Here is a 71,189-nt window from a genome sequence, read left to right on the forward strand (position 1 = left end):
ACTGAGTGATGTGGGGAGTATAAGAAAACCTTGACATAGTGTTAAGTAGGTAAATAGGTTGAGGGAAAGTGGAAGTAGGAGAGGAGACTGTAAGGCAATCCGAGCAGAAGAATTGCAGAAATGCAGGTGAGAAAAGCAGTGTAGGCTCAAGGGGTGTAGATTTAGTATGAAATGAGTCAAAAGCGTAGATAAAGTGGGTGCAGAAAATAATTTGGAGTGTAAGAAATGAAAGGATTGTGAGAGGTTTAAGAAGCAATGGTAATTATGTTAGATGTTTTAAGTGTTTGCAGGTAAAATTGCATTGGTGCAGCTGTGCTTAAAAAACAAAATTACAATAATACAGATACAGGCATTTGTAGGTGAAATGGATGGTTTATGAAATGTCCAAGTAAGGTAGTTATGTGCTATGTAATCAGATGCAACAATCAGGAGGTGAGTGATCTGAGGAGTAAGTGACTCACATTTGTTATTAGTTCTTCAGTTTTCTTTGTTTTGTTAGATTGGTGTGCTTCTGTTTTCCTTCTTTTTCACTTCGATTGAACGCTGATTGAACACTGCTGTTATGTGTCAATTTTATCACGCTTTGATAAAAATGCACGCTTAGATCAATAAATGCACAGCCAAATGGCTTTGCACAGCCTACACCATTGGACTTAAGTAGAAGACTATTACAAGTGAAACCAATAATTGAAATCTGTAACCACACCCCACCCCTTCAAATGCCAGGCAATAAATTACCTTAAAAACAACAACCAGGCATTCCACAAAGATTAAACTGGGTCTATATCATTCAAAACTTTAAAAAAGTACTTCAAAATCACATACTGAAGGGTTACCTCTTCTGTCTTTGTACATATTACTTTTTATATGATCAGTTTCCTTGTGGTGGTTACAGTGTAAAAGTGAATATTTCTATTTCCCTAGTGAAGGGTTAAAACATGCTTTATGAACTCTTATGTGTTTGCAATGGATGCGTGCTGCCCTGTGTTAGATGCCTTTGTCTCTCATACAGATACCAGGCTTGTGTGGGTCTGGCATCCAAGGTCAGCTCTATACTAGATGAAACCTGCTTTTTCTACTTCTGTGTGTTACTAAAAGATCCTTTGTTAAGTTCCGTCTGATGCAACGTATATAACATCTGCCTAGCAACTGCTATATCCAATTATGTTATGTCAAGTATTAACCACCCCTACGTACCCCACCCAGGCACCTACCCCTAAGCCAATGAGCCCTTTTACACTTATCAGTTACACCCTTATGTGTTCTCTTTTTATACCAATGTTAAACATTCAATAAAACAGTGTGAATTCTTACTGCTTGTGTTGTGCATGTACCTTGTGGCTAAGAGTTTACACTCCAGACGTCTAAGAGGCCATCACATCGAGGGTTAAGGTATAAGGGCAAATCCTTTCAGCTGGGGGCTACGTCCGCGATTCAGTGATCGTCCCTGAATGGTAAAAATAGAGAATTTATTGTCTGTCTTTGCCATACAGGATTGCGGTCATACACTGAAGCTGAATCCGTGTCAGTGTTCCGGGAACACGTGACAAGGTAATATTTAAGTCCGGGACTTAATATTACGAAGTTTTATGTAAAAGCATAAAACAGGTATCAGGGATACCATAGAATCTTTAATGTCTGGGACTTAAAGAATACGTCTGAGAAAGGACCCGGGGTCCAAGCGCAATTCTCCAAAGACGTCAGTATCTGGGATACTTAAAAAAAAACATAGACCTGGGGTCTATACGTAACGTAGAGAATACCCCGATTTGATCGCCTATATATTTTTGTATGTTGTAGTGAGATAAGTTCTTATATTTGGTCCAGACGGCTGGTAAGTTTTCGTCTGCCAGATATCTTCACTCAAACACTTTTCTTGCTTCCTGTTTAAAACGCTGTATTTTTCTGACATCTTGTACGAAGGTAAGCGTACCCGTCAAAAGATTTCATGTTCTCACTATACAGATAATATTGTGATATTGTCAATGACTAATTAACTGGTTAAGCTGATGCATGTATAGTAAGTAGAGTGTTGTATATTTTAGATAATTTTCTTTTAAAAGTTGTATTGTTGATTTATATTACTGTCTGACAATGGGCTCTAGTCAGAGTAAAAAACTGCATATCCCCCGCCCCTCCCTGGTGAGACATGCAGGATGTATGTTGCCCGTAACTCTACCTCAGAGTATTATTTAGTTAACCCATGGGTGGATAATTTAGCGGGATGGACAGAGAAAGCAGGACAGGACCCATTCCTACGGGAAGGCAGTAATTACCTTTTCTATATGGAGATTTAAGAAAAAATGTCAGTTCCCAACAGCACAGAAGCGAGGCTGCAAAAAAAAAAACCCTCTCCCTCCCCCCTTTGCATTCCAATGTATCCTGCGCTCAGAGACACAAATCTCTTGGCAGCAGTAACCCTTTCACACTAAATGGGATTGCCTCCAGCTCCACTGCTGGAGGGTGCGTCCACTAGCTCTATCCCTAGCACCAATAACCCAGAGTTTAGATAATAGTAAAACACTGTCCCAAGCCCACTATTACCCTCGATGGCTGTATATCTTATTTGCGCAAAGCTTGCAAAGGACGCAGCTATACACATATGAAGGAAGTCTTTAAAGCCTGTGCTTTTTGCCTGTCGCTGTAGCTTGTAAACAGAAACCTTCATAGTCTGTTACTGCGTTTTGGAAAAGGTTTAAGGACTGCTGGACAGATGACGCTGGCTTACCTTTGCTTAACTCAGAAAGCTTACTCACTTCCCCACTCACTCATAACTATCAGAACTCCAGACGCTTTGACAGACAGAACCAACCCCGCAGTCAGGGAAGATTCCAAAGACCCCGCGCACTGACGGGGCCCGGAGGAGGGTATCCCAGCCTTTATTCAACTCTCCCGTCATAGTAAAGATTCACCTCTGCTGCCACTTATTATAAATGGAAGTAAAATTCCCTTTTTAGTGGACAGCGGTGCAACAACCAGTGTTTTGTGTTCTGACTTATGCAGTATCCCCTCTCACCAGAAAAGATAGAAGGTCTCCGCCCCGTGATACAGCAATTCTTACAACAGGGTATTCTCAGACATATTGTATCACCATACTGTACTCCTGTGAACCCTGTTGCCAAAGCTGATGGTAGTATAAGATTTGTACAGAATCTCAGAGCGATCAATCAGCCAATTGTCCCGATTGCACCAATTGTTCCAGATGTAAACTCACTCATTTCTGCAATCCCTGCAGATGCTGCGTTCTCTGTAATTGATTTGAAGAATGCTTTTTTTTTCAGCATACCTGTAGATTCACAGACACAATTACTTTTGCCTTTTCTTTTGAGGGTAAACAACTTACCTGGTGCAGATTATTGACGCACCTGTTGTCTCCAGGCCACATTGGGGCCCTGGCAACCTCACCATGGTTCAGTCCTGCTACAGTATGCAGATGATCTGCTGCTCTGTAGTAAAACTGAGGAGGCCTGCCGAGAGGATGGTGTTTCATTACTAAACTGGCTTTGTGAATGTGGACACAAGGTGTCCAAAATAAAAATGCAATGGTGTAAAAAGCATGTTGATTACTTAGGTTTTGTGCTCACTCAGGGAGAGAGAAAAGTCAGTCCACAACGCATACAGTCTGTATTGGGCCTGGTCACCCCAACTATCCAGAGGGAACTACTGTCCTTCCTGGGTATGGTAAATTACTGCAGACAGTGGATATCTGATTGCTCTTATTGTGATAACATTTTGAGACAAGCCACACTGAAGGACAAACCTAAAACTGTACAATGGTCACAAGAAATGTTAACTGCATATGAAAGTTTAAAATGTATGTTGATGAAAAGTCCGGCACTTGGCCTCCCCAATTATGTACTACCTTTCCATCTATATGCAAGGGACAATTGTAAAACCATGGCGGGGGTGCTCACACAGTTTCATGGAGGGAAGTTGCGCCCCGTGGCATTTTTTTTCCAAAGTCATGCCAGTGTCTGTGCAAGGTATGCCTGCCTGCCTCAGGGCTTTGGCAGCCTGTGCAATGGTTGCAGAAATGGCCACTACCCTCACTTTAGGCCACATCACAGTACTCCACACCACACATGATGTCCTGGCAATACTTAAAGGCTTGCACACACAGCACATGTCAGCACAGCGCCTTAGTGGATATGAAGTACTCCTTTTGAGTAACCCTACCCTTACCATCAAGTACACTGCTAGTTCTTCTGGCCCTGCACCCATTCTCAATGCCCTTTTAGGCTTGAAAGGTCCCGAGGATGAATCACCCGACCTACATGACTGTGCTGCTTCCATTGAAGCTGAAACTTCTCCCAGACTTGACATGTCTCCCGTTCCCATACCAGGCGCAGACATAGTTTTTGTTGACGGCTCCTGTAGTAGGCTCAATGACAATACATACCAGGCTGGCTATGCCATTGTCACCCTCCCTGATACTGTGTTGGAAACCCTACCAATACCTTATCAGTCCGCGCAAGCTGCAGAACTCATTGCACTCACTAGAGCATGTCCCTCCCTTTACAGCGTCCATCTGCTCACTCAACTTCAAGCTGCTGCGACTAATACTGATCTCTCCGACTGGACTTACCCAATTCTGCAGAAAAAATCCTAAATCAGGATTAATCTGCAAAGAGGGGAAACCCTGTATGCCCCAGTCCAGTGCCCCTTTGCTCGTTGCCCAGTGCCGTGGTGTTGGTCACCGTGGTGAAGCCACAACACTCCTCCTACTAACCAATGATTTTTATGTTACTAATGCCAAATCACTTGTGGACCAGTATGTTAGCAGATGCATCACTTGCCTCAGGAACAACCCTAATAAAGCTAAACACCAGCATCTTGAATACCCCACAGAAAACTCTAGGTTACTCCCCATTTGAAATACTAATGGGCAGGCCTTTTCCTACACCCTGGGCTAAGAAACCACTAGTAATACAGGAAGGAGATCTAGAACTCATCAGAGAAGAGTATGTCAGGTCCCTGATAACAAAACTGAATGAAATTGAACATGAGGTTGTTTGTAAAAACCCTTTGAATCCACAGGAACCTACACACCCCTTTAAAGTCAGAGACAGAGTCGTGGTGAAGGTGCTCCCCAGGAACAAGAGCCCAGGAGACTTCACCTATGGTCCAGAGACAGAGGTCGTAGCAGTTACCCGGACAGCAGTCCTGACAGAGGAAAGTCCTGCCTGGATCCATGCATCCCGAGTAAAAAAGGTTCCTAGACCAGACCTAGAGAGGGAAGCAAGTGATTCCAGTGAGGTACGAACCGGGGCAGACAGCCCTGACCTCCCACCTAGCGAAGAAAGAAGAACAGAAGAAGATGAGGAACCTGTCCCCTATCTTTATCCTGGGGACTATCTCGATAGCCCTACTGGCCCTCATTCACCTCACACTATGTGAAGTCGACATCACACAAACAGATGGGGTCCCCACCTTGTGGTACAATTCCTCCAATACACACGTAGCCACATATATCCTTGACTATTTTATGTTCCCTAAACTTGCTGACAACAAACATTTCATACAGCAGAAAAGGAAATCAGGAATGTCTGAGACAGTATATATTTGTGTTACTGACGAATGGTACTATGACATTAGATATTATGGATCTAATTGTAATTCCTGGGAAGCTGTGGGTGGAATACAGGAGCAGATTGGAAATATGGCCCATCATTTGCAAAAAATAGATATAGCAAATATCCCCAAAACAAACCTTTAAAGCCCCATATTGCCACTTCTAAAGATATGGTGGCTATTACTAACCCTACCTTTGAAGACACCCTAGCTATTGAAACTGGTTTCCCTGACATTAATTTTGGTTGGAATGGATGAAGTATAGTGCTAACAAACACAATAAAAGCAACTGTTATGTCTGTGGCAAATCTAGGCCCCACCTAGGTACAGTGCCCCTTAATATACCCCTAGAACAAGAAAATTGTTTTTTTTTCAGCCTTTTTAATGATCACCGATGACCCCACTCCTCCCTCTAATACTCCTGTTAATCGAAAGAAAAGAGCACTCCCAGGAGGTAGCTTTGACCCCCACGTATACATTGATGCTATAGGGGTCCCAAGAGGTGTTCCAAATGAGTTCAAAGCTAGAGATGAGGTGGCTGCGGGTTTTGAGTCATTGTTCCCTATAGTAACTGTAAATAAAAACGTAGCCTGGATTAATTATATATATTATAATCAACAAAGATTTGTTAATGATACCAAAGATGCTCTTAAAGGTATAGCTGAACAGCTAGAAGCCACTTCCCAAATGACATTCCAAAATAGAATGGCCCTTGACATGATCCTAGCAGAAAAAGGCGGTACATGTGTTTACATTAGTAAGGTGGAAGGCTGTTGTACATATATTCCTGACAACACTGGTCCCAATGGTAAGGTTACTTTAGCCATAAACAAGTTAGAAACCTTATCCATAGAACTTAAGAAAAATTCAGGTATTGATAACCCATGGAGCCAATATTTTGGGTGATTTGAAAATTGGAAACAGGCTCTTGTGCAAATAAGCATATTTATACTCATAACTTTAATTCTTTTAGGCATTATAGTTTATTGTATAATTCCCTGTGGAAAGAAACTTACCTCCAAAGGCATTGATAAGGCCCTGATGTATTATGACATAACCACCAGTCCTGTCACCTCCTCTGATAGTAAGGGACCCGACGATTATGTCCAATATCTCAAGAACTGGAGAAACAAGAAAGGAGCCTCACTCAAGAATCATGTCATATAATAATCATGATTCTAAGAGGGGATTGAAGGGTTACCTCTTCTGTCTTTGTACATATTACTTTTTATATGATCAGTTTCCTTGTGGTGGTTACAGTGTAAAAGTGAATATTTCTATTTCCCTAGTGAAGGGTTAAAACATGCTTTATGAACTCTTATGTGTTTGCAATGGATGCGTGCTGCCCTGTGTTAGATGCCTTTGTCTCTCATACAGATACCAGGCTTGTGTGGGTCTGGCATCCAAGGTCAGCTCTATACTAGATGAAACCTGCTTTTTCTACTTCTGTGTGTTACTAAAAGATCCTTTGTTAAGTTCCGTCTGATGCAACGTATATAACATCTGCCTAGCAACTGCTATATCCAATTATGTTATGTCAAGTATTAACCACCCCTACGTACCCCACCCAGGCACCTACCCCTAAGCCAATGAGCCCTTTTACACTTATCAGTTACACCCTTATGTGTTCTCTTTTTATACCAATGTTAAACATTCAATAAAACAGTGTGAATTCTTACTGCTTGTGTTGTGCATGTACCTTGTGGCTAAGAGTTTACACTCCAGACGTCTAAGAGGCCATCACATCGAGGGTTAAGGTATAAGGGCAAATCCTTTCACATACTATGCAATAATGTTTCAATTTGCATTACCCAGCAGAATTAGCTTTGCATATATAGATATAGTGCAGCAGAATATATTGGTGGTTGTAGTCAATTGTAATTACCTGTAGGTGACAAGAAGAGAAGAAACGTCAATTCACAATCGATATCAGCTGAAGATAAATTAATGCTGATTGAACACTGCTGTTATGTGTCAATTTTATCACGCTTTGATAAAAATGCACGCTTAGATCAATAAATGCACAGCCAAACGGCTTTGCACAGCCTACACCATTGGACTTAAGTAGAAGACTATTACAAGTGAAACCAATAATTGAAATCTGTAACCACACCCCACCCCCTCAAATGCCAGGCAATAAATTACCTTAAAAACAACAACCAGGCATTCCACAAAGATTAAACTGGGTCTATATCATTCAAAACTTTAAAAAAGTACTTCAAAATCACATACTATGCATTAATGTTTCAATTTGCATTACCCAGCAGAATTAGCTTTGCATATATAGATATAGTGCAGCAGAATATATTGGTGGTTGTAGTCAATTGTAATTACTCAGCAGAATTAGCTTTGCATATATAGATATAGTGCAGCAGAATATATTGGTGGATGTAGTCAATTGTAATTACCCAGCAGAATTAGCTTTGCAAATATAGATATAGTGCAGCAGAATATATTGGTGGTTGTAGTCAGTTGTAATTACCCAGCAGAATTAGCTTTGCATATATATAGTGCAGCAGAATATATTGGTGGTTGTAGTCAATTGTAATTACCCAGCAGCAGCTCTACTGCACTCAACATCACCAGTGCTCACAATATATATAATGATATATACTATGCCATAGTGGTGCTTACTATATAACACCTCCTACTGCGTTCCCCCTGGCAATGAGCATGACACCCAGAGAGTGAAACCCCTGGCAATGAGCATGACACCCAGCACGTGAAACTCTTGGCATTGAGCAGTTTTTGTAAAAGTAATTAGAAGCTTTACTGTAGGGCATAGTGTATCACAGATATTGTGGTGAGTGACATAATATGTTCCAAAGGGCATTAATGTGTGGGGCTTAACATGGTGGAAATTACTGTACTTTTTTCCCTGTGGTGGCCGAGGTCTGCTGGTGCAGGGTCAAGAACTGGGGTGTAAGGTAGTCTTTGCCTGCAAGGCTACGCCCATTTTATGGAGACCATACCCATTTTTGCGAGGTCACGCCCCCCCATCCCGTCCGGAGCGCTCACGCAAATATAGTTTTTTTTATATATATATATATATATGGGGGAGGGGCACAATTTTTAATGCCAATGGTGGCGGGGGGCACGCATTTGAAGCCAAATTGTTTAGAAACACCCCTGCAAGAAAATATCTGCAAATCCAATGTTACCATAAGTGTGGCATATACCTGCGCTTGCTCTTGGGGTGAGAACATCTCCCTAATTGAATTCAGCGATATGAATAGAGGTTGTGCAGCAGCCACAGAAAGGGTTAATCTCTGCAGCTTGTCACTAAATTACATTGTTGCAATTTTAGCTGGGAGCTGCAATAATTACTCTAATACATAACACAGCCAACACTTCTATATTCACACAATATACTGCATGGTGAATATAGAAGTGGTGCTTACTAAACAGCACCTCCTACTGCATTCCACATCACCGCTGGTCACACTCATATCAGGCCCATAATGCTGTATACTATGCCATAGTGGTGCTTACTATATAACACCAGGTGCTGTGCAGTGGTCAAAACACACTAACTGGTCCCATGCTGTTGTTGAACTAAAGGCCTATACACACGATGAGATTCGGTCTATGCTAATAGGTTTAAAAAGGTTACATAAAAGCTACTTTATGTATTTATTCATTAAAGCTTTTAAGTTGTATTTTACAACCATACAATGATATGATATATAATGTATCGTATAATCATTACATAATGTTGATGGCATTGAATTGTCTCTGCCTTGACTAGTGGCAGCAGCTTCAGCACTAGGTGGAAGTGGATCTTGATCTTTCCCTATTTTACCCTCCACCTTTTTGTTCTCCATTTTTTAATGTGTGGAATTATATGCCAGTAATATATCTGGAATTAGACGGTGGTAATGTCTGGAATTAGATACCACTAGATAGATACCAGATATCACTGCATACCCTCCAACATTTTACACACAAAAATCGGTACAAATTAGAAAAAGGGGCGTGGTCACATGTAAAGGGGGCGTTGTCACGCCCCTTTTCCTATACTTTCAATGGAAGTTTGGAGAGCCAAAAATAGGTACAGACCATGAAAAAATAAGATTTTACTTACCGATAAATCTATTTCTCGTAGTCCGTAGTGGATGCTGGGACTCCGTAAGGACCATGGGGAATAGCGGCTCCACAGGAGACAGGGCACAAGAATAAAAGCTTTAGGATCAGGTGGTGTGCACTGGCTCCTCCCCCTATGACCCTCCTCCAAGCCTCAGTTAGGATACTGTGCCCGGACGAGCGTACATAATAAGGAAGGATATTGAATCCCGGGTAAGACTCATACCAGCCACACCAATCACACTGTACAACCTGTGATCTGAACCCAGTTAACAGCATGATAACAGCGGAGCCTCTAAAAAGAAGGCTCACAACAATAATAACCCGATTTTTGTAACAATAACTATGTACAAGTATTGCAGACAATCCGCACTTGGGATGGGCGCCCAGCATCCACTACGGACTACGAGAAATAGATTTATCGGTAAGTAAAATCTTATTTTCTCTGACGTCCTAGTGGATGCTGGGACTCCGTAAGGACCATGGGGATTATACCAAAGCTCCCAAACGGGCGGGAGAGTGCGGATGACTCTGCAGCACCGAATGAGAGAACTCCAGGTCCTCCTCAGCCAGGGTATCAAATTTGTAGAATTTAGCAAACGTGTTTGCCCCTGACCAAGTAGCTGCTCGGCAAAGTTGTAAAGCCGAGACCCCTCGGGCAGCCGCCCAAGATGAGCCCACTTTCCTTGTGGAATGGGCTTTCACAGATTTTGGCTGTGGCAGGCCTGCCACAGAATGTGCAAGTTGAATTGTACTACAAATCCAACGAGCAATAGTCTGCTTAGAAGCAGGAGCACCCAGCTTGTTGGGTGCATACAGGATAAACAGCGAGTCAGACTTTCTGACTCCCGCCGTCCTGGAAACATATATTTTCAGGGCCCTGACAACGTCAAGTAACTTGGAGTCCTCCAAGTCCCTAGTAGCCGCAGGCACCACAATAGGTTGGTTCATGTGAAAAGCAGAAACCACCTTAGGGAGAAATTGAGGACGAGTCCTCAATTCTGCCCTGTCAGAATGAAAAATTAAGTAAGGGCTTTTATATGATAAAGCCGCCAATTCTGACACACGCCTGGCTGAAGCCAGGGCTAACAGCATCGTCACCTTCCATGTGAGATATTTTAAGTCCACAGTGGTGAGTGGTTCAAACCAATGTGACTTAAGGAACCTCAAAACAACATTGAGTTCCCAAGGTGCCACTGGAGGCACAAAAGGAGGTTGTATATGCAGTACCCCTTTTACAAATGTCTGAACTTCAGGTACTGAAGCCAGTTCTTTCTGGAAGAAAATCGACAGGGCCGAAATTTGAACCTTAATGGACCCTAATTTTAGGCCCATAGACAGTCCTGTTTGCAGGAAATGGAGGAAACGACCCAGTTGAAATTCCTCTGTAGGGGCCTTCTTGGCCTCACACCACGCAACATATTTTCGCCAAATGCGGTGATAATGTTTTGCGGTTACATCCTTCCTGGCTTTGACCAGGGTAGGGATGACTTCATCTGGAATGCCTTTTTCCTTCAGGATCCGGCGTTCAACCGCCATGCCGTCAAACGCAGCCGCGGTAAGTCTTGGAACAGACAAGGCCCCTGTTGGAGCAGGTCCTTTCTTAGAGGTAGAGGCCACGGGTCTTCCGTGAGCATCTCTTGAAGTTCCGGGTACCAAGTCCTTCTTGGCCAATCCGGAACCACGAGTATCGTTCTTACTCCTCTCCTTCTTATGATTCTCAGTACTTTTGGTATGAGAGGCAGAGGAGGGAACACATACACTGACTGGTACACCCACGGTGTCACCAGAGCGTCCACCGCTATTGCCTGAGGGTCCCTTGACCTGGCGCAATATCTGTCTAGTTTTTTGTTTAGACGTGACGCCATCATGTCCACCTTTGGTTTTTCCCAACGGTTTACAATCAGGTGGAAGACTTCTGGGTGAAGTCCCCACTCTCCCGGGTGAAGGTCGTGTCTGCTGAGGAAGTCTGCTTCCCAGTTGTCCACTCCCGGAATGAACACTGCTGACAGAGCTACCACATGATTTTCCGCCCAGCGAAGAATCCTTGCAGCTTCTGCCATTGCCCTCCTGCTTCTCGTGCCGCCCTGTCTGTTTACGTGGGCGACTGACGTGATGTTGTCCGATTGGATCAATACCGCCTGACCCTGAAGCAGGGGTTTCGCTTGACTTAGGGCATTGTAAATGGCCCTTAGTTCCAGAATGTTTATATGAAGAGATGTTTCCATGCTTGACCACAAGCCCTGGAAATTTTTTCCCTGTGTGACTGCCCCCCAGCCTCTCAGGCTGGCGTCCGTGGTCACCAGGACCCAATCCTGAATGCCAAATCTGCGGCCCTCTAGTAGATGAGCACTCTGCAGCCACCACAGAAGAGACACCCTTGTCCTTGTCGACAGGGTTATCCGCTGATGCATCTGAAGATGCGATCCGGACCATTTGTCCAGTAGATCCCACTGAAACGTTCTTGCATGGAATCTTCCGAATGGAATCGCTTCGTAAGAAGCCACCATTTTTCCCAGGACCCTCGTGCACTGATGCACTGACACCTGGTCTGGTTTTAGGAGGTTCCTGACTAGCTCGGATAACTCCCTGGCCTTCTTCTCCGGGAGAAACACCTTTTTCTGGACTGTGTCCAGAATCATTCCTAGGAACAGTAGACGTGTCGTTGGAATCAGCTGCGATTTTGGAATATTTAGGATCCACCCGTGCTGACGTAACACTACCTGAGATAGTGCTACTCCGATTTCTAACTGTTCCCTGGACCTTGCCCTTATCAGGAGATCGTCCAAGTAAGGGATAATTAAGATGCCTTTTCTTCGAAGAAGAATCATCATTTCGGCCATTACCTTGGTAAAGACCCGAGGTGCCGTGGACAACCCAAACGGCAGCGTCTGAAACTGATAATGACAGTTTTGTACTACAAACCTGAGGTACCCTTGGTGAGACGGGTAGATTGGGACGTGGAGATAAGCATCCTTGATGTCCAGAGACACCATATAGTCCCCTTCTTCCAGGTTTGCTATCACCGCTCTGAGTGATTCCATCTTGAATTTGAACCTCTTTATGTAAGTGTTCAGGGATTTTAGATTTAAAATTGGTCTCACCGAGCCGTCCGGCTTCGGTACCACAAACAGCGTGGAATAATACCCCTTTCCCTGTTGTAGGAGGGGTACCTTGATTATCACCTGCTGGGAATACAGCTTGTGAATGGCTTCCAAAACTGCCTCCCTGTCGGAGGGAGACTTTGGTAGAGCAGACTTCAGGAACCGGCGAGGGGGAAACGCCTCGAATTCCAGTTTGTACCCCTGCGATACCACCTGTAGAATCCAGGGGTCCACTTGCGAGTGAGCCCACTGCGCGTTGAAATTCTTGAGACGGGCCCCCACCATGTCTGAGTCTGCTTGTAAAGCCCCAGCGTCATGCTGAAGACTTGGCAGAAGCAGGGGATGGCTTCTGCTCCTGGGAAGCGGCTGCATGGTGCAGTCTTTTTCCCCTTCCTCTGCCCCGGGGCAGGAAGGAATGGCCTTTAGCTCGCTTGTACTTATGGGAACGAAAGGACTGAGTTTGAAAAGACGGTGTCTTTTTCTGCTGATGTGAAGTGACCTGGGGTAAAAAGGTGGATTTTCCAGCCGTTGCCGTGGCCACCAGGTCCGATAGACCAGCCCCAAATAACTCCTCCCCTTTATACGGCAATACTTCCATATGTCGTTTGGAATCCGCATCGCCTGACCACTGTCGCGTCCATAACGCTCTTCTGGCAGAAATGGACATAGCACTTACTCTTGATGCCAGGGTGCAAATATCCCTCTGTGCATCACGCATATATAGTAATGCATCCTTCAAATGCTCTATAGTTAACAGTATATTGTCCCTATCCAGGGTATCAATATTTTCAGTCAGGGAATCCGACCACGCGACGCCAGCACTGCACATCCAGGCTGAAGCGATTGCTGGTCGCAGTATAACACCAGTATGTGTGTATATACTTTTAAGAATATTTTCCAGCCTTCTATCTGCTGGTTCTTTGAGGGTGGCCGTATCAGGAGACGGTAACGCTACTTGTTTAGATAAACGTGTGAGCGCTTTATCTACCCTAGGGGGTGTTTCCCAACGTGTCCTAACCTCTAACGGGAAAGGATATAGTGCCAATAATTTTTTAGAAATTAGCAGTTTTTTGTCGGGGGAAACCCACGCTTTATCACACACCTCATTTAACTCATCTGACTCAGGGAAAACTATTGGTAGTTTTTTCACACCCCACATAATACCCTTCTTTGTGGTACTTGTAGTGTCAGAAATGTTCAATGCTTCCTTCATTGCCGTGATCATGTAACGTGTGGCCCTACTGGACATTACGTTTGTCTCCTCACCGTCGACACTAGACTCAGTATCTGTGTCTGGATCTGTGTCGACCCACTGAGGTAACGGGCGTTTTAGGGCCCCTGACGGTGTCTGAGACGCCTGGACAGGCACTAATTGATTTGCCGGCTGTCTCATGTCATCAACCGTTCTTTGCAAAGTGCTGACATTATCACTTAATTCTTTAAATACGATCATCCAGTCAGGTGTCGACTCCCTAGGGGGTGACATCACTAACCCAGGCAATTGCTCCGCCTCCACATCATTTTCCTCCTCATACATGTCGACACACACGTACCGACACACAGCACACACACCGGGAATGCTCTGATAGAGGACAGGACCCCACAAGCCCTTTGGAGAGACAGAGGGAGAGTCTGCCAGCACACACCAAGCGCTATATATATATACAGGGATAACCTTATATAAGTGTTAATCCCTTATAGCTGCTGTTTATATAGTTTTTAGCTGCCAATAGTGCCCCCCCTTCTCTTTTTTACCCTGATTCAGTAGCAAGTCTGCAGGGGAGAGTCAGGGAGCCGTCCTTCCAGCGGAGCTGTGAGGGAAAATGGCGCTTGTGTGCTGAGGAGATAGGCTCCGCCCCTTCACGACCACCTTATCTCCCGCTTTTTCTGTAAAAAATGGCAGGGGTTAAAATACATCCATATAGCCCCAGAGCTATATGTGATGTATTCTTTAGCCAATCTAAGGTATATCATGTTATATTGCGTCTCAGGGCGCTCCCCCCCAGCGCCCTGCACCCTCAGTGACCGGAGTGTGAAGTGTGCTGAGAGCAATGGCGCACAGCTGCGGTGCTGTGCGCTACCTTAGTCTGAAGACAGGATCGTCTTCTGCCGCCGATTTCACCGGACCTCTTCGCTCTTCTGGCTCTGTAAGGGGGCCGGCGGCGCGGCTCCGGGACCCATCCATGCTGAACCTGTGATCGTCCCTCTGGAGCTAATGTCCAGTAGCCTAAGAAACCCGATCCACTCTGCACGCAGGTGAGTCCGTTTCTTCTCCCCTTAGTCCCACGATGCAGTGAGCCTGTTGCCAGCAGGACTCACTGAAAATAAAAAACCTAAAATATACTTTTATTCTAAGCAGCTCAGGAGAGCCACCTAGCCTGCACCCTTCTCGTTCGGGCACAAAAATCTAACTGGGGCTTGGAGGAGGGTCATAGGGGGAGGAGCCAGTGCACACCACCTGATCCTACAGCTTTTATTCTTGTGCCCTGTCTCCTGCGGAGCCGCTATTCCCCATGGTCCTTACGGAGTCCCAGCATCCACTAGGACGTCAGAGAAAATACCTATTAAAAAGGTACAGTTGGAGGGTATGTCACTGTGACTGGAATGATGACATATGCACAGTGACAGGACACTACCACAGCACCCTACAGCAGCCATATGCGGCACAAGACACTGGAGTATTAGTAATGTACTGTAGTATACTGAGCACCACAAGACAATGAGCAGTGATACGGAGCACTGATGAGATTACTAGAACTGACACAGAGCAGCCAGATGCAGCACTGGACTATTAGTAATGTTCTGTAGTATACTGAGCACCACAATGCAGCACAAAACAATGAGCAGTGATACTGAGCACTGATGAGGATACTAGAACTGACACTGAGCAGCAAGATGCAGCACTGGACTATTAGTAATGTACTCTAGTATACTGAGCACCACAATGCAGCACAAGACAATGAGCAGTGATACTGAGCACTGATGAGGATACTACTGAGAACTGACACTGAGCAGGAGAGACACACTACAATTTCATCTTGCGCCTCTTTTTTTATTTATCTTTGCATCATGTGCTGTTTGGGGCTATTTTTTTAAGTGCCATCTTGTCTGACACTGCAGTGCCACTCCTAGATGGGCCAGGTGTTTGTGCTGCCCACTTGGGTCGCTTAGCTTAGTCATCCAGGGACCTTGGTGCAAATTTTAGGACTAAAAATAATATTGGGAGGTGTGAGGTGTTCAGAATAGACTGGAAAGAAGTAGAAATTGGTTATTGAGCTTAATACTATAGGATCAAAATTACCCCCAAATTCTATGATTTTAGCTGTTTGAGGTTTTAAAAAAAAATCACCCGAATCCAAAACCCGAAAGGGTGGTTTTGCCAAAACGCGTCCGTATCCAAAACACAACTGCGGATCCGAAACCAAAACCAAAACATGAAACACGAAAAATGCCCGCTGCACATCTCTAGTTAGGGGAGAAGCATGTAGCCTTGTAGACTATGCACAGCTATATCTAGAAAAATATACGATCTAATCTTTAACCAACCAATGCAAGAAAGTATTTAATGTGAAAATACGAAACACTAGACTAATTGGAGGTGCGCCCTAAAGCAAATTACAATGTTAGGATTAGGGGGTTCGGAAAGACCTCTAGTGTATACACTACTATATACATTTTAAGATAGGAAGGTACAAATTACATATTCACATTGCATCTATGGGCTGGATTCAAATGTCCCTTTCCTCCCTCAATCGTGCCCGTCAGCAGCTATTCTAATGTTGCTGCCAACGGGTGCGACATGTTTATTTCAGCTCGCTACCCCCAGGGGAAACAAGCTGAAATGTGTGCAAAGAGACCCATTTGGGCAACCAAACGGTGTCTTTTCACGATCGCGCCCATTACTTTATTCAGGTTTAGGTGCTTTGTGCACCTAAACCAGAGTGTAATGGGCGCAATAATTGAATGCATTTGAATTTCCCTTATATGTGTGTGTGTGATATACAAACAGACACACATACTGTATTTCTTTATATAATGGACACCTCAGTTTCTATTCATTCATGTCCTGCCCCCTACTCTGTCAGACCCCTTCCCCTCTACTTTTCTGACCCCAAACGCCACTCATTCTTGTTGAGTGCTGGTGGGCCCATTCAGAATTTTGCTATGGGGCCCACAAAGGTCTAGTTACGCCACTGGGCAGGGTTATAGAGGAGGCGGTGCAAGGCATCCTGGGAACAGTCAAAGCTTTAGCCTGTTGGTGCCTTGGATCAACATCCAACTCTACACCCCGATGTTAGTGTAGTGCCTTTTGGGGTTAAGGTTTTACAGAAAGTTACAGTTTTTTTTAATTTAGTAAAATATGCCCCATTTTAAAGATAGGGCATTTAAATTTGTTGCACCTGTGCAGTACATAGCAGCCTGCAGGGCATGTACAGTGGCTTCATTTGGGTGCACATACATTGCCGACTCCTGGTCGCAAACTGAAATTATTGTGTGTAAGTGGAATTAGCGGTGTTTATGTCATACAGGGGGGTGGGGGAGGTTTGTGGTTGGCGGGGGGCACGCTGTGCGATTATTATCCTGCATCTATACATACATGCGCTAACACCTGGACATACACTGATGTACCCACACCTAATATCCATACATACACGCCCTGACACCTGGACATACACCAACATTCCCACACCTGCATCTATACATACACATGCTGACACCTGGACATACACCAACATACAAGCACCTGCATCTATATATACACGCGCTGACAAATGGACATACACCGACGTACCCACACTTGCATCTATACATACATGCACTGACATCTGGACATACAAGCACCTGCATCTATACATACACGCGCTGACACCTGAACCTACACTGACGTTCCCACACCTGCATCTATACATACACATTCTGACACCTGGACATACACAGACGTACCCACACCTGCATCTATACATACACGCGTTGACACCTGGACGTACACTGACGTACACACACCTACATCTATATATGCATGGATGCAAATGTGGGTACGTCTGTATACGTCCAGTTGTTAGCATGTGTATGTATAGATGTTAGGTGTGGGTACATCAGTGTATGTCCAGGTGTCAGCACATGTATGTATAGATTCACATGTGGGTACGTTGGTGTACGTTTAGGGGTCAGCGTGTTTATGTATAGATGTTGGTGTGTGTATATCAGTGTACGTACAGATATAGGTGTGTGTATGTATGTATGTATGTATGTATATGTATAGAGGAAGGTGTGATACATACATATAACACATACATGATAGATACATACATATATCACACACACGATAGATAGATAGATAGATAGATAGATAGAACACATACATACAAGATAGATAGATACATACATACATACATGATAGATACATATATACACACACATACGATAGATAGATAGATAAATAGATAGATAGATAGATAGATACATATATATATATATATATATATATATATATCACAAACATATATGATTCATACATATATCACACACACATACATGATACATACATGAGAAAGACCTGGGATGGTGATGAGGCCCGGGCCCCCTGCTGATGTTGCGTTGAGGAAGGCAGTGTTCCAGGGCGGATGCCAGTCGGGGAGAGCGCTGCGCAGCCCGGGAAAAATACTGCTGAGGAGCTACATCTGGAAGAGCCCCAGGGAGGGAGAGTGTCACATGCCCCATCCTGCGCGGCACACTCTGCAGGCCTGCACATGGGAAGGGAGGTCTCTGGCCACACATACTCACCCTGCTGCTGAAGCCCGCTGCTGTCCCCATCAGCGCTCTCCAGCGGGGAGCGGGGCCAGGATGAACCTCAACCTGTGAGAACTATCTTCATGATCAAGAGATCTCATATGCAAGATAAGTATGTGTTGGGAAAGGGCTGGGGAGGGCGGCTGCTCGGGCACACCCTCGTCAAGTTAAGGAGATTTAACTGAGGAACACAAGGGAACTCTCGTCTGGGGACAACAACTGCAGGGAGACCACATCTTTTCAGATGAACATGGGAGGGCGTAAGGCTGCCTAATACTGAAGCACCCTCAGACATTAAACCATATGCAACAACTATTGCAAGCATTCCTGGGGGAAGGTCTGCAGCAGACGGATTTGCATTCAGTGATGTCATCCAAGCAGTGGGCCAAAGTTGGCTGGAACCCTCATCTGTATATGAAAAGAGAAAAGGGGCATGTGGGGCATGGCGGTCTTTTGCGGCGCTTGGATAACCCCAAGTTTGCATTAAACACCCCCACCCTCCTTCGGTGTGGGGCTCATGTTGGCCATGCCCAAGCCCCTGAAGCATTCAAGCTGATTTCTTGCAGCAGCTGGGCACTGTAACAGCTTCAGAGCTGATCTACAAGACAAGTAAAAGGGTGTGGGCCCTGCAGCACCACCGGTAGTTTGCATACACACATATATAGGACAGCATCTCTTATATGCCCCAGGGTCAATAAAATAGTATCCTTGTCTAGGCTATCCATCCCCTCAGATAAGGCATTTGTCCATGCCGCTACAGCACTACACACCCAGGTCGACGCAATTGCCGGTCTGAGTAAGGTACCTGAATGTGTATAAATGGACTTCAGGGTAATCTCCTGTTTGCGGTCAGCACACTCTTTGAGGGTAGCCGTATCCTGGGACGGGAGGGCTACCTTCTTGGATAAGCGTGTTAATGCTTTGTCCACCCTAGGGGAGGATTCCCATCGTAACCTATCCGTTGATGGGAAAGGATACGCCATAAGAATCCTTTTGGAAATCTGCAGTCTTTTATCTGGAGATTTCCAAGCTTTTTCACATAACTCGTTCAGCTCGTGTGAGGGGGGAAAGGTTACCTCAGGCTTCTTTCCCTTGTACATATGTACCCTCTTGTCAGCGACAGGGGGTTACTCTGTGATGTGCAAAACATTTTTTATTGCCATAATCATAAATCGAATGGATTTTGCCAATTTTGGCTGTAACTTTGCATCATCGTAATCGACACTGGAGTCAGAATCCGTGTCGGTATCTGTGTCAACAAACTGGGATAGTGGGCGCTTATGAGACCCTGACAGTCCCTGCAACATAGGATCAGGCATGGGTTGAGACCCTGACTGTCCCAAAGCTTCTGCCTTGTCTAATCTTTTGTGCAATGAGTTTACACTAGCATTTAAAACATTCCACATATCCATCCAATCAGCTGTCGGCGGAGACACCACATTCATTTGCTCCCGCTCCTCTCTAATATAGCCTTCTTCCTCAGACATGTCGACACACGTGTACCGACACACCACACACACAGGGAATGCTTTTTCTGAAGACAGTTTCCCCACAAGGCCCTTTGGAGAGACAGAGAGGGAGTATGCCAGCACACACCCCAGCGCTATATAACCCAGGAATAAAACAGTAACTTAATGTTTGCCCAGTAGTGCTGCTGTATGTAATTTGCGAATTATGTGCCCCCCCCCCTCTTTTCAACCCTCTTGTCTAACGTGGTATAAGCAGGGTAGAGTCCGGGGAGCTTCCTCTCAGCGGTGCTGTGGAGAAAAAATGGCGCTGGTGAGTGCTGAGGGAGAAGCCCCGCCCCCTCGGAGGCGGGCTTCTGTCCCGCTTAAACTGTAAAATTGGTGGGGGCTCATACATATATACAGTGCCCAGCTGTATATATGTTATATTTTTGCGAAAGAGGTTTATATTGCTGCCCAGGGCGCCCCCCCTGCGCCCTGCACCCTTACAGTGACCGGAGTATGTGAGGTGTATGGGAGCAAAGGCACACAGCTGCAGTGCTGTGCGTTACCTCAGTGAAGATCATGAAGTCTTCTGCCGCCTCTGAAGTCTTCTTTTCTTCTCATACTCACCCGGCTTCTATCTTCCGGCTCTGCGAGGGGGACGGAGGCGCGGCTCTGGGACGGACGGCGAGGGTGAGATCCTGCGTACCAATCCCTCTGGAGCTAATGGTGTCCAGTAGCCTAAGAAGCAGGACCTTGCAACTCAGAGAGTAGGGCTGCTTCTCTCCCCTCAGTCCCTCGATGAGGGAGTCTGTTGCCAGCAGTGCTCCCTGAAAATTAAAAACCTAACAAAATACTTTCTGTCAGAAAGCTCAGGAGAGCTCCTGAAAAGCACCCAGTCTCCACTGGGCACAGTATCAAACTGAGGTCTGGAGGAGGGGCATAGAGGGAGGAGCCAGTGCACACCCAGAACTAAAGTCTTTCTTAAAGTGCCCATGTCTCCTGCGGAGCCCGTCTATCCCCATGGTCCTTACGGAGTCCCCAGCATCCTCTAGGACTTTAGAGAAAATAGGATTTTAATACCTACTGGTAAATCCTTTTCTCTTAGTCCGTAGAGGATGCTGGGCACCCGTCCCAGTGCGTACTGTGTCTGCAGTTATTAAATGGCCCTTAACTCCAGAACATTTATGTGGAGACAACTTTCCTGACTTGACCATCTTCCTTGGATGTTTTCCCCCTGTGTGACCGCTCCCCAGCCTCGGAGGGTTGCATCCGTGGTCCCTAGGATCCCGTCCTGGATCCCAAACCATCGCCCCTCTAGGTGGTGAGAACTGTGCAGCCACCAATGGAGTGAGATTCTGGTCTTGGAAGACAGGATTATCCTCCGGTGCATGTGTAGGTGGGATCCGGACCACTTGTCCAACAGGTCCCACTGGAACACTCTGGCATGGAGCCTGCCAAACTGAATGGCCTCGTAGGCCGCAACCATCTTCCCCAGCAACCGAATGCATTGATGGATTAACACTCTTGCTGGTTTCAGAATTTGTTTGACCAGACTCTGGATCTCCAGAGCCATTCCACTAGAAGAAAACCTCTTCTGTGTCCAGTATCACTCCCAAAAACAACAACGGCGTCATTAGGACCAACTGCAATTTTGGCAAGTTTAGGAGCCAACCATGTTGTTAAAGAACTGTCAGGGAGAGTAGATGTTTTGCACCAACTGGTACCTGGATCTCGCCTTTATCAGGAGATCATCCAAGTACGGGATAATTGTGACTCCTTGCTTGCGAAGGAGAACCATCATTTCCGCCATCACCCTGGTGAAAATCCTCGGAGCCGTGGACAGACCAAACGGCAACGTCTGAAATTGATAATGACAATCCTGAATTGCAAACCTCAGGTAGCTTGATGCAGTGGCTAAATGGGAACATGTAAGTAGGCATCCTTTATGTCTACCAAAACCAGGAAATCTCCTTTATCCCCCGGACTGGAGATCACTACCCTGAGAGATTCCATCTTGAAATTGAATTTCTTTAGGTAGAAATTAAGGGATTTCAGATTTAAGATTGGTCTGACTGAGCCGTCCGGCTTCGGGACCACGAAGAGGCTTGAATAAAAACCTTCTCCCTGCTGACTAAGGCTGATTTGAACAATCGGTGAGGGGGAACTTCTTGAAACCCCAGTTTGTACCCTTGGGACACTATTTGTAAAACCCACGAGTCCAGGTCCGAATGAATCCAGAACTGACTGAAGAGTTTTAGACGTGCCCCCCAGTGGTGGAACTAGCGAGCAGTGGGCCCATGTGCGACAAAATGGCTTGGGCCCCCCCCCCATCCCTTCCCATCCAAGTCCACCCCCTCACCCCTGAAGAGGATCTGGTTAGGGGGGCCTGCTCAGGGAAGTGGATACTTAGCAACAGTGCCGTAACTAGACATTTTAGCAGTGTGTGCAAGAAACGGCATTGGAGCCCCACCCCTGCATGCAAAACAGGGGCAGTGCGCGCCGTAGGCGCGCGCAAAAAAACATAGTGGCGTGGCTTCGTGGTTAAGGGGTGTGGCCACAAAATAATACCAATTCATAAAACGGTGCACAGTAGTCTCCATTATTCAAATTACGCCGCACAGTAGCACCACTACACCAGGTAGAGACCCTTTTACACCTTACGGCGGACAGATTCCTCTTTTTACACATTACAGCAGACAGCGTCCTCTTTTTACACATTACAGCAGACAGCGTCCCCTTTTTACACATTACGGCAGACAGCATCCCCCTTTTTTACACAACGGCAGACAGCGTGCCCTTGTTACACATAGCGGCAGACAGCGTACATTTTTTTCACATAACGGCAGACAGCCTGCCCTTGTTAAACATAGCGGCAGACAGCGTACACTTTTTACACATAACGGCAGACAGCCTGCCCTTGTTAAACATAGCGGCAGACAGCGTACACTTTTTTCACATAACAGCAGTCAGCCTGCCCTTGTTACACATAATGGCAGACATCGTACACTTTTTACACATTACAGCAGACAGCTTGCCCTTGTTACACATTACAGCAGACAGCTTGCCCTTGTTACACATTATGGCAGACAGCGTGCCCTTGTTACACATTACGGCAGACAGCATCCCCCTTGTTACACATTACGGCAGGCAGATTCCCCCTTGTTACACATTGCGGCAAGCAGATTCCCCCTTTTTACACATTGCGGCAAGCAGCTTCCCCCTTTTTACACATTGCGGCAGGCAGATTCCCCCTTTTTACACATTGCGGCAGGCAGTCCCCCTTTTTACACATAGCTGCAGGCAGATTCCCCCTTTTTACACATAGCGGCAGGCAGATTCCCCCTTTTTACACATTGCGGCAGGTAGTCCCCCTTTTTACACATAGCTGCAGGCAGATTCCCCCTTTTAACACATAGCTGCAGGCAGATTCCCCCCTTTTACACATAGCTGCAGGCAGATTCCCCCTTTTTACACATAGCGGCAGGCAGATTCCCCCTTTTTACACATAGCGGCAGGCAGATTCCCCCTTTTTACACATAGCGGCAGGCAGATTCCCCCTTTTTACACATAGCGGCAGGCAGTCCCAACAAAGAAAGAAAGAGAAGAAAGAAAGAAAGAAAGAAAGAAAGAAAGAAAGAAAGAAAGAAAGAAAGAAAGAAAGAAAGAAAGAAAGAAAGAAAGAAGAATTATACTTACCCTCTCCGCTGGCTCAGGCTTCTCGTGCAGCTTGACGATTCCCGGGCAGTAGAGAAGGAGGAGGAGGGAGGTGGAGGAGGGAGCCGCAGCAGCGCTGTCTTATTGGTGGAGGCGCTGCTGCTGCTGCCCCTCTGCTTCACTATAGGCTGTTCTCGGAAGACAGCCTATAGTGAAGCAGAGGGGCAGCAGCAGCAGCGCCTCCACCAGTAACAAAGCGCTGCTGCGGCTCCTTCCTTCACCTCCCTCCTCCTCCTCCTCCCGCCCGTGCCGCTGCTCCTCTCATCTCCAAGCGACCCTCCTCCCTCTTCGTGTGTTACAGAGGCGGCAGCGTGTCTGGTGCTGCGGCTGCTGCCCGTAGTGCCCTGGCCTGATCTGTTCGTTACGACGGGCGGGCGGCGGGAGTCGCAGGACGCAGACCTGACGGGAGCGCTGGTGTGCGGCTGCGGCATAATACAATGAGTCATTGTGACTCATTGTATTGCCGGCGGCTGTGGGCCCTTGAGTGCGGTGGGGCACCAGTGCAATGCACTGCCTGCCCTGCCAGTAGTTCCGCCCCTGGTGCCCCCCACTGGTGTGGGCTCCTGCAAGAGAGCCCCAGCGTCATGCAGTGGATTTGGCAGAAGCAGAGGACTCTGCTCCTGCGATCTTGAAGAGGCTTCTTGGAGTCAGCATCAGCATTCCCTTGGTGAATCCACAATGCCCTTCTATCCGAGACTGCCATGAAATTGGCCCGTGAGCACTTGTGCCCGGTGTAGGATTTTTAAATATGTGTAGTTTACTGTATGCAAGGGTTTAAAACCTTTTAGGAACTGAGATCTAAGGTGTATTACATGTAGTTTAAAAAAAACAAAAAAGGTTTATTTTATGGCAGTAGTTTCCAAACTGGGGTTCTTGCACTGGTAGCATAGTTTGGTGGTCCAGGACCAATTAAAATTATTTATACTTTATTAAATTGGCAAAACCATTCCCTCACAACATAACTGAACCTGAGGATGACATGCTATAGACACAATTTACTTAATTTTATATTTTTTTCTGAATTTCTCAATAAAAAAAACTTTGGCCTAGGGGTGCCGTGAAACAAATTTTGATACTATTTATTTATATAGTGCTCTTTCTCCAACAGGACTTGAGATATGGCTTCTGGAACTGAACACAGGATTCTAAATGTGGCTGTACCAAGGACCTATACAGTGGCATTACAGGTTGAGTATCCCTTATCCAAAATGCTTGGGACCAGAGGAATTTTGGATATCGGATTTTTCTGTATTTTGGAATAATTGCATACCATAACGAGATATTATGGTGATGGGACCTAAATCTAAGCACAGAATGCATTTATGTTTCATATATACCATATATACACAGCCTGAAGGTAATTTTAGCCAATATTTTTTATAACTTTGTGCATTAAACAAAGTGTGTGTACATTCACAGAATTCATTTATGTGTCATATACACCTTATACACACAGTCTGAAGTTCATTTAATACAATATTTTTAATAACTTTGAGTATTAAACAAAGTTTGTGTACACTGAGCCATCAAAAAACAAAGGTTTCACTATCTCAGTCTCACTCAAAAAAGTCCGTATTTCGGAATATTCCGTATTTCGGAATATTTGGATATGGGATACTCAACCTGTATTACTTTTTTCTGCTACTGGTTCTTTACCTAAGCATCTGACTTGCCTTTCCTATTGCTTTGTTACATTGCTCACCTGAAATAGTAATACTTAGATAGCTTTCCTCTTGCCATTATAATGCCCTTAATATTATAGTTAGCCTTTGTATTTTTGAGACGTGTATGATTTTGCATTTTTTGGCATTAAATGTTGCCATGTTCTTGACCATTCCTCTAGTCCAGGGGCGGAACTGCCAGAGACAACGGAGTCAGTTGCCGCCGGGCTCCAGCCCTAAAGGGGCTTCCTCCATTGCCCTCCGGCTGTTACGTGCCCTTCCTACTAAATAGACAAAGGCGCTACCAGCAGGGTCTCGCAGTTTGTACATTCCATGCCGTAACACCCTTCTTTCCACCTTTTTCAAGACCCAGCCCAGCAGCCTCGCCGCTGCCACCACCGCTAGCTGCAGCACTGCCAGCGGTGGGGTGCCCCTGCTTCTTCTCACACCACAGATAGCTGGGCAGCACTGCAACTGCCTGCCTGATTGCTCCGCCCCCTTCCGGCTCCCAAGCACCTCTGCTGCCCAGTGATCCAGGAGCCTGCTGCTAGGAAGAAGTGGCCGAGCTTCAGCAAGCGAGTCTGGACACTGGCGGAGGAAGCCATGATAACCAGATAATGGGGAGTGGAGAGCCAGTTCCAAGGTAATACTTTATACAGCTGGTTGAGATCCTGGTCGGTGGATATGGATTCCAAGAAAACCCTGGAGGTGCTTCCTTTCAAGGGAGACACTCTCTTTGGAGAAGACCTCAATAAGATTGTAGCTGATCTGGCTACTGCTAAAACAGCTTGCCTACCTAGTATGACTCCTACCACGCAGAAGGCTAAAAGTACTTTCCCTTGGCCCTTTCATCCTCAAGGTAAAGCGTACCCAAGGTCAGGCATACCCAAAGCAAGCTCATGCTTCCAGACCTGCCAAGCCCAGACTGAAGCAAGCCTGGGCTGCCCATCAGCCTGCTTCCAAAACGGACAAGCCTGCCGCATGACGGTGCAGGCCTCCCTCTGGGGGATCCCAGGGTGGGGGGCCCGACTTCTAGGTTTGGCATAATTCTAAGCTAGAGAATTCTGTTTGGAGCTTACCTTGTACTTTGTGAAGAAATAATCAGCATTGTGGCTGAGCAGATACATGTAGTGTGTGGCTGCAAACTGCATGGATCTGCTGCGTTGTAATGCTGATACTTTTTTTTTCAAAGTACCAATAGCTTCATATAATGTTCACAATTTTTATGCAGGATCAAATAGCTCAATAGGTAGGGTGTTTGATTAGAATTCAACAGGTTATAGGTTTGAATCCTGGGTATGGTAGTTTGAGATGTGTTATTTAATAAAGTATGTTGTTCTGACTGCCGGCATCCTATCACCTGGGATATCATACTAAATAAATGGAGTTGATCAATTTTTTTTTATTTTTTTTATAAACTAGGGACAATTTCCAGATACTTTTCTTTATAACTGAGATTGCCCCCTGGAACTTCACATCAGTTGACAACTATGCATGAGTGGGCAGTGCTTGCTCTGGATCTGCCCACCCATTTATGTGCCGTCATAAAAGAAAGCACAACTGACAGTTATCCTGGGCGTACACTACACAATTATCTGTCAGGCTATCTATCCAGTCTGGATGGATGGAATGAAAATCTGGTAATGTATAGGAGCAAATGTCAATTAACCATTTGCTCCCAAACACTAGAAAAGTGGTCAAAAATGGTCATTACACAAATTGGTTAAACCCAAAATTTAACCAATTTGTTTAGGGGACCATTTTTGTCCATTTTCTAGTGTTTGAGAGTAAATCGTTGATGGTCATTTGCTCACATAGATAACCGGATTTCTATTCCAACCAGCCAGTGTTGGAGATATGGTCTGCCAGATTACATAATGCATACCAGAGCCATAACTAGACTTTTTGGTGCCCTGTGACAGATAATTATATGCCCCCCCCCTCCCCATTTTTGCAATATGGACAAAAGGCGCATGCCTTGTGGGGAAGGGGCATAACAAGATTGGTCTCAGAGAAAGCACATGAGATATGAAGATATATCTAGTATACTTGACACTCAATGGTTTGTGGTATTGCCGGGGTGCCCTCCTTAAATGCATATACAGTCACACATGGCGTGTTTGTGCAAATGGCATATCAGCAGTCAGCACTAACTGGTGACATGCCATTTGTACAAGTAAGCCATGTGTGACTAATATATAAACATACTTTATTAAATAACACCTCAAACTATCATACCCAGGATTCAAACCTATAACCTGTTGAATTCTAATCAAATACCTTACCCATTGAGCTACTTGATCCTGCATCTATTCAAACCTCCAAAAACAGATTCAGTTGCATTTTCCAGCGTGTTTTGTTTGCGCCTTTGCAAATGTCTTACATCGACAAACTTATTTAGTACTATTTTGCAAATAGGGTTACATTGTCGCAACATTGTGTTCCCTAATTGCTTGATTTTTTTAAATGCAACAATTGATAAAGACACCTGATAATTGCTCTGTGGAGTCTTATTTTGTGTCTACTTCTTATCTACATTTAATTCCCTACCTCTAATCAAGGCATTTTTAAATGCTGGGGGCTGCCAGGACGTGAGGCCTACCTAGACTTTAGATCTGAATTTGAATGTACTTGTGAACTAACTTAATTTTCTACTTCTAAATTCATTCCTAAATTCACTACTTACATTAATCCTGTAGTTGGGCATTTTGAGCCTTCAATTGTGGGCATTGTTTTGTGTCCAGACCAGCAGCTGGTGGTGTGCATTTGCTGGAAAGGCATCGAAGACCTCCGATATGCTGCATCTCCTGATGTGTGTCTCCCTCAAGTGGCTGTCAGCAAATGCATGATAGACACCCCATTCCAAGCTGATTGTGACATCACGGAACATGCATCATAGAACAGTCATGCTAGAATATGGGTCTTCAACCTGCGACCCTCCAGCTGCTGTGGAACTACATATACCAGCATGCCCTGCCTCAGTTTTAGCATACCTTAATAGCAAAACTGTGGCAGGGCATGCTGGGATGTGTAGTTTCACAGCAGCTGGAGAGCCACAGGATGAAGACCCATGTGCTAGAGCCAAGCCGCAGGTACATTGAATGCTAGCAAGCTGAATGTTTAAATCATTTTTGTTCCGCAGCATTCCAATGCGGAAGATTCCATGGAACCAGAGATTATTCCATTGAGAAGGACATGCTGCCTTGATGACTGCACTGTGCAAATTAAATCACGGAGCCAGTTGGCTTGTGGGTGGCTCTGGTGACTGGGTGGTTGGGTGGGCTGTGTGTCGGAGGTGGAGCACATGCAAATGAATGTGTATCATCCAGCTAGTGAGAGTGAAAACTCATGCAGGAGTGTGCCTGCTTGTCAGTGGGTTATGCACCTTGCCAGGCGTCAAATCTACATGGAGCAGCTGGAGGGGACAAGAGCAGGTTTGCAAAATATAGATAGAAGAGCATATATGCTGGCGCATTCTCCATGATTGTGTCAGCTTATGTTTTGGTGCACTGCACTTTCCTTCACTAAGTTTTAGCCATTTTGGTTAAACGCAAGTGTAGTTGCTTCTCGCCCTTTTGGCTGTGATCTTGTATCGTGGTTGAAGAGTCTGCTGGAGGGATTGTTTTCTTCATTGGCGAGAGACTGAAGATATTCCAGGATGGAAGGCTTGGGAACACTATCCGTTTTTCAGTTGTGGAAGAGTTGAAAGACCGGATTGGACTACATTCTATAGTAAAGGATATCTTTGTATTTATTAATCCTCCATTTATATGTGTCTGTCTTTCAATAAAGCTTCGGGCTTGTGATTCCTTCACCCTCTTACACTCCACACCCATAGCCTTATTAACTGTTGTATTATTGTATTGTTTAAATGTATAGTGCAGTTCATGATTTATAGTGTAGGCTGGCCTGTGCTGTAGTTCTTGAACTGTACTATACCGACAGCATTTGTATTGTGTTTTGGCTGTGCTGCAACACGGTACTTATGTGTGTAATGTTTATGTATGTTTTTTTGCTTCTTTATGTCAATAAAGACTGCTTTTTCAATCCAATATCTGAAAACAATCAATGTTTATCTTTGATGGCAATAGAAGTGGTATGATATTTGCTGCTTTTTAAAGGCAATATCTGATATGTCCCCTATCTGGGAACCATATATTAAATGGCTTTTCAGAAAAGGGAGATGGGAGAAGAGCTTTCAGTACTTGTAGGACCGATGCTCATTTCCTATTCTAGCCTCCAAAAACAGATTCAGTTGCATTTTCCAGCGTGTTTTGGATGCGCCTTTGCAAATGTCTTACATCGACAAACTTATTTAGTACTATTTTGCAAATAGGGTTACATTGTTGCAACATTGTGTTCCCTAATTGCTTGATTTTTTAAATGCAACAATTGATAAAGACAGCTGATAACTGCTCTGTGGAGTCTTATTTTGTGTCTACTTCTTATCTACATTTAATTCTCTACCTCTAATCAAGGCATTTTTAAATGCTGGGGGCTGCCAGGACGTGAGGCCTACCTAGACTTTAGATCTGAATTTGAATGTACTTGTGAACTAACTTAATTTCCTACTTCTAAATTCATTCCTAAATCCACTACTTACATGAATCCTGTAGTTGGGCATTTTGGGACTTCGATTGTGGGCATTGTTTTGTGTCCAGACCAGCAGCAGGTGGTGTGCATTTGCTGGAAAGGCATCGAAGACCTCCGATATGCTGCATCTCCTGATGTGTGTCTCCCTCAAGTGTCTGTCAGCAAATGCCTGCTAGACACCCCATTCCAAGCTGATTGTGACATCACGGTACATGCATCATAGAACAGGCATGCTAGAACATGGGTCTTCAACCTGCGACCCTCCAGCTGCTGTGGAACTACACATCCCAGCATGCCCTGCCTCAGTTTTAGCATACCTTAATAGCAAAACTGTGGCAGGGCATGCTGGGATGTGTAGTTTCACAGCAGCTGGAGGGCCACAGGATGAAGACCCATGTGCTAGAGCCAAGCCGCAGGTACATTGAATGCTAGCAAGCTGAATATTTAAATCCTTTTTGTTCCGCAGCATTCCAATGTGGAAGATTCCATGGAACCAGAGATCCTTCCATTGAGAAGGACATGCTGCCTGGATGACTACACTGTGCAAATTAAATCACGGAGCCAGTTGGTTTGTGGGTGGCTCTGGTGACTGGGTGGTTGGGTGGGTGGTGTGTCGGAGGTGGAGCACATGCAAATGATTGTGTATCATCCAGCTAGTGAGAGAGAAAACTCATGCAGGAGTGTGCCTGCTTGTCAGTGGGTTATGCACCTTGCCAGACGTCAAATCTACATAGAGCAGCTGGAGGGGACAAGAGCAGGTTTGCAAAATATAGATAGAAGAGCATATCTGCTGGCACATTCTCCATGATTGTGTCAGCTTATGTTTTGGTGCACTGCACTTTCCTCCACTAAGTTTTAGCCATTTTTGTTAAGCTCAAGTGTAGTTGCTTCTCGGCCTTTTGGCTGTGATCTTGTATCGTGGTTGAAGGGTCTGCTGGAGGGAGGGATTGTTTTCTTCATTGGCGAAAGACCAAAGATATTCCAGGATGGAAGGCTTGGGAACATTATCCGTTTTTCAGTTGTGGAAGAGCACAGAGGTCGGATTGGACTACATTCTATAGTAAAGGATACCTTTCTATTTATTGCCCCTCCCCTTATATGTGTCTGTGTTACAATAAAGCTTCGGTCTTGTGATTCCCTCACCCTCTTACACTCCACACACATAGCCTTATTAACTGTTGTATTATTGTATAGTTTAAATGTATAGTGCAGTTCATGATTTATAGTGTAGGCTGGCCTGTGCTGTAGTTCTTGAACTGTACTATACCGACAGCATTTGTATTGTTTTGGCTGTGCTGCAACACAGTACTTATGTGTGTAATGTTTATGTATGTTTTTTTGCTTCTTTATGTCAATAAAGACTGCTTTTTCAATCCAATATCTGAAAACAATCAATGTTTATCTTTGATGGCAATAGAAGTGGTATGATATTTGCTGCTTTTGAAAGGCAATATCTGATATGTCCCCTATCTGGGAACCATATATTAAATGGCTTTTCAGAAAAAGAAGATGGTAGAAGAGCTTTCAGTACTTGTTGGACCGATGCACATTTCCTATTCTAGCCTCCAAAAACAGATTCAGTTGCATTTTCCAGTGTGTTTTAAATGCGCCTTTGCAAATGTCTTACATCGACAAACTTATTTAGTACTATTTTGCAAATAGGGTTACATTGTTGCAACATTGTGTTCCCTAATTGCTTGATTTTTTAAATGCAACAATTGATAAAGACACCTGATAACTGCTCTGTGGAGTCTTATTTTGCGTCTACTTCTTATCTACATTTAATTCCCTACCTCTAATCAAGGCATTTTTAAATGCTGGGGGCTGCCAGGACGTGAGGCCTACCTAGACTTTAGATCTGAATTTGAATGTACTTGTGAACTAACTTAATTTCCTACTTCTAAATTCATTCCTAAATTCACTACTTACATGAATCCTGTAGTTGGGCATTTTGGGACTTCGATTGTGGGCATTGTTTTGTGTCCAGACCAGCAGCAGGTGGTGTGCATTTGCTGGAAAGGCATCGAAGACCTCCGATATGCTGCATCTCCTGATGTGTGTCTACCTCAAGTGGCTGTCAGCAAATGCCTGCTAGATACCCCATTCCAAGCTGATTGTGACATCACGGAACATGCATCATAGAACAGGCATGCTAGAACATGGGTCTTCAACCTGCGACCCTCCAGCTGCTGTGGAACTACACATCCCAGCATGCCCTGCCTCAGTTTTAGCATACCTTAATAGCAAAACTGTGGCAGGGCATGCTGGGATGTGTAGTTTCACAGCAGCTGGAGGGCCACAGGATGAAGACCCATGTGCTAGAGCCAAGCCGCAGGTACATTGAATGCTAGCAAGCTGAATGTTTAAATCCTTTTTGTTCCGCAGCATTCCAATGCGGAAGATTCCATGGAACCAGAGATTATTCCACTGAGAAGGACATGCTGCCTGGATGACTGCACTGTGCAAATTAAGTCACGGAGCCAGTTGGCTTGTGGGTGGCTCTGGTGACTGGGTGGTTGGGTGGGCGGTGTGTCGGAGGTGGAGCACATGCAAATGAATGTGTATCATCCAGCTAGTGAGAGTGAAAACTCATGCAGGAGTGTGCCTGCTTGTCAGTGGGTTATGCACCTTGCCAGACGTCAAATCTACATGGAGCAGCTGGAGGGGACAAGAGCAGGTTTGCAAAATATAGATAGAAGAGCATATATGCTGGCGCATTCTCCATGATTGTGTCAGCTTATGTTTTGGTGCACTGCACTTTCCTCCACTAAGTTTTAGCTATTTTGGTTAAACAAAAGTGTAGTTGCTTCTCGCCCTTTTGGCTGTGATCTTGTATCGTGGTTGAAGAGTCTGCTGGAGGGATTGTTTTCTTCATTGGCGAGAGACTGAAGATATTCCAGGATGGAAGGCTTGGGAACACTATCCGTTTTTAAGTTGTGGAAGAGTTGAAAGACCGGATTGGACTACATTCTATAGTAAAGGATATCTTTGTATTTATTAATCCTCCCTTTATATGTGTCTGTCTTTCAATAAAGCTTCGGGCTTGTGATTCCCTCACCCTCTTACACTCCACACCCATAGCCTTATTAACTGTTGTATTATTGTATTGTTTAAATGTATAGTGCAGTTCATGATTTATAGTGTAGGCTGGCCTGTGCTGTAGTTCTTGAACTGTACTATACCGACAGCATTTGTATTGTGTTTTATCTGTGCTGCAACACAGTACTTATGTGTGTAATGCTTATGTATGTTTTTTTGCTTCTTTATGTCAATAAAGACTGCTTTTTCAATCCAATATCTGAAAACAATCAATGTTTATCTTTGATGGCAATAGAAGTGGTATGATATTTGCTGCTTTTGAAAGGCAATATCTGATATGTCCCCTATCTGGGAACCATATATTAAATGGCTTTTCAGAAAAGGGAGATGGTAGAAGAGCTTTCAGTACTTGTAGGACCGATGCACATTTCCTATTCTAGCCTCCAAAAACAGATTCAGTTGCATTTTCCAGCGTGTTTTGGATGCGCCTTTGCAAATGTCTTACATCGACAAACTTATTCGGTACTATTTTGCAAATAGGGTTACATTGTTGCAACATTGTGTTCCCTAATTGCTTGATTTTTTAAATGCAACAATTGATAAAGACACCTGATAACTGCTCTGTGGAGTCTTATTTTGTGTCTACTTTTTATCTACATTTAATTCTCTACCTCTAATCAAGGCATTTTTAAGTGCTGGGGGCTGCCAGGACGTGAGGCCTACCTAGACTTTAGATCTGAATTTGAATGTACTTGTGAACTAACTTAATTTCCTACTTCTAAATTCATTCCTAAATTCACTACTTACATGAATCCTGTAGTTGGGCATTTTGGGACTTCGATTGTGGGCATTGTTTTGTGTCCAGACCAGCAGCAGGTGGTGTGCATTTGCTGGAAAGGCATCGAAGACCTCCGATATGCTGCATCTCCTGATGTGTGTCTCCCTCAAGTGGCTGTCAGCAAATGCCTGCTAGACACCCCATTCCAAGCTGATTGTGACATCACGGTACATGCATCATAGAACAGGCATGCTAGAACATGGGTCTTCAACCTGCGACCCTCCAGCTGCTGTGGAACTACACATCCCAGCATGCCCTGCCTCAGTTTTAGCATACCTTAATAGCAAAACTGTGGCAGGGCATGCTGGGATGTGTAGTTTCACAGCAGCTGGAGGGCCACAGGATGAAGACCCATGTGCTAAAGCCAAGCCGCAGGTACATTGAATGCTAGCAAGCTGAATATTTAAATCCTTTTATTCCGCAGCATTCCAATGTGGAAGATTCCATGGAACCAGAGATCCTTCCATTGAGAAGGACATGCTGCCTGGATGACTACACTGTGCAAATTAAATCACGGAGCCAGTTGGCTTGTGGGTGGCTCTGGTCACTGGGTGGTTGGGTGGGTGGTGTGTCGGAGGTGGAGCACATGCAAATGATTGTGTATCATCCAGCTAGTGAGAGAGAAAACTCATGCAGGAGTGTGCCTGCTTGTCAGTGGGTTATGCACCTTTCCAGACGTCAAATCTACATGGAGCAGCTGGAGAGGACAAGAGCAGGTTTGCAAAATATAGACAGAAGAGCTCTCCAGCCTAGTTTGCTGTCTGTTTCCACTTCTCTTTTCTTGAGCCGCTCCCTTCTATGCCCTTGCGCACTATCCTGACTTCTCCCATCTGCTTACTTTGTGCCTTCCAACGCACAATGCGAACTACAGGTAGTGCTGCAGGGCCCACACCCTTTTACTTGCCATACAGAGCAGCTCTGGAGTTGTTACAGTGCCCAGCTTCTGCAAGAAATCAGCTTGAATGCTTCAGGGGCTGGGGCATAGCCAACATGAGCCCCGCACCGAAGGAGGGTGGAGGTGTTTAATGCGAACTATAGGTCATCCAAGCGCCGCAAAAGGCCGCCATGCCCTGCATGCCCCTTTTCTCTTTTCATATGCAGACGAGGGTTGAAGCCAACTTTGACCCACTGCTTGGATGACATCACCATATGCAAATCCATCTGCTGCAGGCCTTCCCCCAGGAATGCTTGCACTAGTTGTTGCATTTGGTTTGTTGTTTGGGGGTGCTTCAGTATTAGGCAGCCTTCTGCCCTCCCATGTTCATCTGAAAATATGTGTTCTCCCTGCAGTTGTTGTCCCTAGATGAGAGTTCCCTTGTGCTGCCTCAGTTGAATCTTCTTTACTTGACAGAGATGTGCCTGAGCATCGGCCCTCCCCAGACCTATCCCAAATCATACTTATTTTGCATAGGAGATACCATGGTCATGAAGATTGTTCTCCCAGGGTGAGGTTCATTCATTGCATTCTGGGTATGCTGACTCCTGTGATTTCCCCAAATGTGGGAAACTTGACTGCATTATTTGTGGTAGTGGGGGACTGTGTTTGTGCTTTCCTCTGGTCAGCTCTGGTAAAAGTCAGATTTCTTTGTCTCAGATCTTCCTCTAGCCTTGTTCTTCTTTCGAGAGTTCCCTTGTGCTGCCTCAGTTGGATCTCCTTTACTTGACAGGGGGGTGCCCAAGCAGCGACCCTCCCCAGCTCTAGCCCAACTCCTACTTACCTGCCAGGTGAGATACTATGATCATGAAGGTGCTTCTCCCAGGGCAAGGCTCACCCATTGCACTCTGGGTGTGCTGCCCCTGTGATTTCCCCAAATGTGGGAAACTTGACTGCATAATTTGTGTTTCCACTGGTCGGCTTTCATATAATTCAGATCTCTTTGTCTCAGGTCTCTCTCCAGCCTAGTTTGCAGTCTGTTTCCACTTCTTCTTTTTTTGAGCCCCTCCCTTCTATACCCTTGTGCACTATCCTGACTTCTCCTCCTGTCTGCTTACTTTGTGCCTTCCAATGCACAATGCAAACTACAGGTAGTGCTGCAGGGCCCACAAACTTTTACTTGCATTACAGAGCAGCTCTGGAGCTGTTACAGTGCCAAGCTGCTGCAAGAAATCAGCTTGAATGCTTCAGGGGCTGGGGCATTGCCAACATGAGCCCCACACCGAAGGAGGGTGGGGGTGTTTAATGCGAACTAAGGGTCATCTAAGCGCCGCAAAAGGCCGCCATTCCCTGCATACCCCTTTTCTCTTTTCATATGCAGATGAGGGTTCCAGCCAACTTTGGCCCACTGCTTGGATGACATCACTGTATGCAAATCCGTCTTCTGCAGACCTTCCCCCAGGAATGCTTGTACTAGTTGTTGCGTTTGGTTTGTTGTTTGGGGGTGCTTCAGTATTAGGCAGCCTTCTGCCCTCCCATGTTCATCTGAAAATATGTGTTCTCCCTGCAGTTGTTGTCCCCAGATGAGAGTTCCCTTGTGCTGCCTCAGTTGAATCTCCTTTACTTGACAGAGATGTGCCTGAGCAGCGGCCCTCCCCAGCCCTATCCCAAATCATACTTATTTTGCATAGGAGATATCATGGTAATGAAGACTGTTATCCCAGGGTGAGGTTCATTCATTGCATTCTGGGTATGCTGACCCCTGTGATTTCCCCAAATGTGGGAAACTCGACTTCATTATTTGTGGTAGTGGGGGACTGTGTTTGTGCTTTCCTCTGGTCAGCTCTGGTAAAAGTCAGATTTATTTGTCTCAGATCTTCCTCTAGCCTTGTTCTTCTTTCGAGAGTACCCTTGTGCTGACTCAGTTGGATCTCCTTCACTTGACAGGGAAGTGCCCGAGCAGCGACCCTACCCAGCTCTAGCCCAACTCCTACTTACCTGCCAGGTGAGATACTATGATCATGAAGGTGCTTCTCCCAGGGCAAGGCTCACCCATTGCACTCTGGGTGTGCTGCTCTTGCGATTTCCCCAAATGTGGGAAACTTGACTGCATAATTTGTGTTTCCCCTGGTCGGCTCTCGTATAATTCAGATCTCTTTGTCTCAGGTCTCTCTCCAGCCTAGTTTGCTGTCTGTTTCCACTTCTCTTTTCTTGAGCCGCTCCCTTCTATGCCCTTGCGCACTATTATGACCTCTCCTGTCTGCTTACTTTGTGCCTTCCAACGTCAATGCAAACTACAGGTAGTGCTGCAGGGCCCACACCCTTTTACATGCTTTACAGAGCAGCTCTGGAGCTGTTACAGTGCCCAGCTGCTGCAAGAAATCAGCTTGAATGCTTCAGGGGCTGGGGCATAGCCAACATGAGCACCACACCGAAGGAGGGTGGAGGTGTTTAATGTGAATTAGGGGTCATCCAAGCGCCGCAAAAGGCCGCCATGCCCTGCACATCCCTTTTTTCTTTTCATATGCAGACGAGGGTTGAAGCCAACTTTGACCCACTGCTTGGATGACATCACCATATGCAAATCCATCTGCTGCAGGCCTTCCCCCAGGAATGCTTGCACTAGTTGTTGCATTTGGTTTGTTGTTTGGGGGTGCTTCAGTATTAGGCAGCCTTCTGCCCTCCCATGTTCATCTGAAAATATGTGTTCTCCCTGCAGTTGTTGTCCCCAGATGAGAGTTCCCTTGTGCTGCCTCAGTTGAATCTCCTTTACTTGACAGAGATGTGCCTGAGCAGCGGCCCTCCCCAGCTCTATCCCAAATCATACTTATTTTGCATAGGAGATACCATGGTCATGAAGATTGTTCTCCCAGATTGAGGTTCATTCTTTGCATTCTGGGTATGCTGACCCCTGTGATTTCCCCAAATGTGGGAAACTTGACTGCATTATTTGTGGTAGTGGGGGACTGTGTTTGTGCTTTCCTCTGGTCAGCTCTGGTAAAAGTCAGATTTCTTTGTCTCAGATCTTCCTCTAGCCTTGTTCTTCTTTCGAGAGTTCCCTTGTGCTGCCTCAGTTGGATCTCCTTCACTTGACAGGGGGGTGCCCGAGCAGCGACCCTCCCCAGCTCTAGCCCAACTCCTACTTACCTGCCAGGTGAGATACTATGATCATGTAGGTGCTTCTCCCAGGGCAAGGCTCACCCATCGCACTCTGGGTGTGCTGCCCCTGTGATTTCCCCAAATGTGGGAAACTTGACTGCATAATTTGTGTTTCCCCTGGTCGGCTCTCGTATAATTCAGATGTCTTTGTCTCAGGTCTCTCTCCAGCCTAGTTTGCTGTCTGTTTCCACTTCTCTTTTCTTGAGCCGCTCCCTTCTATGCCCTTGCGCACTATCCTGACTTCTCCCGTCTGCTTACTTTGTGCCTTCCAACGCACAATGCGAACTACAGGTAGTGCTGCATGGCCCACACCCTTTTACTTGCCTTACAGAGCAGCTCTGGAGCTGTTACAGTGCCCAGCTGCTGCAAGAAATCAGCTTGAATGCTTCAGGGGCTGGGGCATAGCCAACATGAGCCCCACACCGAAGGAGGGTGGAGGTGTTTAATGCGAACTAGGGGTCATCCAAGCGCCGCAAAAGGCCGCCATGCCCTGCACGCCCCTCTTCTCTATTCATATGCAGATGAGGGTTGAAGCCAACTTTGACCCACTGCTTGGATGACATCACCATATGCAAATCCATCTGCTGCAGGCCTTCCCCCAGGAATGCTTGCACTAGTTGTTGCATTTGGTTTGTTGTTTGGGGGTGCTTCAGTATTAGGCAGCCTTCTGCCCTCCCATGTTCATCTGAAAATATGTGTTCTCCCTGCAGTTGTTGTCCCCAGATGAGAGTTCCCTTGTGCTGCCTCAGTTGAATCTCCTTTACTTGACAGAGATGTGCCTGAGCAGCGGCCCTCCCCAGCTCTATCCCAAATCATACTTATTTTGCATAGGAGATACCATGGTCATGACGATTGTTTTCCCAGGGTGAGGTTCATTCATTGCATTCTGGGTATGCTGACCCCTGTGATTTCCCCAAATGTGGGAAACTGGACTGCATTATTTGTGGTAGTGAGGGACTGTGTTTGTGCTTTCCTCTGGTCAGCTCTGGTAAAAGTCAGATTTCTTTGTCTCAGATCTTCCTCTAGCCTTGTTCTTCTTTCGAGAGTTCCCTTGTGCTGCCTCAGTTGGATCTCCTTCACTTGACAGGGGGGTGCCCGAGCAGCGACCCTCCCCAGCTCTAGCCCAGCTCCTACTTACCTGCCAGGTGAGATACTATGATCATGAAGGTGCTTCTCCCAGGGCAAGGCTCACCCATTGCACTCTGGGTGTGCTGCTCCTGCGGTTTCCCCAAATGTTGGACACATGACTGCATAATTTGTGTTTCACCTGGTCGGCTCTCGTATAATTCAGATCTCTTTGTCTCAGGTCTCTCTCCAGCCTAATTTGCAGTCTGTTTCCACTTCTCTTTTCTTGAGTTGCTCCCTTCTATGCACTTGCGCACTATCCTGACTTCTCCTGTCTGCTTACTTTGTGCCTTCCAACGCACAATGCAAACTACAGGTAGTGCTGCAGGGCCCACACCCTTTTACTTGCCTTACAGAGCAGCTTTGGAGCTGTTACAGTGCCCAGCTGCTGCAAGAAATCAGCTTGAATGCTTCAGGGGCTGGGGCATAGCCATCATGAGCCCCACACCGAGGGAGCAACTCGAAAGAAGAACAAGGCTAGAGGAAGATCTGAGACAAAGAAATCTGACTTTTACCAGAGCTGACCAGAGGAAAGCACAAACACAGTCCCTCACTACCACAAATAATGCAGTCCAGTTTCCCACATTTGGGGAAATCACAGGGGTCAGCATACCCAGAATGCAATGAATGAACCTCACCCTGGGAGAACAATCTTCATGACCATGGTATCTCCTATGCAAAATAAGTATGATTTGGGGATAGAGCTGGGGAGGGCCGCTGCTCAGGCACATCTCTGTCAAGTAAAGGAGATTCAACTGAGGCAGCACAAGGGAACTCTCATCTGGGGACAACAACTGCAGGGAGAACACATATTTTCAGATGAACATGGGAGGGCAGAAGGCTGCCTAATACTGAAGCACCCCCAAACAACAAACCAAATGCAACAACTAGTGCAAGCATTCCTGGGGGAAGGCCTGCAGCAGATGGATTTGCATATGGTGATGTCATCCAAGCAGTGGGTCAAAGTTGGCTTCAACCCTCGTCTGCATATGAAAAGAAAAAAGGGATGTGCAGGGCATGGCGGCCTTTTGCGGCGCTTGGATGACCCCTAATTCACATTAAACACCTCCACCCTCCTTCGGTGTGGGGCTCATGTTGGCTATGCCCCAGCCCCTGAAGCATTCAAGCTGATTTCTTGCAGCAGCTGGGCACTGTAACAGCTCCAGAGCTGCTCTGTAAAGCATGTAAAAGGGTGTGGGCCCTGCAGCACTACCTGTAGTTTGCATTGTGCATTGGAAGGCACAAAGTAAGCAGACAGGAGGAGAAGTCAGGATAGTGCACAAGGGTATAGAAGGGAGGGGCTCAAAAAAAAAGAAGTGGAAACAGACTGCAAACTAGGCTGGAGAGAGACCTGAGACAAAGAGATCTGAATTATATGAAAGCCGACCAGTGGAAACACAAATTATGCAGTCAAGTTTCCCACATTTGGGGAAATCGCAAGAGCAGCACACCCAGAGTGCAATGGGTGAGCCTTGCCCTGGGAGAAGCACCTTCATGATCATAGTATCTCACCTGGCAGGTAAGTAGGAGTTGGGCTAGAGCTGGGTAGGGTCGCTGCTCGGGCACTTCCCTGTCAAGTGAAGGAGATCCAACTGAGTCAGCACAAGGGAACTCTCGAAAGAAGAACAAGGCTAGAGGAAGATCTGAGACAAAGAAATCTGACTTTTACCAGAGCTGACCAGAGGAAAGCACAAACACAGTCCCCCACTACCACAAATAATGCAGTCAAGTTTCCCACATTTGGGGAAATCACAGGGGTCAGCATACCCAGAATGCAATGAATGAACCTCACCCTGGGATAACAGTCTTCATTACCATGATATCTCCTATGCAAAATAAGTATGATTTGGGATAGGGCTGGGGAGGGCCGCTGCTCAGGCACATCTCTGTCAAGTAAAGGAGATTCAACTGAGGCAGCACAAGGGAACTCTCATCTGGGGACAACAACTGCAGGGAGAACACATATTTTCAGATGAACATGGGAGGGCAGAAGGCTGCCTAATACTGAAGCACCCCCAAACAACAAACCAAATGCAACAACTAGTACAAGCATTCCTGGGGGAAGGTCTGCAGAAGCCGGATTTGCATACAGTGATGTCATCCAAGCAGTGGGCCAAAGTTGGCTGGAACCCTCATCTGCATATGAAAAGAGCAAAAGGGGTATGCAGGGAATGGCGGCCTTTTGCGGCGCTTGGATGACCCTTAGTTCGCATTAAACACCCCCACCCTCCTTCGGTGTGGGGCTCATGTTGGCAATGCCCCAGCCCCTGAAGCATTCAAGCTGATTTCTTGCAGCAGCTTGGCACTGTAACAGCTCCAGAGCTGCTCTGTAATGCAAGTAAAAGTTTGTGGGCCCTGCAGCACTACCTGTAGTTTGCATTGTGCATTGGAAGGCACAAAGTAAGCAGACAGGAGGAGAAGTCAGGATAGTGCACAAGGGTATAGAAGGGAGGGGCTCAAAAAAAAAGAAGTGGAAACAGACTGCAAACTAGGCTGGAGAGAGACCTGAGACAAAGAGATCTGAATTATATGAAAGCCGACCAGTGGAAACACAAATTATGCAGTCAAGTTTCCCACATTTGGGGAAATCGCAAGAGCAGCACACCCAGAGTGCAATGGGTGAGCCTTGCCCTGGGAGAAGCACCTTCATGATCATAGTATCTCACCTGGCAGGTAAGTAGGAGTTGGGCTAGAGCTGGGTAGGGTCGCTGCTCGGGCACTTCCCTGTCAAGTGAAGGAGATCCAACTGAGTCAGCACAAGGGAACTCTCGAAAGAAGAACAAGGCTAGAGGAAGATCTGAGACAAAGAAATCTGACTTCTACCAGAGCTGACCAGAGGAAAGCACAAACACAGTCCCCCACTACCACAAATAATGCAGTCAAGTTTCCCACATTTGGGGAAATCACAGGGGTCAGCATACCCAGAATGCAATGAATGAACCTCACCATGGGATAACAGTCTTCATTACCATGATATCTCCTATGCAAAATAAGTATGATTTGGGATAGGGCTGGGGAGGGCCGCTGCTCAGGCACATCTCTGTCAAGTAAAGGAGATTCAACTGAGGCAGCACAAGGGAACTCTCATCTGGGAACAACAACTGCAGGGAGAACACATATTTTCAGATGAACATGGGAGGGCAGAAGGCTGCCTAATACTGAAGCACCCCCAAACAACAAACCAAATGCAACAACTAGTACAAGCATTCCTCGGGGAAGGTCTGCAGAAGCCGGATTTGCATACAGTGATGTCATCCAAGCAGTGGGCCAAAGTTGGCTGGAACCCTCATCTGCATATGAAAAGAGAAAAGGGGTATGCAGGGAATGGCGGCCTTTTGCGGCGCTTGGATGACCCTTAGTTCGCATTAAACACCCCCACCCTCCTTCGGTGTGGGGCTCATGTTGGCAATGCCCCAGCCCCTGAAGCATTCAAGCTGATTTCTTGCAGCAGCTTGGCACTGTAACAGCTCCAGAGCTGCTCTGTAATGCAAGTAAAAGTTTGTGGGCCCTGCAGCACTACCTGTAGTTTGCATTGTGCATTGGAAGGCACAAAGTAAGCAGACAGGAGGAGAAGTCAGGATAGTGCACAAGGGTATAGAAGGGAGGGGCTCAAAAAAGAAGAAGTGGAAACAGACTGCAAACTAGGCTGGAGAGAGACCTGAGACAAAGAGATCTGAATTATATGAAAGCCGACCAGTAGAAACACAAATTATGCAGTCAAGTTTCCCACATTTGGGGAAATCACAGGGGCAGCACACCCAGAGTGCAATGAGTGACCCTTGCCCTGGGAGAAGCACCTTCATGATCATAGTATCTCACCTGGCAGGTAAGTAGGAGTTGGGCTAGAGCTGGGGAGGGTCGCTGCTTGGGCACCCCCCTGTCAAGTAAAGGAGATCCAACTGAGGCAGCACAAGGGAACTCTCGAAAGAAGAACAAGGCTAGAGGAAGATCTGAGACAAAGAAATCTGACTTTTACCAGAGCTGACCAGAGGAAAGCACAAACACAGTCCCCCACTACCACAAATAATGCAGTCAAGTTTCCCAAATTTGGGGAAATCACAGGGGTCAGCATACCCAGAATGCAATGAATGAACCTCACCCTGGGAGAACAATCTTCATGACCATGGTATCTCCTATGCAAAATAAGTATGATTTGGGATAGGGCTGGGGAGGGCCGCTGCTCAGGCACATCTCTGTCAAGTAAAGAAGATTCAACTGAGGCAGCACAAGGGAACTCTCATCTGGGGACAACAACTGCAGGGAGAACACATATTTTCAGATGAACATGGGAGGGCAGAAGGCTGCCTAATACTGAAGCACCCCCAAACAACAAACCAAATGCAACAACTAGTGCAAGCATTCCTGCGGGAAGGCCTGCAGCAGATGGATTTGCATATGGTGATGTCATCCAAGCAGTGGGTCAAAGTTGGCTTCAACCCTCGTCTGCATATGAAAAGAGAAAAGGGGCGTGCAGGGCATGGCGGCCTTTTGCGGCGCTTGGATGACCTATAGTTTGCATTAAACACCTCCACCCTCCTTCGGTGTGGGGCTCATGTTGGCTATGCCCCAGCCCCTGAAGCATTCAAGCTGATTTCTTGCAGAAGCTGGGCACTGTAACAGCTCCAGAGATGCTCTGTATGGCAAGTAAAAGGGTGTGGGCCCTGCAGCACTACCTGTAGTTCGCATTGTGCGTTGGAAGGCACAAAGTAAGCAGATGGGAGAAGTCAGGATAGTGCGCAAGGGCATAGAAGGGAGCGGCTCAAGAAAAGAGAAGTGGAAACAGACAGCAAACTAGGCTGGAGAGCTCTTCTGTCTATATTTTGCAAACCTGCTCTTGTCCTCTCCAGCTGCTCCATGTAGATTTGACGTCTGGAAAGGTGCATAACCCACTGACAAGCAGGCACACTCCTGCATGAGTTTTCTCTCTCACTAGCTGGATGATACACAATCATTTGCATGTGCTCCACCTCCGACACACCACCCACCCAACCACCCAGTGACCAGAGCCACCCACAAGCCAACTGGCTCCGTGATTTAATTTGCACAGTGTAGTCATCCAGGCAGCATGTCCTTCTCAATGGAAGGATCTCTGGTTCCATGGAATCTTCCACATTGGAATGCTGCGGAATAAAAAGGATTTAAATATTCAGCTTGCTAGCATTCAATGTACCTGCGGCTTGGCTTTAGCACATGGGTCTTCATCCTGTGGCCCTCCAGCTGCTGTGAAACTACACATCCCAGCATGCCCTGCCACAGTTTTGCTATTAAGGTATGCTAAAACTGAGGCAGGGCATGCTGGGATGTGTAGTTCCACAGCAGCTGGAGGGTCGCAGGTTGAAGACCCATGTTCTAGCATGCCTGTTCTATGATGCATGTACCGTGATGTCACAATCAGCTTGGAATGGGGTGTCTAGCAGGCATTTGCTGACAGCCACTTGAGGGAGACACACATCAGGAGATGCAGCATATCGGAGGTCTTCGATGCCTTTCCAGCAAATGCACACCACCTGCTGCTGGTCTGGACACAAAACAATGCCCACAATCGAAGTCCCAAAATGCCCAACTACAGGATTCATGTAAGTAGTGAATTTAGGAATGAATTTAGAAGTAGGAAATTAAGTTAGTTCACAAGTACATTCAAATTCAGATCTAAAGTCTAGGTAGGCCTCACGTCCTGGCAGCCCCCAGCACTTAAAAATGCCTTGATTAGAGGTAGAGAATTAAATGTAGATAAAAAGTAGACACAAAATAAGACTCCACAGAGCAGTTATCAGGTGTCTTTATCAATTGTTGCATTTAAAAAATCAAGCAATTAGGGAACACAATGTTGCAACAATGTAACCCTATTTGCAAAATAGTACTAAATAAGTTTGTCGATGTAAGACATTTGCAAAGGCGCATCCAAAACACGCTGGAAAATGCAACTGAATCTGTTTTTGGAGGCTAGAATAGGAAATGTGCATCGGTCCTACAAGTACTGAAAGCTCTTCTACCATCTCCCTTTTCTGAAAAGCCATTTAATATATGGTTCCCAGATAGGGGACATATCAGATATTGCCTTTCAAAAGCAGCAAATATCATACCACTTCTATTGCCATCAAAGATAAACATTGATTGTTTTCAGATATTGGATTGAAAAAGCAGTCTTTATTGACATAAAGAAGCAAAAAAACATACATAAACATTACACACATAAGTACTGTGTTGCAGCACAGCCAAAACACAATACAAATGCTGTCGGTATAGTACAGTTCAAGAACTACAGCACAGGCCAGCCTACACTATAAATCATGAACTGCACTATACATTTAAACTATACAATAATACAACAGTTAATAAGGCTATGTGTGTGGAGTGTAAGAGGGTGAGGGAATCACAAGACCGAAGCTTTATTGTAACACAGACACATATAAGGGGAGGGGCAATAAATAGAAAGGTATCCTTTACTATAGAATGTAGTCTAATCTGACCTCTGTGCTCTTCCACAACTGAAAAACGGATAGTGTTCCCAAGCCTTCCATCCTGGAATATCTGTGGTCTTTCGCCAATGAAGAAAACAATCCCTCCCTCCAGCAGACCCTTCAACCACGATACAAGATCACAGCCAAAAGGCCGAGATGCAACTACACTTGAGCTTAACAAAAATGGCTAAAACTTAGTGGAGGAAAGTGCAGTGCACCAAAACATAAGCTGACACAATCATGGAGAATGTGCCAGCATATATGCTCTTCTATCTATATTTTGCAAACCTGCTCTTGTCCCCTCCAGCTGCTCTATGTAGATTTGACGTCTGGCAAGGTGCATAACCCACTGACAAGCAGGCACACTCCTGCATGTGTTTTCGCTCTCACTAGCTGGATGATACACAATCATTTGCATGTGCTCCACCTCCGACACACCACCCACCCAACCACCCAGTCACCAGAGCCACCCACAAACCAACTGGCTCCGTGATTTAATTTGCACAGTGTAGTCATCCAGGCAGCATGTCCTTCTCAATGGAAGGATCTCTGGTTCCATGGAATCTTCCACATTGGAATGCTGCGGAACAAAAAGGATTTAAATATTCAGCTTGCTAGCATTCAATGTACCTGCGGCTTGGCTCTAGCACATGGGTCTTCATCCTGTGGCCCTCCAGCTGCTGTGAAACTACACATCCCAGCATGCCCTGCCACAGTTTTGCTATTAAGGTATGCTAAAACTGAGGCAGGGCATGCTGGGATGTGTAGTTCCACAGCAGCTGGAGGGTCGCAGGTTGAAGACCCATGTTCTAGCATGCCTGTTCTATGATGCATGTACCGTGATGTCACAATCAGCTTGAAATGGGGTGTCTAGCAGGCATTTGCTGACAGACACTTGAGGGAGACACACATCAGGAGATGCAGCATATCGGAGGTCTTCGATGCCTTTCCAGCAAATGCACACCACCTGCTGCTGGTCTGGACACAAAACATTGCCCACAATCGAAGTCCCAAAATGCCCAACTACAGGATTCATGTAAGTAGTGAATTTAGGAATGAATTTAGAAGTAGGAAATTAAGTTAGTTCACAAGTACATTCAAATTCAGATCTAAAGTCTAGGTAGGCCTCACGTCCAGGCAGCCCCCGGCATTTAAAAATGCCTTGATTAGAGGTAGAGAATTAAATGTAGATAAGAAGTAGACACAAAATAAGACTCCACAGAGCAGTTATCAGGTGTCTTTATCAATTGTTGCATTTAAAAAATCAAGCAATTAGGGAACACAATGTTGCAACAATGTAACCCTATTTGCAAAATAGTACTAAATAAGTTTGTCGATGTAAGACATTTGCAAAGGCGCATCCAAAACACGCTGGAAAATGCAACTGAATCTGTTTTTGGAGGCTAGAATAGGAAATGAGCATCGGTCCTACAAGTACTGAAAGCTCTTCTCCCATCTCCCTTTTCTGAAAAGCCATTTAATATATGGTTCCCAGATAGGGGACATATCAGATATTGCCATTCAAAAGCATCAAATATCATACCACTTCTATTGCCATCAAAGATAAACATTGATTGTTTTCAGATATTGGATTGAAAAAGCAGTCTTTATTGACATAAAGAAGCAAAAAAACATACATAAACATTACACACATAAGTACTGTGTTGCAGCACAGCCAAAACACAATACAAATGCTGTCGGTATAGTACAGTTCAAGAACTACAGCACAGGCCAGCCTACACTATAAATCATGAACTGCACTATACATTTAAACAATACAATAATACAACAGTTAATAAGGCTATGGGTGTGGAGTGTAAGAGGGTGAAGGAATCACAAGCCCGAAGCTTTATTGAAAGACAGACACATATAAAGAGAGGATTAATAAATACAAAGATATCCTTTACTATAGAATGTAGTCCAATCCGGTCTTTCAACTCTTCCACAACTGAAAAACGGATAGTGTTCCCAAGCCTTCCATCCTGGAATATCTTCAGTCTCTCGCCAATGAAGAAAACAATCCCTCCAGCAGACTCTTCAACCACGATACAAGATCACAGCCAAAAGGGCGAGAAGCAACTACACTTGCGTTTAACCAAAATGGCTAAAACTTAGTGAAGGAAAGTGCAGTGCACCAAAACATAAGCTGACACAATCATGGAGAATGCGCCAGCATATATGCTCTTCTGCGGCCCACTAGTAGATGAGCACTCTGCAGCCACCACAGAAGAGACACCCTTGTCCTCGGAGACATGGTTATCCGCTGATGCATCTGAAGATGCGATCCGGACCATTTGTCCAGCAGATCCCACTGAAAAGTTCTTGCGTGAAATCTGCTGAATGGAATCGCTTCGTAAGAAGCCACCATTTTTCCCAGGACCCTTGTGCAATGATGCACTGACACTTTTCCTGGTTTTAGGAGGTTCCTGACTAGCTCGGATAACTCCCTGGCTTTCTCCTCCGGGAGAAACACCTTTTTCTGGACTGTGTCCAGAATCATCCCTAGGAACAGCAGACGTGTCGTCGGGATCAGCTGCGATTTTGGAATATTTAGAATCCACCCGTGCTGTTGTAGCAGTACCCGAGATAGTGCTACTCTGACCTCCAACTGTTCCCTGGACTTTGCCCTTATCAGGAGATCGTCCAAGTAAGGGATAATTAAGACGCCTTTTCTTCGAAGAAGAATCATCATTTCGGCCATTACCTTGGTAAAGACCCGGGGGGCCGTGGACAATCCAAACGGCAGCGTCTGAAACTGATAATGACAGTTCTGTACTACGAACCTGAGGTACCCTTGGTGAGAAGGGCAATTTGGGACATGAAGGTAAGCATCCTTGATGTCCAGGGACACCATATAGTCCCCTTCTTCCAGGTTCGCTATCACTGCTCTGAGTGACTCCATCTTGAATTTGAACCTTTGTATGTAAGTGTTCAAAGATTTCAGATTTAGAATAGGTCTCACCGAGCCGTCTGGCTTCGGTACCACAAATAGTGTGGAATAATACCCCTTTCCCTGTTGTAGGAGGGGTACTTTGATTATCACCTGCTGGGAATACAGCTTGTGAATTGCTTCCAATACTGCCTCCCTGTCGGAGGGAGACGTTGGTAAAGCAGACTTCAGGAACCTGCGAGGGGGAGACGTCTCGAATTCCAATCTGTACCCCTGGGATACTACCTGTAGGATCCAGGGGTCCACTTGCGAGTGAGCCCACTGCGCGCTGAAACTCTTGAGACGACCCCCCACCGCACCTGAGTCCGCTTGTAAGGCCCCAGCGTCATGCTGAGGACTTGGCAGAAGCGGTGGAGGGCTTCTGTTCCTGGGAAGAGGCTGTCTGCTGCAGTCTTTTTCCCTTTCCTCTACCCCGGGGCAGATATGACTGGCCTTTTGCCCGCTTGCCCTTATGGGGACGAAAGGACTGAGGCTGAAAAGACGGTGTCTTTTTCTGCTGAGAGGTGAGTTGGGGTAAAAAGGTGGATTTTCCAGCTGTTGCCGTGGCCACCAGGTCCGAAAGACCGACCCCAAATAACTCCTCCCCTTTATACGGCAATACTTCCATATGCCGTTTGGAATCCGCATCACCTGACCACTGTCGTGTCCATAAACATCTTCTGGTAGAAATGGACATCGCACTTACTCTTGATGCCAGGGTGCAAATATCCCTCTGTGCATCACGCATATATAGAAACGCATCTTTTAAACGCTCTATAGCCAATAAAATACTGTCCCTGTCCAGGGTATCAATATTTTCAGTCAGGGACTCCGACCACGCCACCCCAGCGCTGCACATCCAGGCTGAGGCAATCGCTGGTCGCAGTATAACACCAGTATGTGTGTATATACTTTTTAGGACATTTTCCAGCTTCCTATCAACTGGCTCCTTGAGGGCGGCCGTATCAGGAGACGGTAACGCCACTTGTTTTGATAAGCGTGTGAGTGCCTTATCCACCCTAGGGGGTGTTTCCCAACGCGCCCTAACTTCTGGCGGGAAAGGGTATAATGCCAATAATTTCTTAGATATCAGCAATTTTTTATCGGGGGAGACCCACGCATCATCACACACTTCATTTAATTCTTCTGATTCAGGAAAAACTACGGGTAGTTTTTTCACACCCCACATAATACCCTTTTTTGTGGTACTTGTAGTATCAGAAATATGCAAAGCCTCCTTCATTGCCGTGATCATGTAACGTGTGGCCCTACTGGAAAATACGTTTGTTTCTTCACCGTCGACACTGGAGTCAGTGTCCGTGTCTGTGTCGACCGACTGAGGTAATGGGCGCTTTAGAGCCCCTGACGGTGTTTGAGACGCCTGGACAGGCACTAACTGACTTGCCGGCTGTCTCATGTCGTCAACAGTTTTTTGTAAAGTGCTGACACTATCACATAATTCCTTAAATAAGACCATCCAGTCAGGTGTCGACTCCTTATCGGGTAATATCACTACTACAGGCAATTGCTCCGCCTCCACACCATTTTCCTCCTCATACATGTCGACACACGCGTACCGACACACAGGACACACACAGGGAATGCTCTGATAGAGGACAGGACCCCACTAGCCCTTTGGGGAGACAGAGGGAGAGTTTGCCAGCACACACCAGAGCGCTATATATGTATAGGGACAACCTTATAAATAAGTGTTTCTCCCTTATAGCTGCTATATATGTTTTTATATGCCAAATTAGTGCCCCCCCCTCTCTTTTTTACCCTGTTTCTGTAGTGCAGGACTGCAGGGGAGAGTCAGGGAGACGTCCTTCCAGCGGAGCTGTGAGGGAAAATGGCGCTTGTGTGCTGAGGAGATAGGCTCCGCCCCCTTCACGGCGGCCTTTCTCCCGCTTTTTATGAGGTAAAATGGCAGGGGTTAAATACATCCATATAGCCCAGGAGCTATATGTGATGTATTTTTTACCATAAATAGTGTTTTCATTGCGTCTCAGGGCGCCCCCCCCAGCGCCCTGCACCCTCAGTGACCGGAGTGTGAAGTGTGCTGAGAGCAATGGTGCACAGCTGCAGTGCTGTGCGCTACCTTTCTTGAAGACAAGATGCCTTCTGCCGCCGATTTCTGGACCTCTTCACTCTTCTGGCTCTGTAAGGGGGCCGGCGGCGCGGCTCCGGGACCCATCCATGGCTGGGCCTGTGATCGTCCCTCTGGAGCTAATGTCCAGTAGCCAAGAAGCCCAATCCACTCTGCACGCAGGTGAGTTCGCTTCTTCTCCCCTTAGTCCCTCGATGCAGTGAGCCTGTTGCCAGCAGGACTCACTGAAAATAAAAAAACCTAAGTCTATACTTTTATTCTAAGCAGCTCAGGAGAGCTACCTAGATTGCACCCTTCTCAGCCGGGCACAAAAACCTAACTGAGGCTTGGAGGAGGGTCATAGGGGGAGGAGCCAGTGCACACCACCTAGTCCTAAAGCTTTTACTTTTGTGCCCTGTCTCCTGCGGAGCCGCTAATCCCCCATGGTCCTGACGGAGTCCCCAGCATCCACTTAGGACGTCAGAGAAAATGATGCTTATCTTTTTGAAGATGGAGAGTCAGTGGAGGTACACCCAACGCGTTTCGTCCTTAGACTTCATCACCCCTTGATGAAGTCTAAGGACGAAACGCGTTGGGTGTACCTCCACTGACTCTCCATCTTCAAAAAGATAAGCATCATTTTTATCATCCTGAAATATTTTTTATCAGTATGAAATTGTTTTTACTGATTTTACATGATTTTGGATTCTAGCTAAATTATATACTCTATTTTTACCTGTTTATGTTTTTAAAATCTTTTTTTTTTACTGCATATCAAAAAAAAATTTTTTACCTACTTTTTTATCCCATCATTATATTATAAATTGCATAAATAAATATATTGTTACCCTTTTTCTAAAACCGTATCCTGCTATATTCTTCATAGTTACTTTAATTTGATAGACACTGTAAGTCGCTGGTACCCCTATTCCCCTTTTTTTCATATATATATATATATATATATATATGCACACACACTCATGTATATACATGCATATACATGTATACACAAATACACGTATGTACATGTTTATGTATGTATAATACACTGATAGAGTACATTATATTTATGAATTAATTGCTTCCCGATTCTGCAGCATCATCATCAGCACCACCAGTGTTACTCACAGTCACTTCACACTGACTGCTGCACAACACATCACTTAATTTCCGGGCCGCCCGCCACCTGGTGAAGAGACATGGGAGATGAAGGACCAGCAGTGCCACGTTGAGCGGAAGTATTGTGAATTAGTTACCCACACACTCCTTGTGACACCTGCTCCCCGTCTGCCCTCCCACCCGCCGCCTGCCGTCCGGAACCCACACTGACAAGTAAGTCTCAGCAGAATGTGTCTGCCAGCAGCTCCCAGTCCCTCCTAGAGGAACACTGCCAGTGGTGTGGCGGCCGCGGCACACTAGGACTGAGAGACCGCAGCAGGAGGAAAGCACAGGTGGGCGGGAGGAGAGCATGGGCGGACATCACCACGTCACATTGCAAGGTGACGCCAGTCACCCCAGTGAGGCTGCCGACGAATGCACTCAGCATAGTATTAGCAGCAGGCAGAGGGGGGGCGGGTGCAGCGGTGGTGGGAGGTACGGAAATGAGCTGCAGGCTAGGCTCCACCGATCACACACTCAGCGATCACTGTGCTACAGCAAGCGTGGCGTGCAGCGGTGCTGGACATTAGGGAGTGCCTGTGCGCACCAGGCACCCCCTGTACGCACGCCTATGCGCTACCACCCCCCATATGCCACACTACATCACTATGCTACAGCCCTCCCATATGCTGCACTTCATAATTACACTATACCCCCCATACAACATACTACATCACCACACTACACTACTCACAATAAAATTAAAACATCCCAGTTCCTAATTCTTAATGAGCTCACGTGAGTTCTCTCCCTAACGGAGCTCCAGACCAAGTAACAATGAAGACACCAGCAGCGTGTAGGGGGCAGGCCTGGTCCACTTGTCAGGAGAGAGCAGTCACAGGAGGGTAAGAAGGGGGCGGGGCCTAGTCCTACAGACGGGAGAGAGCACAGACAGGAGAGAGCAAGGTACAGGGGTAGAAGGGGACGGCTGATGTGAAGAAGGGGGCGGGGCCTATTCTTACAGGCTTTCAAAATTCGACTTTAAAATTCGACATTTGACAAATTCGACTTTTCTGCAATGGTACAAATGCGGCAATTCGACAAAAGTATATTCAATTGAAGTTTGTAAATTCGACAACAGTGCTTTTAAACAGTAAATTCGTCATTCTCAATCTGCAACACTTTGCTGGCGGAATCTAATTAAAAAAATTTAAAAACATGTTTTTTTTTGCTGTTTTTTTTTTTTCTGGTAATAGCATATCTATTTATATTAGAAGGGATTAGGTACTTGGTTTGTCTTTTTTGGAGGCACAAGTATTATTTATATATTTTTTAAAATATTATTTATTTTTTAAATGGAATGTGAAAAACCCAGAAAAAAAATTGTGTGGGTCCCCCCTCCAAAGCATAACCAGCCTCGGGCTCTTCGAGCCGGTCCTGATTCTAAAAATCCGGGGGAAAAACGGACAGGGGATCCCCCGTATTTTTAAAACCAGCACCGGGCTCTGCGCCTGGTGCTGGTGCAAAAAATACGGGGGACAAAAAGAGTAGGGATCCCCCGTATTTTTTACACCAGCATCGGGCTCCACTAGCTGGACAGATAATGCCACAGCCGGGGGTCACTTTTATACAGTGCCCTGCGGCCGTGGCATTTAATATCCAACTAGTCACCCCTGGCCGGGGTACCCTGGGGGAGTGGGGACCCCTTCAATCAAGGGGTCCCCCCCCCAGCCACCCAAGGGCCAGGGGTGAAGCCCGAGGCTGTCCCCCCCATCCAAGGGCTGCGGATGGGAGGCTGATAGCCTTGAGAAAATTTAAAGAATATTGTTTTTTCTAGTAGTACTACAAGTCCCAGCAAGCCTCCCCCGCAAGCTGGTACTTGGAGAACCACAAGTACCAGCATGCAGGAGAAAAACGGGCCCGCTGGTACCTGTAGTTCTACTGGGAAAAAAATACCCAAATAAAAACAGGACACAGGCACCGTGAAAGTATAACTTTATTTCACACCTGCCGACACACACATACTTACCTATGTTGACATGAAGCAGTCGGTCCTCTTCTCCAAGTAGAATCCACGGGTACCTGAAAATAAGATAATTATACTCACCTGATCCAGGTTCCAGATTAAATCCACGTACTTGGCAAAACAACAAACCGAACACCCGGACCAGACGGACTGAAAGGGGTCCCATGTTTACACATGGGACCCCTTTCCACGAATGCAGACATCCGAATCTCGCGAGAATCCGACAGCGGGATGATGACGTTCGTGCGCGCTCGGGCTAGCCGAGCAAGGCGGGAAGGTTCGAACCTGCCTCGGACCCGTGTAAAATGGGTGAAGTTCGGGGGGTTCGGATTCCGACGAACCGAACCCACTCATCACTAGTATGTACGTGTGTGTCAGGAGCCGTGCGCGTACGTACGTGTCAGTGCCTTGCGTGTACGTACGTGTGTGTCAGGTGTCGTGCGTGTATGTGTGTGTGTGTGTCAGGTGGCGCGTACCTACATGTGTGTATGTCAGGTGCTGTGCATGTGTGTACGTACACGCGTGTGTCAGGTGCCGCGCGTGTACGTGTGTGTGTGTGTGTGTGTGTGTGTGCCAGGAGCTGCGCGTGTACATGTGTGTGGGTGTCAGGAGCCGTGCGTATACGTACATACGTGTAGGTGTCAGGTGCCGAGCATATACGTACATACGTGTGTGTGTGTCAGGAGCAGCGCGTGTTCGTACATGTGTGTGTGTCAGGAGCCACGCGTGCTTGTGTGTGTGTGTGTCAGGATCCATGCGTGTGCATACGTGTGTGTGTCAGGTGCCACACGTGTACGTACGTGTGTGTCAGGTGCCGCACGTGTATGTGTGTGTGTGTTAAATGCCGCGTGTGTATGTACGTATGTGTGTGCCTGGAGCCGCGCGTGTACATACATGTGTGTGTGTCAGGTGCTGTACGTGTATGTGTGTGTCTCAGGTGCTGCACGTGTATATGTGTGTATCTCAGGTGCTGCATTTGTATGCGTCAGCTGCCACGTGGGTGTCAGGTGTTGAGCGTGTATGTGTTTGTGTCGCATCTGTATGTGTGTGACTGTCAGGTGCTGCGCGTGTATGTGTGTGTCAGGTGCTGCATGTGTATATATGTGTGAGTGGCAGGTGCTGCGTGTGTATACGAGTGTTTGTGAGGTGCTGCGAGTGTATGTGTGTGTTAGGTGCTCTGAGTGTATATGATTGTGTGTCAGGTGCTGTGCGTGTGTGCGTTAAATGCCACATGTATGTATGTGTGTCAGGTGCTGTGTGTGTGTGTGGGTGTGTCAGGTGCTGCATGTCTGTGTGTGTGGGTGTCTCAGGTGCTGCGTGTGTGTGTGTGTCTGTCAGGTGCTGCATGTGTGTGTCAGGTGCTGCATGTCTGCGTGTGTGTGTCAGGCGCTGCATGTCTGTGTGTCAGGTGCTGCGTGTGTGTGTGTGTGTGTGTGTGTCAGGTGCTGTGTGTGTGTGTGTGTGTGTGTCAGGTGCTGCGTATGTGTGTGTGTGTCAGGTGCTGCGTGTGTGTGTCAGGTGCTGCGTGTCTGCGTGTGTGTGTCAGGTGCTGCGTGTCTGCGTGTGTGTGTCAGGTGCTGCGTGTGTGTGTCAGGTGCTGCGTGTCTGCGTGTGTGTGTCAGGTGCTGCGTGTGTGTGTGTCAGGCACTGCATGTCTGTCAGGTGCTGCGTGTGTGTGTGTGTGTGTGTCAGGTGAGTTGTGTGTGTGTGTGTGTGTTTCAGGTGCTGCGTGTGTGTGTGTGTGTCGGGTGCTGCGTGTGTGTGTGTCAGGTGCTGCGTGTCTGCGTGTGTGTGTCAGGAGCTGCGTGTGTGTGTGTGTCAGGTGCTGCCTGTCTGCGTGTGTGTCAGGTGCTGCGTGTGTGTGTGTGTGTGTGTGTGTGTGTCAGGTGCTGCATGTCTGTGTGTCAGGTGCTGTGTGTGTGTGTGTGTGTCAGGTGCTGTGTGTGTGTGTGTGTGTCAGGTGCTGTGTGTGTGTGTGTGTGTGTGTGTGTGTGTGTGTGTGTCAGGTGCTGCGTGTGTGTCAGGTGCTGCGTGTCTGCGTGTGTCAGGTGCTGCGTGTCTGCGTGTGTGTGTGTGTGTCAGGTGCTGCGTGTCTTCGTGTGTGTGTCAGGTGCTGCATGTCTGCGTGTTTGTGTGTCAGGTGCTGTGTGTGTGTCAGGTGCTGCGTGTCTGCGTGTATGTCAGATGCTGCGTGTGAGTGCGTGTGTCAGGTGCATGAGTATGAGTGTCAGGTGCGTGTGAGTGTGTGTGTCAGGTGCTGCGTGTGCGTGTGTGTCAGGTGCTGCGTGTGCGTGAGGTGCTGCGTGTGTGTCAGATGCTGCGTGTGCGTGTGTGTCAGGTGCGTAAGTGTGCGTGTGTGTCAGGTGCGTAAGTGTGCGTGTGTGTCAGGTGCGTGAGTGTGCGTGTGCGTCAGGTGCGTGAGTGTGTGTGTGTGTCAGGTGCGTGAGTGTGTGTGTGTCAGGTGCGTGAGTGTGTGTGTGTCAGGTGCGTGAGTGTGTGTGTGTCAGGCGCTGCGTGTCTGTGTGTGTCAGGCGCTGCGTGTCTGTGTGTGTCAGGCGCTGCGTGTCTGTGTGTGTCAGGCGCTGCGTGTCTGTGTGTGTCAGGCGCTGCGTGTCTGTGTGTGTCAGGCGCTGCGTGTCTGTGTGTGTGTCAGGTGCTGTGTGTGAGTGTGTGCGTGTGTGTCAGGTCCGTTTGAGTGTCAGGTGCTGCGTCTGTGTGTGTGGGTCAGGTGCTGCGTGTGTGTCAGGTGCTGCGTGTGTGCGTGTGTGTCAGGCGCTGCATATGCGTGTGTCAGGCGCTGCATGTGCGTGTGTCAGGCGCTGCATGTCTGTGTGTGTCAGGCGCTGCGTGTCTGGGGAAGGTGGCCGGACACACAGCAGGGAGGGGGGTGGCCGGACACACAGCAGGGAGGGGGGGTGGCCGGACACACAGCGGGGGGGGGGGGTGGCCGGACACACAGCAGGGGGGAAGGGGGGGGGCGGACACACAGCAGGGAGGAGGAGGAGGAGGGGGGGTGGATGGACACACAGCAGGGAGGGGAGGGTGACCGGACACACGGCAGGGAGGGATGGGGGTAGGGGGTGGCCGGACACAGCAAGAGGTGGGGGGGTGGCCGGACACACAGCAGGGGAGGGGAGGGTGGCCGGACACACAGCAAGGAGGGGGGGTGGCTGGACACACAGCAGGGAGGGGGGGGGTGACGGGACACACGGCAGGGAGGGGAGGGGGTGGCCGGACACAGCAGGGAGGAGGGGGGGGTGGCCGGACACGCAGCAGGGGAGGGGAGGGTGGCTGGACACACGGCGGGGGGGGGGCTGGACACACGGCAAGGGGGGGGGGGGGAAACACGGCGGGGGGGTGGTGGCTGGACACACGGCGGGGGGGGGGTGGCTGGACACACAGCAGGGAGGGGAGGGTGACCGGACACACGGAAGGGAGGAGGAGGGTGACCGGACACACGGAAGGGAGGAGGAGGTGTGGCCGGACACACAGCAGGGGGGGGGGCGGACACAAAGCAGGGAGGGGAGGGGGTGGCCGGACACAGCGGGAGGAGGGGGGTTGGCCGAACACACAGCACGGGAGGGGAGGGTGGCTGGACACACAGCAGGGAGGGCGGGGGGACGGACACACAGCAGGGAGGGCGGCGGGGGGGGACACACAGCAGGGAGGGCGGGGGGTATGGAAGGACAAACAGCAGGGCGGACAGACACATAGCAGGGAGGGCAGGGGGGGCGGACGGACACACAGCAGGGAGGGGGGGACTAACGGACACACTGCAGGGGGGGGGGACACACCTGACACACTGCAGGGAGGGACGACACACTGCAGGGCGGGGGGGGGGACACTGCAGGGAGGGCGAGGGGGGGGAGACGGACACACAGCAGGGAGGGCGAGGGGGTGGGGGACGACGGACACACAGCAGGGAGGGAGGGGAGGACTGGTGACCATAGAGACCTTGATAAATATCGCATACTGCAGGGAGGGAGGGCCGGACACAGCAGGAGGAGAAGGAGGGAGGAGTGGCCGGACACAGCTGCCCGAGACGGCTCCTACTGCCAGCCGCACCACAGACGCGGGGAGGAGACGCAGGCAGCAACCAGGGAAGGTCCGGCGGGCGGCCGGGCACACAGCGGGAGGGAGGGCGGACAAGCGGGGGAGAAGTGGAAGCTGGGTACACAGCGGTGGGCTGCCTGACAGAACTCACCCAGTGCTACGCAGCTCCGGCGAGCTCCTCCCGCTTCATGGACCTCAGTGAACTCACGCGCCGGGAACCGCTGGCTGTCCTCCTGCAGCTCCACGTGACTCCTTCCCACTCTGTCTCCTCGTGCCCAACTGCCAGAGCTACTCTCTGTACACCCCCTGCTGGCGGCCACTGCGCAGCCGCAACAAATTGAAAAGCCCTATCTTTATAATGGGGCATATTTTACTTAATTAAAAAAAAACTGTAACTTCCTGAAAAACCTTAACCCCAAAAGGCACTACACTGGGACATACTCTATCTAGTAAAACAAACCCCAAGTCTTAATTCGTCCTCTATCCTGAGTTATGCCTTCCCAAAAAAATCCTCATTCACTCTATGGGAATACGGTGTCAAAAAGCCACAGAGGGAGTGGCAGAAAAAAACTGACAGTTGGAACTTTAGGTTACTCCCAATTCCTCATTTTTTATTATTTTGCCCTGAAATTTGGCATGCAGCACCGTGTGACGATTCTACGCTCCCATGGCAAATTTCAGCTCAGTACGTCCAATCAGTTTTGAGGTGTAGCCCCTCAAACACCATGCCCCCATCTCAGAAGTTCCCTATGGGAGAATTCCGTTTGTTCGATTCAGCCTTAATATAAGGGCACGACCGTGACCTTATAATATATATATATATATATATATAAAATATATATAATATATATATATATATATATATATATAGATAGATAGATATAGATATAAATATATATATATATAGATATATAATATATGTATGTGGCTGTGTACATATATACACGCGTGTGTGTGTGTGTGTGTGTGTGTGTGTGTGTGTGTGTGTGTGTGTGTATATATATATATCTATCATGTGTGTATTACTGGTGTCTGCTGGTCTGAGGGATATCTGTGTTGAATTTGTTTGTTTCTTATTTTTTTTATTTTTCTATTTTATTATATATATATATATATATATATATATATATATTTATTTATTTATTTATTTTTTGGGGGGGGGGGGCGCAAAATTTCTGTCTTGCCCCGGGTGCCGGTAGTCCTAGTTTCGGCCCTGAGGAGGGGCATAGAGGGAGGAGACAGTTCACACCCTTTGAAAGTCTTAAAGTGCCCATGTCTCCTGCGGATCCCGTCTATACCCCATGGTTCTTAATGTGATCCCAGCATCCTCTAGGACGTATGAGAAAACAAATAACGCACACACGAGGAGGAGAGAACAAAGGAAGCTATAAGGAGGGGAGGGGAGGGGGGGGGGAAGGTAAGGTAGTAAAGGGATATTGGATAAACTACAACCTTATACATATTCATTAATGTACCAGTAGTTAGAAGTAGAAGAGCTCTAACAGAAACCACAAAGCTTATCTAAAGCCACACCACACTGGATATGCCCAATCTCATTTGATCTTTGAAGCAAAGCAGTATTGGACTTTGTTAATACCAAGCAGTCTCCCATCCATGTATTATCAGATTATTTAGGTGTTTTTAAACTACCAACACCCTTTTCTTGGTACTGTACATTTAATTTTTACACATATTCTTTTATGTACCAGAAGTTAGAAGTAGAAGAGCTCTAACAGAAACCGCAAGCTCATCTACAGCCACAGCACACTGGATTTGCCCAATCTCTCCTGATCATGGAAGCTGAGCAGTGTTGGTCCTGGTTTTAGTACTTGGATGGGAGACCACCAGGAAATACCAGGAGCTGTGTGTATTTTTACAATACCAACACCGTTCTCTTGATGCATTCCATTTTGAAACATTGGGGCAGATCTATTAAGCCTGGTGAACTGATAAAGTAAAAAAATACAAAAGAATATAACCAGGCGCTAATACATCATCACCATATTCTGGTGATCAAATTACTGGTATTAAAAATTATGTACAAATAATACTGCAATTAATGTATACTTAAGCTGCAGGAGAGAGCTTGACTTGGTTTAAATCAAGTAAAAAAAGAACCGGCACTTTAAAGTCTCCGGTAACACTGGAACACTGAACTAATCTCCTCTTGCGCTATAAATAGTATGATATGGCTCAAAGTTCAATAAAAACAAATAAATAATTTCATATATTCTATATTTTTTATTACATATAAATATATATATATATATATATATATATATATATATATATATACTTTACAATAAACTATTAGACCGGTCAAATAAAATCACTAACAATATATTTGCATAGCTATAGGAGGTGGATCTTAGATCTCTGTGCACAGAGAAATTTTCAAAAATAAAAATCAGTCCATATATTGGATTAAAAAATCAATTTACCAGCTGTAATTCGCACCCATGTAGTAGATAACATATTTATAAGTTGTTATATATTGGAATTCCTCAATATGCTGCCACTTGGCAAAGGAGATGATATTGTGCAAAATAACCGCTTCACACTGGAGCCTTACGTGTAGCTTGCACCAGTTGTTATAACACGGGAGAGTCCAATGACAGAAGAGACGGTCTCGGGCTGCGGGAACGGCGCTTCACTGGCGCCTGCTGTGCTGAATAATTACCCGACTTCCAAGCTTTATGAGTCCACGCCTCCAAGTGCCGTATGCAGACACCACAATCACGGTTGTGTTCTCCCGATCTCCGTTTAGTCCACGGATATTACCGCTAGATGATGGTATATTTTGGGGGTGCAAATAAGGCTGGTATAAGGGTCCAATGACTCTCCCGTGTTATAACAACTGGTGCAAGCTACACGTAAGGCTCCAGTGTGGAGCGGTTATTTTGCACAATATCATCTCCTTTGCCAAGTGGCAGCATATTGAGGAATTCCAATATATAACAACTTATAAATATGTTATCTACTACATGGGTGCGAATTACAGCTGGTAAATTGATTTTTTAATCCAATATATGGACTGATTTTTATTTTTGAAAATTTCTCTGTGCACAGAGTTTATCTAAGATCCACCTCCTATAGCTATGCAAATATATTGTTAGTGATTTTATTTGACCGGTCTAATAGTTTATTGTAAAGTGTATATATATATATATATATATATTTATATGTAATAAAAAATATAGAATATATGAAATTATTTATTTGTTTTTATTGAACTTTGAGCCATATCATACTATTTATAGCGCAAGAGGAGATTAGTTCAGTGAACTGATAAAGTGCAAGGTGATAAAGTACAAGCCAGTCTGCTCCTAACTGTCATTTTTCAAACCCAGCCTGTGACATGGCAATTAGGAGCTGATTGGCTGGTACTTTATCACCATGCAAATTATCATTTCACCAGGTTTAATAAATCGTCCGCTTATTCATTTATGTACGAGTAGTTAGAAGTAGAAGAACTCTAACAGAAACCACTAAGCTCATCTACAGCCACACCACACTGTATATGCCCAATATCACCTGATTTTAGGCCTGGTTTGTTCTTGGATGTGAGACCACCTGGGAATACCAGGTGCTGTAGGTAGTTTTATACTACCAACACCGTTCTCTTGATGCATTCTATTTTGAAACTTATTCATTGATGTTGAAGTTAGAAACAGCAAAAATCATCTACAGCCGCATCACACTGGATATGTCCAATCTCATCTGATGATGGAAGCTAAGCAGTGTTGTGCCTGGTTTGTTTTTGGATTTCAAGTCCTGCCTTCTAGTTTGGCCACGGCACCTCGGATATTTACCAAGGTCATGGCCGTGATGACGACCCTTCACCATCAGAGAATCAGGATCCTGCCAAATCTGGACGACTTGCTGATCCTGGTGAACTCCCAAGAGGTTCTCCACAGTTATCTGGAACTGGCGGTCCAATTCCTACAAGTCCACGGGTGGCTCATCAACTGAAAAAAGTCCTTGCTGGTCCCTGCTCGGAACATGGTGCACCTAGGGGCACTGCTGGACACACACAGCCAACAATTGTTTCTGTCTCCAGAGAAAGTCCTGAAAATTCAGGACAGTATCTTTCTCTCTCGCCCAAGAGTGTTGATACACATGGCGATGCAAGTACTAGACCTCATGGTGTCGGCTTTCGATATGGTAGAGTACGCTCAATTTCATTACCGCCCTCTGCAGAGGTTAATCCTCTCCAAGTGGGACGGCCTGCCTCATTGGATAATGTCTCAAATGATCTCCTTGACTCCGGAGGTTCGTCTGACACTGAGCTGGTGGCTACAGGACCAACAGTTGAGCAGGAGCCATCCCTTCTGGATCTCCAGCTGTGTCCTCCTGACAATGGATGCCAGTCTTTTGGGCTGGGCCACGGTGTTGGAGCAACACTTTCTCCAGGGTCGGTGAACCAGGGAGGAATCTCTCCTCCTGATATACATTCTGGAATTGCAGGCAGTGTTCAATTAATTGACACTGGCCCTGCCTCTAGTACAGAACAGGCCTGTTCAAGTACAATCTGACAACGCCACCACGGTAGTGTACACAAATCATCAAGGCGGCACTCGAAACTTGGCGGCACTCGAAACTGCATGGCAAAGCTGGAAGTATCAAAAATCCTCCATTGGGTAGAATGTCATCTGACAGCAATATCGGCAGTGTTCATTCCCGGAGTCCTCAACTGGGAAGCGGATTTCCTCAGTCGTCAGGACGTTCACGCTGGAGAGTGGAGAGGCCGCAGCAGAAATGTCTGCACTGGTGTCATTAGGTGACTGAGGCAGGGATGACTGGGAGATAGTGGGTGACTGAAGCATGTATGAGTGGGAGATAGTGGGTGACTGAGGCCGGGGTGACTGGGAGATAGTGGGTTACTGAGGGAGGGGTGATAGGAAGGGGTTGGGTAAGTATGGGAAGAAAGTGGGTGACAGGGATAATAAATGACTAAGGCAGGGGTGATAGGGAGATAGTGGATGATTGTGGCAGGGGTGACAGGGACAGTAAGAGACTGAGGCAGGGGTGACAGGGATAGTGGCTGACTGAGGCAGGGGTGACTGGGAGATAGTGGGTGACTGAGGCAGGGTTGATAGGGATAGTGGGTGACTGAAGCAGGGGTGACAGTGGGTGACTAAAGCAGGGGTGACTGGTATAGTGGGTGACTGAGGCAGGGATCGCAGGTATTGTGGTTGACTGAGGCAGCGGTGACTGGGAGATAGTGGGTAACTGAGGCAGGGGTGACAGGGAAAGTGTGTGACTCAGGCAGGGGTGACAGGGAGATAGTGGGCAGCATATCTCTGCCTCACTGCAGCAGCACATTCCTGCTTCAATGACAGCAGCACATCCCTGCCTCGCTGACAGCAGCACATCCCTGCCTCGCTGACAGCAGCACATCCCTGCCTCGCTGACAGCAGCACATCCCTGCCTCGCTGACAGCAGCACATCCCTGCCTCGATGACAGCAGCACATTTCTGCCTCGCTGACAGCAGCACAGCACTGCTTCGCTGACAGCAGCACATCACTGCTTCACTACCAGCAGCACATCCCTGCTTCACTGGCAGCAGCACATCCCTGCCTTACTGACAGCTGTATATAGGGCCTAATTCAGACCTGATCCCTGCTGTGCATATTCACACAACAGGAGATCAGGTCTGAAGTGCGTGTGTGCTGGTGCCGCAGTGCACCGGCACATGCCAGAGATGCGATCAGCATCTCTGCCCAGTGAGCGCCTCTGCCTGATTGACAGGCATAGGCGGTCACTGGGCAGGAGGAGTCGGGCCAGCGGCGTTGTGCCGCCATTTTGGGGGCACAGTCCGGACAACGCAGACATGGCCGGACCGTATGGGGGCGGGCCGTGACGGCTGCGTGACCCGGACAGCAACGGGCCTTATTTACTAAAATCTCAGATAAATGTTATGGCATTTATGTGCAGTCTAGTTTGCACAGTTGATAGAGTGTTGATCTTGCACTATCAATGTAAGCCTCACATAGGTTTGATACACATGTAAGTTTGTTTTTATTTTACTACATTGTGGTTTGTGGCTCTATACCATGTAATGCATGTCTTTTAACAGTAGTCAAGTCTTCCAATGTGCTTGTTAGTGAAACCCAATAGATAGCTTTATTTTATTTTGTTTCTTCAAATATTGAATGCATATGTCTTATAACTTTTTTTTTTTTAATATATATATATACATTTTTATTATAAGATTTTCAATGACACAAAACCATCCAAGTTGCAGATTATGGATTGTGAAGGACAAATCAACCATATAAACAATTTAAGCAATTTAAATTGCATGCAGGTAGTAGAATATCAAACTCCTTGGATGAGAGTTGGTCGTAATAAACTAGGATAGAAAAGAATACAGTAGAAAATAAGATTTTAAACCTACCGGTAAATCTTTTTCTCGTAGTCCGTAGAGGATGCTGGGGACTCCGTAAGGACCATGGGGATAGACGGGCTCCACAGGAGACATGGGCACTTTAAGGAAGACTTTAGTTCTGGGTGTGCACTGGCTCCTCCCTCTATGCCACAGTTAGAGAAACTGTGCCCAGAGGAGACGGACAGTATGAGGAAAGGATTTTGTTAATCCAGGGCAAGATTCATACCAGCCACACCAATCACACCGTATAACTTGTGATAAACTACCCAGTTATCAGTATGAAAAAACAACATAGCATCAGTGCAGGACCGATGCAACTATAACATAGCCCTTATTGAAGCAATAACTATATACAAGTATTGCAGAAGTAGTCCGCACTTGGGACGGGCGCCCAGCATCCTCTACGGACTACGAGAAAAAGATTTACCGGTAGGTTTAAAATCTTATTTTCTCTAACGTCCTAGAGGATGCTGGGGACTCCGTAAGGACCATGGGGATTATACCAATGCTCCAAAACGGGCGGGAGAGTGCGGATGACTCTGCAGCACCGATTGAGCAAACATGAGTTCCTCCTCAGCCAGGGTATCAAACTTATAGTATTTTGCAAAGGTGTTTGAACCCGACCAAGTAGCAGCTTGACACAGCTGTAGTGCCGAGACCCCTCGGGCAGCCGCCCAAGAAGAGCCCACTTTCCTCGTGGAATGGGCCTTGACCGATTTCAGTAACTGCAATCCAGCCATAGAATGCGCTTGCTGAATCGTGTTACAAATCCGGCGAGCAATAGCCTGCTTTGAAGCAGGGGCACCATTCTTGTTGGTTGCATACAGGACAAACAGCGCTTCAGTTTTCCTGACTCTAGCCGTCCTGGCCACGTAAATTTTCAAAGCCCTGACCACATCAAGTAACTCGGAATCCTCCAAGTCACGCGTAGCCACAGGCACCACAATAGGTTGGTTCATATGAAAAGATTAAACCACTTTTGGTAGGAATTGAGGACGGGTCCGCAATTCCGCTCTATCCACATGGAATACCAAATATGGGCTTTTATGTGACAAAGCCGCTAATTCCGACACTTGCCTAGCCGAAGCCAAGGTTAATAACATGACCACCTTCCACGTGAGATAATTTAACTCCACTGTTTTAAGTGGTTCAAACCAGTGTGATTTTAGAAAACTTAACACCACGTTAAGGTCCCAAGGTGCCACCGGAGGCACAAAAGGAGGCTGAATATGCAGCACTCCTTTTACAAAAGTCTGAACTTCTGGAGGAGAAGCCAATTCTTTTTGAAAGAAAATGGATAAGGCCGAAATCTGGACCTTAATAGAGCCTAATTGTAGGCCCAAATTCACTCCAGTTTGTAGGAAGTGAAGGAAACGGCCCAGATGGAATTCTTCCGTAGGAGCATTCCTGGCCTCACACCAAGAAACATAATTTCGCCATATACGGTGTAATGTTTTAACGTTACATCCTTCCTAGCCTTTATCAGCGTAGGGATGACCTCAACCGGAATGCTAGGATCCGGCATTCAACCGCCATGCCGTCAAACGCAGCCGCGGTAAGTCTTGGAACAGACAGGGCCCCTGATGCAATAGGTCCTGTCTTAGAGGGAGAGGCCACAGATCTTCTGTGAGCATTTCCTGCAGATCCGGATACCAGGTCCTCCGTGGACAATGAGGATTGTTCTCACTTTTCTTTGTCTTATTATCCTCAACACCTTTGGTATGAGAGGAAGAGGAGGAAATACATAGACCGACCGGAACACCCACGGTGTCACTAGGGCGTCTACAGCTACTGCCTGGGGGTCTCTTGACCTTGCGCAATACCTCTGTAGCTTTTTGTTGAGCCGGGACGGCATCATGTCTATCTGTGGCAGTTCCCACCGACTTGTAATCTGTGCAAAGACTTCCTGATGAAGTCCCCACTCTCCCGGATGTAGGTCGTGTCTGCTGAGGAAGTCTGCTTCCTAGTTGTCCACTCCCGGAATGAACACTGCTGACAGTGCGCTTGCGTGATTCTCCACCCAGCGAAGAATTCTGGTGGCTTGTGCCATCGCCACTCTGCTCCTTGTGCCGCCTTGGCGGTTTACATGAGCCACTGCGGTGACGTTGTCTGACTGGATCAGAACCGATTGGTCGCAAAGTAAGGTCTCCGCTTGACGTAGGGCATTGTATATGTTGATGTGAAGACAAGTCTCTTGACTTGACCAAAGACCTTGGAAATTTCTTCCCTGTGTGACTGCTCCCCAACCTTGGAGGCTTGCGTCTGTGGTCACCAGGATCCAGCCCTGAATGCTGAATCTGCGTCCCTCGAGAAGGTGAGCACTCTGCAGCCACCACAGGAGTGATACCCTGACCCTGGGGGACAGGGTGATCAACCAATGCATCTGTAAATGTGACCCGGACCACTTGTCCAGTAGGTCCCATTGGAAAGTCCTCGCATGGAACCTGCCGAATGGAATGGCCTCGTATGATGCCACCATCTTTCCCAGGACTCGAGTGCAGTGATGCACTGACACAAGTTTTGGTTTCAATAGGTTCCTGACAAGAGTCATGAGTTCCTGGGCCTTTTCTATCAGGAGATAAACCCTCTTCTGGTCCGTGTCCAGAATCATGCCCAAGAAAGACAGACGAGTAGTAGGAATCAACTGCGACTTCGGGATATTGAGAATCCAGTCGTGTTGCTGTAACACTTTCAGTGAAAGTGATACGCTGTTCAGCAACTGCTCTCTTGATCTCGCTTTTATGAGATCGCCCAAGTACGGGATAATTGTGACACCTTGCTTGCACAGGAGCACCATCATTTCTGCCATTACCTTGGTGAAAATTCTCAGGGCCATGGAGAGACCAAACAGCAACGTCTGAAATTGGCAATGACAGTCCTGTACCGCAAATCTGAGGTACGCCTGATGAGGTGGATAAATGGGGACATGAAGGTATGCATCCTGTACACAAATGCGGACAACAGGTGTCAAGCCGTGTGTTGCCTTTGTCAAGCTGTAATAAGTAGGGATAAGGACGTTAACCACCTCGGAACATCCTCCCTTATACGACACCTGCAGCGCATTCATCATAAGTCAGTGACAAGTTCAAAAACTTTGGATGACAGCGGAAGCAGTCCACTGACAACTAAATCCCTTCCTCTTGTAACCAAGCTCCTGCAAACCACACCACCAACTCCCTCAGTGTCAATTTCCTCCTTAGACAGGAGAGCCAATAGTCCTGCAGGCCATGTCACTGGCAAGTCTGACGAGTCCTCTCCTGCCTGGGATTCCTCCAATGCATCCTTGAGTGTAACGCCTACTGCTGCTGGCGCTGCTGTTGTTGCTGCTGGGAGTCGATCGTCATCCCAGAGGGGAAGTCGGAAGACCACTTGTACTACTTCCAGTAAGCAATTGACTGTCCAACAGTCCTTTGCGAGGAAGATGAAATATCACAGCAGTCATCCTGCTGCAAAGCGGATAACTCAGGTCTTGTCAGCCTGGGTGGTGAGAAACGTGGTTCCGGTATCCATCGTTAATTTACAGGCAACTAGAGACTTGATTGAGGTACTGTGTCCCCGGTACCAAATACCCTCTAGGTTCCATTTCTCTAGGCAGGCGATACCGAAAATGTACACAGACCTCAGAAAAAGAGTCACCAGTGTCCTAAAAAATGCAGTTGTACCCAATGTCCACTTGTCTGTGGTTAAGTGGAGCAGGGCAGACTCAGGACTATATGACTGTGACAGCCCACTGGGTAGATGTATTGCCCCCCGCAGCAAGAACAGCAGCGGCGGCACCAGTAGCAGCATCTCGCAATTGCCAACTCGTTCCTAGGCAGGCTACGCTTTGTATCACCGCTTTCCATAAGAGGCACACAGCTGACAACCTCTTACGGAAACTGAGGAACATCATCGCAGAATGGCTTACCCCAATTGGACTCTCCTGGGGATTTGTGACATCGGACAACGCCACCAATATTGTGCGTGCATTACATCTGGGCAAATTCCAGCACGTCCCATGTTTTGCACATACATTTAATTTGGTGGTGCAGAATTATTTAAAAAACGACAGGGGCGTGCAAGAGATGCTGTCGGTGGCCCGAAGAATTGCGGGCCACTTTCTGCCTTCAGCCACCGCATGTCGAAGACTGGAGCACCACCAAACATTCCTGAACCTGTCCTGCCATCATCTGAAGCAAGAGGTGGTAACGAGGTGGAATTCAACCCTCTATATGCTTCAGAGGATGGAGGAGCAGCAAAAGGCCATTCAAGCCTATACATCTGCCCACGAAATAGGCAAAGGAGGGGGAATGCACCTGACTCAAGCGCAGTGGAGAATGATTTCAACGTTGTGCAAGGTTCTGCAACCCTTTGAACTTGCCACACGTGAAGTCAGTTCAGACACTGCCAGCCTGAGTCAGTTCATTCCCCTCATCAGGCTTTTGCAGAAGAAGCTGGAGACATTGAAGGAGGAGCTAAAACAGAGCGATTCCACTAGGCATGTGGGACTTGTGGATGGAGCCCTTAATTCGCTTAACCAGGATTCAATCTGTTGAAATCAGAGCACTACATTTTGGCCACCGTGCTCGATCCTAGATTTAAAACCTACATTGTATCTCTTTCCGGCAGACACAAGTCTGCAGAGGTTCAAAGACCTGCTGGTGAGAAAATTGTAAAGTCAAGCGGAACGTGACCCGTCAACAGCTCCTCCTTCACATTCTCCCGCAACTGGGGGTGCGAGGAAAAGGCTAAGAATTCCGAGCCCACCCGCTGGCGGTGATGCAGGGCAGTCTGGAGTGAGTGCTGACATCTGGTCCGGACTGAAGGACCTGGCAACGATTACTGACATGTCGTCTACTGTCACTGCATATGATTCTGTCACCTTTGAAAGAATGGTGGAGAATTATATGAGCGACTGCATCCAGGTAGGCACGTCAGTATGTATACTGGCAGGAAAAAGAGGCAATTTGGAGGCCCTTGCACAAACTGGCTTTATTCTACCTAAGTTGCCCTCCCTCCAGTGTGTACTCCAAAAGAGTGTTTAGTGCAGCCGCTCACCTTGTCAGCAATCGGCGTACGAGGTTACTTCCAGAAAATGTGGAGAAGATGATGATCATCAAAATGAATTATAATCAATTCCTCCGTGGAGACATTCACCAGCAATTGCCTCCAGAAAGTACACAGGGATCTGAGATGGTGGATTCCAGTGGGGACGAATTAATAATCTGTGAGGAGGGGGATGTACACAGTGAAAGGGGTGAGGAATCGGAGGATGATGAGGTGGACATCTTGCCTCTGTAGAGCCAGTTTGTGCAAGGAGAGATTGATTGATTGATTCTTTTTTGGTGGGGGCACAAACCAACCAGTCATTTCAGTCAGTCGTGTGGCAGACCCTGTCGCTGAAATGATGGGTTCATCAATGTTTTTCTTTTCAATCTAAGCCCCTGCAGTTTTCTGTAAGCATCTGCTTCGCTATGATGATCAACAAGTCACATGGGCAAACACTCAGGGCTGGAGGCGTAGATCTTAGGACCAGCTGCTACAAGCATGGCAGAGGTGTCACTATCACTGGTGACACCCAGAGAGGTGGCGAAGGAGATTGTAATGCAGTGCGCGCAGATAAGCAGCGCAATGGTAAAAAGGAGGCATGGTCTCATAGGTAGGGGCGTGGCCTGAATCACCATTTTGTTGCTCCGGGTATCCCGGGGGTTGGGGGCTGCACCCGGGGACTAGTGTGTGAGTGGTGCTGGCTCCTGCACAGTGACAGAAACTGGGTGTTGCACGTAATGTCACAGTGAAACACCCATATTCTGTCACTGAAGAAGAGCCGGCACTTTGGTGTCACCCCCCTTGGCGGGTGACACTCGGGTGTGTGCCGCAACCCTGTTGTGATGCCACTGACCCATGGGAAGCTTTACGTGGCTTACCCATGTGTTAGTAGCCCCAAGCATCTTTTGTGTTAGTCCCTGAAGAAAAACTTCAAATATTGTTTACAATTTTGTAATCAATGGGCCTAATTCAGTAAGGATTGCAAATTCTGCTAAGTAACAGAATTTGCAATCCTTTGGTTCGCATGCTGGGGCCACCCATCACAGGGCATGGCCACCCAGCATGCCGCCTCCCTTCTTGACCACGCTGAAATTGCAGTCTCAGTGCAGTTCAGCGTGATCATAAAAAATGGGTTAGCCTCCTGTTGGTGCAGACTGTACGTGTGCGCAGGAAGCCGCCACCATTTTTGTGATCGCAGCGGCTGCATGTGATGTCATGCAGCCGCTCTGACCATGCCTCATGTTTCTCCGTTGCCGACCCCATTTTGTAGCCCTGCACCGCTCCATCTCCGACTTTGAAATGGATTGTTGCTGACCCCCCCCCCCCCCCGCACCGATTGACAGTCAGAGGTGATCGCATTATCTGCGGGGTGCCACAGAAAATGCAGGCGCATGCGTATGCTCTTAGCAATTTTTGCAGTTGGATTGCTTATTGCGATTACAATCCAACCTGAATCAGGCTCTATTACCTATCACAATGCACTGCAGGTAGTACAAAATGGGGTTAATATAGGAGAAAAACCCCCAGAGCTGTGCTCCTTAACTGTCCCTGGTGGCTAGTGGAGCGGCTGCCCAGTAATCAGTGTCCACGCCAGTGCGCACACGGCCCGCCCCCTACAGCCACGCTGGATCTCGGTATAGTGTGGGCACAGAAGCCCCTTACCTCCCTTTCATCAGCGGCCTCGTGATCCCGGAGGGCGGTGTGTGTGTGACTGACCTTAGGAAGAAACCGGAGCCTCCGCTGCAGTGACCCAGCAACCAGGGCACGGGAGTATACTGCGCCGCTGGGAGTGATGGAGCTGCAGTAAAGATGTCTATTAGACCTAGCCTGCTGCAGCCCTTGTAGATTCTTATAAAAAAAAGTTCTTCTTTTCTTGTCAAAATTAATAGCTAAGAATAGGCTGCCTGAGGCAGCCCCCTGTTAAGTGGCCTGCTACTGAAGGCACCAACTACAAACTGAGCTCCCTGTTCATGGAAGCGAGGTTATAGAGCAGGGGGCGCTGAGCATCTTGGGAACAGTCAAAAGCTTTGAGCCTGTTGGTGCCTCAGATCAAGATCCTACTCTACACCCCAATGTGAATCCTTGTGGAGTCCAGTGTACCCCACAGAAGAAAT

General features: G+C 47.0%; 15 non-coding genes across 15 annotated transcripts; 8 read left to right on the top strand and 7 right to left on the bottom strand.

Annotated features, from left to right (window-relative positions):
- The first annotated feature begins 35,238 nt into the window (after window positions 1-35,238).
- LOC135043695 (U1 spliceosomal RNA) lies at window positions 35,239-35,402 on the top strand. The gene has a single exon (XR_010236515.1). It is a non-coding gene; the product is annotated as a U1 spliceosomal RNA (small nuclear RNA).
- A 152-nt stretch (window positions 35,403-35,554) lies between these two features.
- LOC135043712 (U1 spliceosomal RNA) lies at window positions 35,555-35,717 on the top strand. The gene has a single exon (XR_010236531.1). It is a non-coding gene; the product is annotated as a U1 spliceosomal RNA (small nuclear RNA).
- Window positions 35,718-36,392: 675 nt separating this feature from the next.
- On the top strand, window positions 36,393-36,556 carry LOC135043710 (U1 spliceosomal RNA). The gene has a single exon (XR_010236529.1). It is a non-coding gene; the product is annotated as a U1 spliceosomal RNA (small nuclear RNA).
- A 152-nt stretch (window positions 36,557-36,708) lies between these two features.
- On the top strand, window positions 36,709-36,871 carry LOC135043715 (U1 spliceosomal RNA). Its single transcript, XR_010236534.1, has one exon. It is a non-coding gene; the product is annotated as a U1 spliceosomal RNA (small nuclear RNA).
- A 670-nt stretch (window positions 36,872-37,541) lies between these two features.
- On the top strand, window positions 37,542-37,705 carry LOC135043707 (U1 spliceosomal RNA). Its single transcript, XR_010236526.1, has one exon. It is a non-coding gene; the product is annotated as a U1 spliceosomal RNA (small nuclear RNA).
- A 152-nt stretch (window positions 37,706-37,857) lies between these two features.
- Window positions 37,858-38,020, top strand: LOC135043722 (U1 spliceosomal RNA). The gene has a single exon (XR_010236541.1). It is a non-coding gene; the product is annotated as a U1 spliceosomal RNA (small nuclear RNA).
- A 671-nt stretch (window positions 38,021-38,691) lies between these two features.
- Window positions 38,692-38,855, top strand: LOC135043702 (U1 spliceosomal RNA). Its single transcript, XR_010236521.1, has one exon. It is a non-coding gene; the product is annotated as a U1 spliceosomal RNA (small nuclear RNA).
- Window positions 38,856-39,007: 152 nt separating this feature from the next.
- Window positions 39,008-39,170, top strand: LOC135043727 (U1 spliceosomal RNA). The gene has a single exon (XR_010236545.1). It is a non-coding gene; the product is annotated as a U1 spliceosomal RNA (small nuclear RNA).
- Window positions 39,171-39,527: 357 nt separating this feature from the next.
- On the bottom strand, window positions 39,528-39,691 carry LOC135043699 (U1 spliceosomal RNA). The gene has a single exon (XR_010236518.1). It is a non-coding gene; the product is annotated as a U1 spliceosomal RNA (small nuclear RNA).
- Window positions 39,692-40,366: 675 nt separating this feature from the next.
- LOC135043718 (U1 spliceosomal RNA) lies at window positions 40,367-40,529 on the bottom strand. The gene has a single exon (XR_010236537.1). It is a non-coding gene; the product is annotated as a U1 spliceosomal RNA (small nuclear RNA).
- Window positions 40,530-40,681: 152 nt separating this feature from the next.
- LOC135043706 (U1 spliceosomal RNA) lies at window positions 40,682-40,845 on the bottom strand. Its single transcript, XR_010236525.1, has one exon. It is a non-coding gene; the product is annotated as a U1 spliceosomal RNA (small nuclear RNA).
- Window positions 40,846-41,520: 675 nt separating this feature from the next.
- On the bottom strand, window positions 41,521-41,683 carry LOC135043719 (U1 spliceosomal RNA). Its single transcript, XR_010236538.1, has one exon. It is a non-coding gene; the product is annotated as a U1 spliceosomal RNA (small nuclear RNA).
- A 152-nt stretch (window positions 41,684-41,835) lies between these two features.
- Window positions 41,836-41,999, bottom strand: LOC135043711 (U1 spliceosomal RNA). Its single transcript, XR_010236530.1, has one exon. It is a non-coding gene; the product is annotated as a U1 spliceosomal RNA (small nuclear RNA).
- A 674-nt stretch (window positions 42,000-42,673) lies between these two features.
- On the bottom strand, window positions 42,674-42,836 carry LOC135043720 (U1 spliceosomal RNA). The gene has a single exon (XR_010236539.1). It is a non-coding gene; the product is annotated as a U1 spliceosomal RNA (small nuclear RNA).
- Window positions 42,837-42,988: 152 nt separating this feature from the next.
- On the bottom strand, window positions 42,989-43,152 carry LOC135043694 (U1 spliceosomal RNA). The gene has a single exon (XR_010236514.1). It is a non-coding gene; the product is annotated as a U1 spliceosomal RNA (small nuclear RNA).
- Between the last annotated feature and the right edge of the window lie 28,037 nt (window positions 43,153-71,189).

The sequence above is a fragment of the Pseudophryne corroboree genome, unplaced genomic scaffold (genome assembly GCF_028390025.1).
Source record: "Pseudophryne corroboree isolate aPseCor3 unplaced genomic scaffold, aPseCor3.hap2 scaffold_877, whole genome shotgun sequence".
Taxonomy (NCBI): domain Eukaryota; kingdom Metazoa; phylum Chordata; class Amphibia; order Anura; family Myobatrachidae; genus Pseudophryne; species Pseudophryne corroboree.